General features: G+C 36.9%; 2 protein-coding genes and 2 pseudogenes across 2 annotated transcripts; 1 reads left to right on the plus strand and 3 right to left on the minus strand.

The window, feature by feature from the left end:
* Nucleotides 1-8,065: 8,065 nt before the first annotated feature.
* LOC143440744 (vomeronasal type-1 receptor 4-like) lies at nt 8,066-9,052 on the minus strand. The gene has a single exon (XM_076927525.1). The coding sequence runs from the start codon at nt 9,050-9,052 to the stop codon at nt 8,066-8,068; it is 987 nt and encodes a 328-aa protein (XP_076783640.1).
* Nucleotides 9,053-13,900: 4,848 nt separating this feature from the next.
* Nucleotides 13,901-16,119, plus strand: LOC143440737 (60 kDa heat shock protein, mitochondrial pseudogene; annotated as a pseudogene).
* Nucleotides 16,120-22,968: 6,849 nt separating this feature from the next.
* On the minus strand, nt 22,969-23,916 carry LOC143440758 (vomeronasal type-1 receptor 4-like). The gene has a single exon (XM_076927541.1). It carries the CDS (start codon nt 23,887-23,889, stop codon nt 22,969-22,971), a length of 921 nt encoding a protein of 306 aa, XP_076783656.1. The 5' UTR covers nt 23,890-23,916.
* Nucleotides 23,917-45,308: 21,392 nt separating this feature from the next.
* LOC143440756 (vomeronasal type-1 receptor 2-like) lies at nt 45,309-50,690 on the minus strand (annotated as a pseudogene).
* Between the last annotated feature and the right edge of the window lie 21,399 nt (nt 50,691-72,089).

Genomic DNA, 72,089 nt, shown 5'->3' on the forward strand with positions numbered 1-72,089 from the left:
TAGATGAAGCTGTACCCGTGTTCTCAGGGTAGGCCTGAAGTTAAATACCTTTTGCAAGTAGGAGGAGGGTCTGGGAAGAAATGCTTAATTAGCTACACCCTCTGGCCGTTGGGTATCTCATAAATATGGAGATGTCTTGAGGCTCTGCGGCCTGAAGTCACGCCCTCTACCTGTGCTATGTGACCGATGGCCACAAACCTTTCTTTGGGAGAGGCTGTGGATGGCTGAAGCTAAGTGAAAGGAACCAGAGCCCAGGTGCAAGGCTGAACATCTACTGTCCCTTTAGGGTCTCTGGGGTTCGAGGCCTGCACTCGACCAGGTACCCAGCTGCCTCTCACAGCCCACCACCTCACAACCCCCTACCTCCCTTCATCCTTCTCATTTAAGCTTCCTCTTTTTCTGTCAGAAAAGTGTAGGCTTCCATGAATATCAACTAGCCATGGCATACCAAGTTGCCATGTCAAGTAACATCCTGTCCTATTGAGGCTAGAGGAGGCAACTCAGTAGGAGGAAAGGGTCTCAAAAGCTAACAACATAGTCAGAGATAGCCCCTGCTCCAATGGTTAGTAGTCCTACAAGATTTGCCAAGCTATACAACTCAAACATATCTGCAGAGTGGCTAGCTTAGTTTCATGCAGGCTTTCTAGTTGGGGTTTTGTCTCTGTGAGCCCCTATGAGCCCAGATTAGTTGATTCTGTGTGTTTACTTATGGTGTCATTGACCGTTTTGTCACTATAGTACTTCTTTCCTCTCTCCCCAAGCTCTGCCTAATGTTTGACTGTGAGTCTCTGCATGTGTTTCCATTAGTTGCTGGGTAAATCCTCTCTGATGACAACTGGGCCAGGCATCACTCTATGAATACAGCAGAATATCATTATGAATCACTCCATTGACATTTTTCCCATTTGTGTTTGATTTTTTTTCTAAGTCACTGGGCTATCCACCATCTGTGTCCTGGCACTCCAGGTAGTGTCAGGAGTGGACTCCCTCTCATGATATTGATCTCAAGCTCACCAGTCATTGGGTGGCCACTCCCACAATTTCTGCATTACGTTCACCACAACACATCTTGTAGGTAGGACAAATTTTAGTTTGAAGGATTCTTCCACAGGAACGCTTGCCTGCTTATAGAAGATGGCCCATTCGGGCTCCATATCTCCCATTACTAGGAGTCTTAGCTAGAGTCACCCTCGTAGATCCCTGGGAGTTTGCATTGTCCTAGGTTTTTTGATCATCCCAGAGATCACCCCCCCCCCATTCCAGTTTTCTCTTCCAGTTCTCTCTTTCTCAGTCTTCCCTATACTTGATTTTTCCCCACCCTCTCCTACCCAGTTCTCTCCTTCAACCAAACCCTGATGTCTATTTTGTTACCCCTTTTTAATGAGATTCAACTGTCCTTTCCAAGATCCTCCATGTTACTTAGGTTCTCTATTTCAGTAGAATGTCCTTGTTGGAGCTTTTACATCCTGAGAAATCTCTGGTGTTTTCAGTGCTACTGTTGCCTCTGGGGTTCTAAGTACCTGTGTATTCCTTGGGGTTTTCAAGAACAGTATGGCCTCCGGTAAAGCAGAAGTCTTTTTCCAAAGTTGTTGGATGTCATATAGGGCTTATAGGAAAGGATAATGTTGGTGCTGTTTGGAATATTAGGGTCCCTTGGATTGTCTTGACATCTGGAAAAACAGCTGGAGTGTGAGCAAGAATAACTATTGTGCTATTTTTAAAATAGAGTATGTTTCCTTAATCATTGAGAGTATCATATTTGTATACAATGAACTTTATTCATGTTCACTCTTTGACTTGTACTCCTAAGTCCTCTTGGTCTAACTTCACATTTTCAAAATCCCCCAAGCAAAACTGTAAGCCAGACAGTCTCCCTCATTTAAATATTTATAATCTCTTGGTATTCTTTTCCAAAATATGATCATTTTATTGTCAGTTCTACACCCATGATATCATCTCCACAAGGGTCTGAAGTAACTTTTAAACACCTTGGCCCTGAGTTCCTGTGAGAAAACAAAACACATCAACGATAACATAAAGGAATGCAGATTACATGAGCAACTTCAAGGAAGACAACTTTTCTGGCAGTCTTTGAAGCACAAAGTTTAGAGAAGTGACAGATATGAAAGGAACGGGGAGCTTCATTGCTATTAAAATATAATCCAGTTGTCCAAAGACAAGCAGGATAGATTGCTAACTGAAGTATCTATTAACATACCAGAGGAGATGCTGTTTGCCAGATTCTCACAACATTGCAAGTACCTCTTACATAGTCCTGGTTCCTCTCAGAGCTATTCATACGATCTAACTTAAAACTTTCTAAACCTGAGCTTCACTTCCCTTCCCACAGCTTCTCTTTCCTATAAAACTCGTGAACTGAATCCATCTGATAATCCCCTCTTGTATCTCCTCAGAGTCCTCTTCCCTTGGTTCTTCTTATGGATCATTGTCCTCTTGATTCCCTTGGCAATCTCTCCTCTATCTTCATTGCTTCTTCTCCTTTTTCTCTATTTTTTCTCTCATGGACCCATTCAGTGTACTGGCCATGTTTAATGCTCCAGTTTCTCTTTGTGCTCTGGACTCTTCCAAATGCCTCTGGCTGTTTTCTTCTTCATATCCACAAGAAAACTGTCTCAGTAACCTTAGGGTGGCATGTCCAGATTTCATTAAAAAATTTCCAAGTACTGAGGCATATAGGAGAATGAAAAAATAATAGTTCTGTGTGCATTGCCTCCTTCAGGTCAACGTTTTTAAATGATTCATCCATGTTGTGTGTATCACTCTACAGCTTCATGCTGTAGAGAACTCTACTGTATGTACATTAAAGAATTTATATTGGTGGAGATGTGTGAACATCTGCCTCCCTGTCTCCCCCCCTCTTTCTCTCTCTCATCACCTAGCTTCTCCTCTCCTTCTTCTCCTCTCCTTACTCCTTCTCTTCCTCTCAGTACTCCTCCCACCTTAGCTCCTCCTACCAGTCAAAGATAGTTGATATATCTAGGTTGGGTAGTGGGTTACACCTCTGATTGAGCAATACCAAACTTATAAAGCCTTTGATTAACATTTTTTAAAAATGTATAAGTGCAAAAAGGTGCATGGGATAGGGGTTTTCTAAGGGGGGATGGGGAAAGGGGATGACATCTGAAGTGTAAATAAAATATCCAATAAAAAATGAAAAAAAAGAATTTATATTGACAATTGTTGGATATACGTTACCAGTGTGGGCTATCATGAAGAATTTTTTTCTATGAATAATATATATTTTCCTAAAAAAAAACTACTCTGTTGTTGGAGAGTTACATCAGGAGACAAAAACAACTGTTGCTTTTCCAGAGAATCCTGTTGAGTTCCCAGGAGGTGATTGATACATCACAGCCAACACAAATGATCCTAAGCCCTCTTCTCACCTCCATGGACATTAGTCATGCATGTGGTAACATACATACATGGGCAAAATATTCATTCACATAAAAGTAAATATTTAAAAAAACAAAGATAGTTAACTCATCACTGGTCAGGTTTCTCTTTTTGAGTGCTATCAGCAATTATTCAGAATCCTGGCAAGTTTGAGGTGCTAAAATTGTGGAATTTTTTTTCTTCTTGTGCTATCATTTCATAGAAATGTAAAAGGAGCCTAATACTCTATTGTGCTAATCACTGAAAAAAAATCCTCCTTTAAGAATGGATTCTCCTAAAGAACTAAAAAAAACAATAAACCTATATATTTCCTTTTTATTGACATAAGACACATTTTATATATACTGTAAGATTTACCTTAAATAGACTTGTGATTATTTAATTCGTTTAAAAAAATCTTAAGAATTGTGTAAATGTCTGGTACTGTACTTAGGATTTAAAGCATATGATCTTTTAATAAACCTAACTGGTGAGATGAAAAGAAAAAAAACAGAAAAAGATATTATAATCTTAAAGGTGGGAACTATAACAGGGAAGCTCTGCCTACGTACTAAATCATATTTGCACATGATATAGAGAATAGGGGAAAATTACATAGCAAGAAGAAGCCTCCACATGCAGTGAACAGCTTCTATATAGGTGTAAGCAGACACCATATAGCACGAATCAGCCTCCACAGTGAAGGAGAGAGTCTAGCCTAGCAGCAAGTAGCATCTAGATTGTAGGATGTGGTTCTATTACAGATAACACCATTTACCTGAAGTGTTGACAATCACTTTACCATAATATTATCATGGAGTATAAATAAGAATAAATTACACAGATAAATTTAAAACATTATGAAGAGTTGGAAGGAAACTTTTCTCATGAGTCTTTGGAGTGTTCAGTGTGTTCCTTGAAGAAGCATAGATGATGCAAACATACAATGCCATCGTCAGTATTAAAGATGACATGGACATTAATATTTTTGTTGTCAAAGTTGATTTTATGGCTAAAACCAAAGAAAAATCCATTAACAGCATACATACATTCAGGTAAACCACTCACAGTCTGCAAAGAAAAACAAAATATTAAAAAATATTAAAAAATATTAAAAAAATGTTTAAAAAATAAGCAAAAAAAGAACAAAAACAACAAGAAACAAAACAAAAAGAAAATCACTCATGTTTGTCAAGAAGCTTTAAATAATAATGTTCAAAAGAGCAACACATATGGTGCTAGTCTGAAATGGGAAAGCTTGTGCTGTTCACTGTGCAAGGACTGCATGCACACGGCATAGGTACATGAAAAGTAGATATAAGGTTTGGGAAAGAGTCATCAGACAGACATAAGAATATTCCCTGTCACTAAGCCCTTCTACATGGGCACTTCCTTTCTTGTATAGTAGAAGGTTACTGGTAGATGTGCACAAACATGAATCCATCTACCAGCCTAAACCCATTACCTCCATGTGCACAGAATTCCTTTTCTCTAACTGGCTTAACCTAATTCCATAAGGTAGCTTCCTTTTTTGTGTCATTATGGAATCAATTATTGGAAACCACTTGCAGTTTTGGTGTCTCTCTGTGTATACTATTGCTTTGTACAGCTTCTATCACTAGGCATTATTACCTCCTATTTACTTAGTAGTGCTTGGAGTACACTTCAAATCCTGAATGGGGACAGAGAAAAAGGATTGGTGTGTAACAGCCCTTGCCATACTATGAGGATTTAAATTCCATCGGAGGGCCTGAAAAGATGAAAGGAGAAATCCGATTTCCATACAGGTGAGTAGTAATAGGAGCCTTTTGGAACATTGTGAGCTTCAGGTCTTTGTTTCTTCATAATTGGAACTTACTCTCTCCTCACATGAGCTACGTTCTTGAATTTTAAGCACACATGGGATGGAAAGATATTTGAGTGGATAAAAATGCTTGACTTAAAATTCCAATGACTTGAGTTTGGATCTAAAGAACACAGCAAAATTTAGGTCCAAGAAATGCAGAGATGGCTCAGTGGTCAAGAGCCTTTGTTACATGTTCAGACGACTCAGATTGAGTTCATAGTATCTACATGGCAGCTCACAACTACTGTCATTTCAGATCCAAGTATCTGTTCCCCTTTCTGGCATACAATGTCTTCTTTAAACATATAGTGCTACGAATATGAAGCTGGTTGCATGGCCTTGAAAAATATAGCGCACACTAACAGCCTTTCCAATGCCCAGACATTCTTGGAGATTTCTTTAAACTTTGAAGAATAGTCAAAATGAGAGGTATGAAGGAAGGAGAGGCAACAAGTCTGATTTCTCCCACATCTGGTTCTCTGAAATTTTCCATCAAATTTACCATGATGTTACCTGAGCCTTTAGGGAGGGGGATTATATAGACAGTCCATGTCTGACTGAGCATTATGGAATCACTCACTCTCAGCAATTTGGTCAGTGTGATAACCACTTTCACAATACATAGAAACTTACCTTATGAGTTCTGAGTGTTGCACTAATTGATGGCTGTAGATAAAAATTTGGAGAGTAATTTTAAACTATGTCCACTTATCAAAATAATGGCATTTATGGTGCCTGTGAGGTCCTCAACCATGAATTCCTGGCCTAATTTGTAGCCCTAGGTGTTTTGTAGAGCAGTGGTTTTCAATCTTTGGGTCACAAACATTTGTGAACACATATTAGGAACCTGCACTCGGAAATTTATTTTAGTTGCCACAACTCTAATTTTTCTATGGAGCAGTGACTCAATTCCTAAGACCATTGGAAATAAGTGTTTTCCAATGGTTACAAGTCATTAGTTGAAAACTGCTACTATAAATCAAGTGCCAAGTCCAAACAGAAAGTAGCTGCTTACTGCAATAATAGTTTGTGTTACCAATGTAGCAATAAGAGTATTTTACATACTAGGACAGTCAGTGTTGTAGGTCACAGAATTCACAGCTGACTAAGATTATTAATGAATTCCTTCCTCCAAAATCCTGAATGCACCTCATGTGGTATGGAATAAACCCAGTAAGGATGAAATATCCCGGTCGATATTAATTTGATTTGTCACATCTCATGTCCAAAGCATGTGTTGTCCAAAGCAAGAGGGTCTTGCCACAAAATTCTGGTTGATAACCAAGAGCACTAGCAGTTGTCTGTACTGTTTTGGGGGGCGGTCTTCAAAAACTCAAGGGAGTCATCTCACACATTACTTTTTAGGTGGCAACCTATGGCTTCTAAGATGGACATAATAGTCTGCATAGCATCACCCAAAAGAAACACTCACAATTCTATCATATGGCATTTTCATGGATTCTTAGTGTTAGTTATCCTTCCTTACATACCCACTCCTGGTCCATCATTATCCAGTTCCCTGATATAATGAAATTCAATTTTCTGGAATGATTAAAATATATCATGATCATAAATGTTTGGGGCTTTCCATAAACAGAAATGTATATGAGCATGTATGTACCCTCCCTGTGTGTGTGTATGTGTACACATATGTATCCTTGTTTTTTTTTGTATTCTTCCATAAATTGTGGTATATATGAATTTATCTCCTTGTGATTAATTATGCTTTCAAAGTTGGGATGCGTGTACCATTTTGACCTAAAAATATAGACTTTTATTAAAAGATTGATTTTTATAGTTAAAAATCATATGTAGAAATGTCAAGTTGACAATATGTACTTGGAATTGTTAACTTCATTGTCCATATAACTATGAAGATATCCCAGTGAGGTTCAACTGGGGTCAGCAGAGCCAATTTGAATCTTGGTGATACCATTCCATTGCTGGTGTAGAGAATTAATAAATAGTCTTATGCCCATAAATGAGAAGCAGTAAACAATGCCATGGAGCTAGAGAGCTGGCTCACTTTTTTAAAGCATGTGATGATCTTGCAAAGAAACTGAGTATAGTTCCCAGCAAACACACTGTGGTTTGCCACTTTCTATAACTACATTTCCAGAGGATCCAATACATTTTTCTTGAGTCTGTAGGCAGTGGGTATGCATGTTGCATAAATACATATATAATGCACACAAACACACACAAAATTAAAGTTTCAAAATGTTTTGGAGAAGAAGAGAATTCTTGATACTTAAGAGCACAGACTGCCCAGGTGTTATTTTCATCTCAATGGTGGCTCAAAACTATCGTCTACCAATGGCTTGAATGGTACAATGCCCTGATATAAACTCTTCAGGTATTTTTCACATGTTGTACACAAACATACATGCAAGAATAATAACGATTTATAAAAAATTAAAAATGATGTTACCCACAAGAATACACACACACACACACACACACACACACACACACACACCAAAACAAAACAAGCATATATATTTTTTTCCTGGCCATCAAATAATGTCTGGTCTCCCTGTGGTATTTACTTTTTATGTTCACCTTTGTACTTTGAATATTAACATAACATTTTGTATAACATGATAATCCTGTATATATTCAAAAATTGCTCAATATTTGATAGTAAACTTTGTAAAAATACTATGATAAAATAACTATTGATAACTATACATAATATAGGAGTCAGTTATAAAAAGATTTATATTTTTGAAATGCTGTGTTAACATTGCACAACATACAAAAGCTTATGCCAATGTATTAAAAAAGACAGACAGTGAGTTCTCACGCCATTCTTTGAGAAAGTTATCTACTATGAAAGCAGGGTAGAAGCAGACTGGAGCTAGACTTCATATTGTTGATGAGAACAAAGGGGCAAAATATGGGAAAGCATATTTCTAGAAATGTAAATACACTTACTCCCCAAAGCTCTGGATATTTGGAGTAGGTTGTAAAGACAGCTACAATGGAGGAGAATGAATAAGAGAGGATAAAAGTGCACACCAGGATGAGGATAGTTTTCATGGCTCTGTTTTCAGGAGAGACTTTTAAAAAATCCTGAGCACTGTGAATATGATTGACTTGTTTCTTATGTCTGTAGAGGATACTCACCATGGATACACTTGAACAGGCCATGAGACCCAGACACAGTCCATCACCGAAGCACAATAAGAACACATACAGTGCAGTTGCAAAATTGCCTGAAGCAAACCATGAACAGTAACCATAAATCATCCTGTTAGTTGTATTTTTGTTGTAACTCGGACCTGACACTCTTGCTGGAGTCAAGATGTTGAGAAATAAATGCACAAGCCAGCTGAGTGAGCAGGAGGGACCAAGGTACTTGGTGGCTTTGTGTTTAAGCATCATCCACCTGGAGTTGCTGGGGCTGATTGTGAGTGCTTGGAAGCAACTCAATAGGCACATTGCATACAGGGACATCCCCCTTGTTATTCGATAAATATACATTATCAATTTACATCCAAAATCATCCAGGAAATATTTTAATCCATAATCTGACAGTGTCTGTGGAATGCCTTTTGAGATGATAAAGAGGCAATTGGCAAAAGTCAGGTGCTCTATAATCAGGTCTTTGGGCATTAAATGTCTTCCAGTGAATTTTAAAATGACGTAATAAAATAGTATTGAGGAATTTCCAATCATTCCTACCGTAATCTGAGTGAAGAGGAAAATTCCCAGTGCAATATTTTCAAAAGCCATTTTCATCCAATTAAAGAAGAAAATAAATTTATTATTGATATGAGATCCTAGAAATACATCATAAGATTGCATTATTCCATGATGTTAGCTAAAATAATGTTTATCACCTCACTGTATTTATATAGCTTTCCCATTGAATAATATTATTTAAAGTTTTATTCTTTATCAAAATAAATATTCTCTATAATTAAATAGAAAATTTTGGCTATATCTACTGAAGAATAATGTTTTCACTGGACAAGTTGTTGGATGACCTTTAGCATAGCAATCAAGAGATAGGGGCAGACAAACATATAAATTTGAGGCTAGCCTGGTCTACAGAGTTATTTTCAGGACAACCAATAAATTAGAAAGCAAAACCCTGTCTCTAGTAGCATGTCCCCAAATGATTAACATTTTCATTGCTTTTTACCAAACACAATGATTTGGGATCATTTTCAAAGAAAATTTTTTTTTCTTAAGTTCAGAAGAAACAGAATTCAAAATTCACCAAAAAGGACAACAGAAAATATTTGAAAATTGGATTTAGAAAGTTATTAAATCCTCAGAATGTATAAAGTGTATTTCATTTTAATATTTATTTTGTTTTAAATTATGTGTGTGTGTTGAGGTTGGTTGCCTGAGAATGTGAGAGCTAGTAGACCCCAGAATTTTGAGACCTGTTGTGTTTGGATTTGAAGATGATTGTGAGCCACTGACAGCAACTAAGACCTGAACTCAAATCCAAGGTAATAGCAGTATGCACTCTTAAACACTGGCTTATCCCTCTACCCAACAAAAATATTTGAAACTATATGTGAAGAAAACCTAAAACAAAAGATATGAAAGATACATTCTACACTTGAATAAATTTTCTATAAAATGTTCAGATGTCCAAAATGTGTGCAAAATCAGATTTAACATCACAAGTAATCATAGTAATAGAATGAGGTGGTGCAAATCAAAGTTGTAGTGAGAGACCCTTATGAACAGATATTAATCAAAGCAAATTAAAATGAATAAAACAGGAGTTAAAGCTGCTGAAAATGTGGTGAGACAAGGACTCCTGGGCAGACTGTAAAGAAAAGTCAAATCTGGCAACTATCCAAGTTAGTATTGATTTTCTTTTATAAAAATGGTAAATTATAACCCAGTTCCAATTATAATGATACAAACATAAGCAGATATGAAAGGCTCCAAAGCCAGACAGGAAATGACAAGTTTTTAGTAAAAGAGATAAATGAGGGGTCTAAGTCCCCCTGTCATTGCCATGCTGAGCTTCAGCAGTTCTCAGGACAATTTGAAAACACACAATCATATTTGCTTGAATGTTGGACTGGACTCGGTGGTCAGAACTTCTGATCCTGAATGACTTTTTATAAAATAGATATTCACCGGCAGAAAACAGGATTATTTTTACGTATCCTCACCTTGCACAAACATTAATATTAAATTATTCAAAAGCTGAAATGCTAAAACTCTCAGAGGAAAATATTAGCAATATAAGATGCAGATAGAGGCATATATATATATATATATATATATATATATATATATATATGAGATAGACTCAATAGCACACAGAATGCACCAAGAATTGACTGATGACTAGTAGAACTGTATACAACTAAAAGCTTTCTGCACTTTAAGGGAAAGTAACTGTATAATAAAAATATAACCTGCAGAGTGAGAGAAAAAATTGACTTCTGCACTTTAATCAGGAGCTTAATACTTAGAATTATAAAGGAAAATAAAGATTAAACAGTGAATAGTCAATTCACAAACTTCAGTCATCAAACAAGTTATTGAAATGGGCAGAAATTCTACTAAAAAAGAAACCCAAAAGCACAGGAAATGCTTTTGAGAAGTGTTCATTCCAGGAAATGCAAATTGCAAACACTTTGAGAGTACATAGCACACCTTAGAATGATTATCATCAAGAGAAGAGATGATATCAAATGCTGACAATGGTGTGGGGGAAAGTAATCATCATTTTACATTGGTGGGAGAGAAAAGTGCTACATTCATTATAGAAATAAATGTAAAGATTTCTCAAGGAATTAAATATAAAATTACCATATAACAAAGTTGTATAATTTCCGGGCATGCACCCAAAGGATTCTATGTCCTACCACAGAGATGCTTGTACATCCACCTATGCTGTTGCTTTTATTCACAATAGCAAACATCTTAGATGTCCATCAGCAGATAATGGAACTATGACATCTTTACACAGTGGAATTCCATTCATCTAGGAAGGAAAATGAAATCATGAAACATTCATGAACTAGATGACTTGCAAACAATTCAGCAAGGTGACAGACTCGGGCAAAACCAAGTCACATGTTGCTTGTTAAACAAGGACATGTTTGTATAAATGTAGGTGGAGAGAACACATTTATTGGCTAAAAGGAGACCAAAAAATGGAGACAAAAGCTATGTTGAGGAGTCAAGGGGATGGTCATAGAGCACATGCAGCAATGAAGAGAGTGGTATTATAAAGGATATGTACAGGTGCAAGAAGGTGTCGGAGGGACTGGTGAGGAAATGTGGAAGAGGCGCATCGAAAATAAAATTTTAAATGTCAGAACGAAATCTAATGCTATGTAGGCTAGTTAAAAAAAATTAAAACCCACACCAAAAGTATTATAGTTTTATAGTAAATATTGTCATGGAATAGTGACAGTTCTTATAGTCAGTGCAATCTTACAAATTTACACTCCATATTTGTATTGTCATGGTCATTCTTGTGTTGTTTGTCTTCTTCTATGGCATAAATGTACATTCCTCCTTGATTTATAAAATACATTTTAAATTTTAATAATTTCATTCCTAAAAGAAATGCATTTTCTAAGACATTTCTTATGCTTTATTAATCTTGTTGTTATTATAAATACTTTTCTGGAAGAAGTTCTTATTGTGTACATGTCCTATGTATAAAATACTTTTTCACATGGAAGAGAAATTGCTATTTCATCCACCAATTCCTCTTCTTAGTATGATTAAAAAGTAATTAAAATCAGGGTCTTGAAGTGATACCTCCTTAGTCACTTCCACAGCAGATCTTTACAAAACAGCTGAAAGATTAAATCATTCCAAGTGTCTATTAACAAACAATTGCATGCAGACAGCATGATTCATACACAGAGAGGTATAGCATTTATCTTTTGAAAAGAAGATTCATGTCAAATGAAGAAAGGAAAAAAGAAAATGAGGTGGTATTAGTGAAAAGAGAGACTCAGTAGCAGCTTACAGGAGGAACAGCGTTCATATGAGACGGACTACTCTGCCTTCAGTTGAAAATCGTCATGATTTTACACAAAACTCTGTGCAAGTTCCCACTTCCTGAACCATGTGTGTCCCTTTTGCCCACCTTATCTATACCTTGACCTGTTTTCCTTCCTTATATTGTTCCTTCCTTCCTTTTCCCTCCCTTCCTTCCTTCTTCCTTCCCTCCTTCCTTCCTTCCTTCCTTCCTTCCTTCCTTCCTTCCTTCCTTCCTTCCTTGTTTTCTATCTTTCTTCTTCCTTTTTACATCCCCTCTGTCTTCCCTTCTTTTCAGCAGAGATATTGAAATAAATTTTTAACACAAACGTTTTAAATACAACTAATATTAAGAGAGGTTCTCGGGAAGAAAATAAGATACATGGCGAGCAGAAGCATGGATTCTCCGAGGTTTGCTTTCTATTATCTTTCGTTTTTACTAGTTCTATGCTCTGGTCACTCACCTCAACCCTGAATGACCTCATGATGAAGATGGTCACCACCAGATATGAATCTTTGCTGAAACTTTGGTGAGACACTCTCCCTCACTTAAAGGGCCACAATCTAGTATTCTTTCCCAAAAGACTGGTGGTTTTAAACTCAGCACTAGACCTATGATGACAGCATCTCCACAAGAACCTGAAGTAACTTGTAATCATCTTCCTGTCAGAAACAATACAAAACTGAACAAACAAAAAGTTAAAATTAAATGAGCTCTCCAAGGAAGCAATTAGGAATCAAGGCTGAACTTTTATGTCAGTACTTGGAACACAAAAATTATGTCAGATATACATGCAGAGAAAATTCAGTGTTATTGAACTATAAGCAAGTTGCATAGCCTTGCCCCTGGAGGGCCATTCTTTTTCACCCAAACACTTTAGACTGTTTCAGCACTTCAAACTCCTTTCTTCCCAAAGACATGCAGGACAAATGGCTAACTGAGATACCTATTCATACATCACAGCAGATCCTGGCTGTCAGACTCTCACAGCACTGCAAGTTCCTCGTACAGAGTCCTGGCTCCTCTCAGCACTTCTCATCCCAGTTCTCTACCCTACACCTCTGTAGGCCATAAACCTTATTTATTTTCCCTTGCTTCTCTTTCCTATAAAGTCAGATACTTTCACCATGTGCTCATGGTCTGTTGGTTCTTCTCTTGGTTTTTCTCTTGGCACTTTGTCTTCTTGCTTCTGTTAGCTGCCCTCTCTTCTCCTTCTCTTTGTCTCTTACTCTACCTTCTTCTCTATCCTCTCATGGCCCATTCTGTCCAATGGCTATGTACTGTGCTACCTTCTAGACCTGATCTAGACTCTTCCTGATGTATCTGGATGTTTTATACTGCATGTATACAATAAAAACTTTCACTTTGATGATACCTTGAATTGGTTAGGTTCACATTTTCAATAAAAAATGTCCAAGTACTAAGAGGTATGAGAGAAGGAAGAGAACATAGATCTGTGTTGTTCATCACATCTTTCAGGTCAAGATTTCAAAATGATTCATCCATGGTGTGTGTGTCCTGGCAAGTGTGAGGTACTTAAATCAGAGAACTTTTTTTTCTTGTCACATCTGCTCAGGGAAAAGAAGAGTGAATGTGCCTAAAAACTTACTGTGCTAATCACTGAAGAAAATCCTCCATTAAGAACACTTTACATGGCCCCCACTCGCCATAGATGGCCTGCCTCGCCTCGAGCTCTCTCGCCGCCGCCCTGCAGAAATGCTTCGACTACCCACAATCCTTCGCCAGATGAGACCAGTGTCCTGGGCACTGGCTCCTCATCTCACTCAGGCCTATGCCAAAGATGTAAAATTTGGTGCAGATGCTCGAGCCTTAATGCTTCAAGGTATTTTAGCCGATGCTGTAGCTGTTACAATGGGGCCAAAGGGAAGAACAGTGATTATTGAACAGAGTTGGGGAAGTCCCAAAGTAACAAAAGATGGGATCACTGTTGCAAAGTCAATTGATTTAAAGGATAAATACAAAAATATTGGAGCTAAACTCGTTCAGGATGTTGCCAATAACACAAACGAAGAGGCTGGCGATGGCACCACCACTGCCACTATTCTGGCACGGTCTATTGCCAAGGAGGGCTTTGAGAAGATCAGCAAAGGGGCTAATCCAGTGGAAATCCGGAGAGGTGTGATGTTGGCTGTCGATGCTGTAATTGCTGAACTTAAGAAACAATCTAAACCTGTGACAACCCCTGAAGAAATTGCTCAGGTTGCTACAATTTCTGCAAATGGAGACAAAGACATTGGGAACATCATTTCTGATGCAATGAAAAAAGTTGGAAGAAAGGGTGTCATCACAGTGAAGGATGGAAAAACCCTGAATGATGAGTTAGAAATTATTGAAGGCATGAAGTTTGATAGAGGATATATTTCTCCGTATTTTATTAACACATCAAAAGGTCAAAAATGTGAATTCCAAGATGCCTATGTTTTGTTGAGTGAAAAGAAAATTTCTAGTGTTCGGTCCATTGTACCTGCTCTTGAAATTACTAATGCTCACCGGAAGCCTTTGGTCATAATCGCTGAAGATGTTGACAGAGAAGCTCTAAGCACACTGGTTTTGAACAGGCTAAAAGTTGGTCTTCAGGTTGTAGCAGTCAAAGCTCCAGGGTTTGGGGACAATAGGGAGAACCAGCTTAAAGATATGGCGATTGCTACTGGTGGTGCGGTGTTTGGAGAAGAGGGGTTGAATCTAAATCTTGAAGATGTTCAAGCTCATGACTTAGGAAAAGTTGGAGAGGTCATTGTCACCAAAGATGATGCCACGCTTTTGAAAGGGAAAGGTGACAAAGCTCACATTGAAAAACATATTCAAGAAATCACTGAACAACTAGACATCACAACTAGTGAATATGAAAAGGAAAAGCTGAACGAGCGACTGGCTAAACTTTCAGATGGAGTAGCTGTGTTGAAGGTTGGAGGGACAAGTGATGTTGAAGTGAATGAGAAGAAAGACAGAGTTACAGATGCTCTCAATGCTACAAGAGCAGCTGTTGAAGAAGGCATTGTTCTAGGAGGGGGCTGCGCTCTGCTTTGGTGCATCCCAGCCTTGGATTCATTAAAGCCTGCTAATGACGATCAGAAAATAGGTATAGAAATTATTAAAAGAGCACTTAAAATTCCTGCAATGACGATTGCTAAGAATGCAGGTGTTGAAGGATCTTTAATAGTTGAGAAAATTCTGCAAAGTTCCTCAGAAGTTGGTTATGACGCCATGCTTGGAGATTTTGTGAACATGGTGGAAAAGGGAATCATTGATCCAACAAAGGTTGTAAGAACTGCTTTACTGGATGCTGCTGGGGTGGCCTCCTTGCTAACTACAGCCAAAGCTGTAGTGACAGAAATTCCTAAAGAAGAGAAGGACCCTGGAATGGCTGCAATGGGTGGAATGGGAGGGGGTATGGGAGGTGGCATGTTCTAACCTAGAATAGTGCTTTGCCCTTATCAATGAACTGTGACAGGAAGCTCAAGGCAGGTTCCTCACCAATAACTTCAGAGAAGTCACCTGAAGTAAATGACTGAAGAGAAGGCTGGCTGATCACTGTAACCATCAGTTACTGGTTTCCTTTGACAATACATAATGGTTTACTGCTGTCATTGTCCATGCCTACAGATAATTCATTTTTTTATTTTTGAATAAAGACGTTTGTACATTCCTGATGCTGGGTACAAGAGCCATATACCAGTGTCCTGCTTTCAATTTAAATCACTGAGGCATCTCTACTGTTCTGTTAGCATCAGGACTGTAGTGCTGTGTTACCACATGGGAAGTTCAGAAGCAGCCTTTCTGTGGAGGGTGGGAATGATTGTGTACAAAGTAGAGAAGTATCCAATTATGTGACAACCTTTGTGTAATAAAATTTTGTTTAAAGTTAAAAAAAAAACTTTACATGGAATCTCATGAAGAATTAAAAAAAAGAATAAAGCAATTTATCCATTTCTCTCTTAGTGACATAAAAACTTTTATACACACTGTAAATTTTATTTACACATGATAATTATTATTTAATTAATTAGACTTTCATAATAATTATGTAAGTATCTAGTTCTGTACACAGCATTTGGAGCTGAGCACCATTTATTGAACACGAGAGAGGAAGTAGGTAACAGAAAAAGCTATTACAGTCTTCAAATGTGTACTATAAAGAGGAAGCTCTGGTTATGTAAGGAATCATATTTGATTGGGGGTATAGAGAATGAGAACACTTCACCTTTCAGGAAGAAAAAGTCCATATGCAGTGAGTTGCCATCATATAGCAGCAATCAGCTTCCATATAGAAAGAAGGAGACTGGGCTTGAGAGATTGCTCAGCTATTAAAGGCTAGGCTCACAACCAAAAATATAAAAAAGGAGGAGACCCAGTGCAAGAAGTAGCCACCACAGAGAGAGAATTGTCTTCCCTAGCAGGATTTAGCAAGAGCATCTCTTTGGGTTCTTACTTCAAAACCTAAAAACAGAACTGACCTTTCCCAATCTATTTCTTCAGTCTGTTAGTCCCAGTGTCTTGATATGAAAGGAAAAACTCTCAACTGCTGTGCACTGTGAACATCGTTGTGTGTCCTGTGGCACATGACTCAGATTATCCTGTGATTGGGATCAAACTCTAAGTACCCAATTTATAAACTTATCACTTGATGGCCTCTTTCCAAATAGACTAACAACTCTGCCTGTCACAACATCTATGTGGTAGATTGAGAATTATTTTCAAGTCACCTTGAGTCAACATTAGATTAAAGTTAAAAACAAATTACACAAATAAATTAAAATGGATACAATTATGAATAGTTAGAAAGAACTTTTTCCGTAAGTTGCTGGAGTGCACAGTATATTCCCAGAAGAAGCATAAATGACACACAGTTTGATGCTAAGCACTGCCTTAGCCAACATTGGTGAGTAAATGCAAACAACAAACCCATTAACAACAACAAATATATATGTGTGTGTGTGTGTGTGTGTGTGTGGTGTGTATGAGAGAGAGAGAGAGAGAGAGAGAGAGAGAGAGAGAGAGAGAGAAATGCAAAGAAAAATAAAGCACTGCAATCTGTTTCCAAAGAGAAAAAAAAAAAAACAAAACCCAATAATTGCTCATGTTTTCCAAGAATCTTTTATAACAATCTGCAAAAGGGCAAAACACTGGGTGATAGTCTAAAATAGGTAAACTTCTGATAGCAGCAAAAACTGCACATTGCATAAGTATGTAATTTGTAGTTTTAAGGATTCAGAAGGGTCATCACCGACATAATTTAAGCTTTTCTACTTGGACACCTCCTCCCTGCCTAGTCACAAGAAGTTCACTGTTAGAAGTGAACTGATAGTCCACTCACCAGCTTAAACCCATTATCTCTACCTCTACAAAAAATATCTGCTCCCCCAATCTGCTTTACCTGATTCTACAAGTTAACTTTATTATCTTATTATTCTCACTGTGGAATCAATTATTGGAAATCATTCACCTTTTGTTCTTTCATATGTGGATAATATTGCTTTGCACAGCTTCTATCACCAGCCATTATCACTTCTTATTTACTTGTTAGTACTTGGAGTACATTTCAAAAATCTTAGAGGGGCCAGAGAAATGAATCAGAGTGTGATAGTCCTTGGTCCCCAGTGTGAGGATCTGAAATTCATCTGAGGGACCCCAAAAGCTAAAGGCGGTAGATAAGGGGAAACCTCTCCAGAACACTGTAAGCTTCTGGCTTTTCCAATCCCTATGTCTAGCCATTAGTCTGTCAGTGATCCCTCCCTTTGAATCTGTCACTTCACTGCACTGTGTGAGCTGGCTTTATTTCTAAGATATGTACTTCTTTGTCCATCTCATTGACTATGAGCCATAGTCAACCACCCTTGAGAAAAGATGCCCTTAAAGTCATAGCTTTAATTTAGGGGGTTGAGGGTAGCTTTGAATATTTATTATTGAGTCGTGAACAGAAATCAAACCTGGTGAAATCCAACACCTATGTTTTGTCTCCACCAATGCACAATGTTTCTGCTATTAGGAATACGACTGAACAATATAAAAGCAGTTTACTTAGACTTGGTGTCAGTCCTGAAACTCTCAATTTAAAACAAAAAGGAGTGAAAATATGGTATAAAAGAATGTGAGATGAGAATTTATAGAGGAGAATCTCAAATAAACAGCAGGGTATAGTTGACATCCTTAATCCTAGCACTAAGAAACAGAGGGACTACAATTATCCTAGTGCCAGGCTATCCAGGGTTGCACTGTGAAACTATGTCTCAAATAACAAAATATTTATCAGAAAAATTCCAACCATCTAAAAAATATTTAAACACAATACCTAAAATTCTAAAGAGTGATTTGCGCGTTGGCATCTATGCAGGCGTGTAAGTGGTGGTTGAAAAACCCCACCACCTTTTCAATTATGTTAATGACTAAGAACTATAAAAATGGAGAGATTCTAAAATAGATTCCAATGTAACTATATTTATATTGTCTTTCCAGATTTGAAAATTTTCACCGAAGTACAAATATTCATCAAGGCTTTTCTTATGGGTGTGTCAATGTTGTGTATGCATATGAGAGCCACATTTCAACATTAGAAAACTTATCTTACCTTTGTGCCATCTCAGTTTCCTAGATATGGTATCTCATTGACTTGTCATAGACAATTGGGAAGGTCATGTAGCACTCACAGTCCTAGCTTCTGCCTACCATATGCGGGGATCACATGACAGTGTTTTGATCCATATTTATAATTGTGGGCTGAGGTTTAAACTCAGTCTTCCTGATTACAATATGACCTCCTTCCTGACAGAGGCATCTCTCAGACACAAAGCATCTCCTATAAACCATTAGTCTTGCCCAACTAATGGCTCCACAATTTCTGCTACTATGTGAACAAATTATGTATATTCATCAAACAACCACTGGGTTTATTTTTCTTTATTTTTGCTACTTTAGAGCACTAGGTTTTCTTCTAGGTAAGAATTTTTATGGAGGGAATAAAATCTCATTAATAACCAAAACTACTACACCTTGTTAGTACTTCTCTCCAAATACAAATGACTTTTTTTCTAATTTCGCCATCTTTTCACCCCAGCTATTCTCCAAGACAGAAAGCTTCAAGCACTCAGCAGTCAGACAAATATCCCCATGTTTCTGCCACTTGATTCAAGTTTCTCTGTCAGGAAAACACATCCTTGTAGTTTCTTTGATAAGAAATTACTCCAAGACCAGCTGAAATTTCATCTGCTTCTAGGTCTACTGTTAAGGCTCCAAACACTAAGTAAACATCTCCTAGAGTCATTGCAGCTCCTGCTTTGTCCAGGAGCCACTTTCATTTGTGGGAAAGTTGAACTGAGCACTTAGAGAAGTCTTATCCCACTGCACAGCAGAATCCTTTGTTAGAATAAACTCTGTGTTCCCATTTAAGATCTTTTGCTTGTGACATAGGCTTAAAGGATTCTATGAATTATGACGCCATCATGGTGAGAATGTTCAGGTAAACTATGGCAATTCAGTTTCATTCTTGTGACTGAGAATCTTTCAACGATTGGTGAATGTATAAAATGTATAAACAAAAAAATAGAAGAGTCATAATTGAAGACAAATATCAACTAAGAGTTCTGTCCCAGTTGGTTTCACCCTCACTTGACAGTTGACTAACCATAGTAACAAAAAACAAACATGGAAACAAAATGGGAAAGAATCCTTTCTCACTTATTGAATAACAGATGGATTCCTAACTCAGCCTTACTTTTGCATATCTAATGCAATGCTTGATGCTTCCCTGGAAGGAGAACATCCTAAGCAAGTATAGTATGTCTCAGTGGTGAAAGTGGAGAGTACCACACTAGAGGGAATATCAATGCTGCCATATATCTCTCATGTCTTCTGACCCTGTGTTCTCACATATGGCTCATTCAAAAGCTGTTTAAATTTCCTGATTTCTAGAGAGTTTTGGATCCCAAACGCATCACGAACAGGGCCAAACCCTTTGCACTAGAAAGAGACAGAGAGGAAGAGGTGCCCAAGCAGTGTCTGAAGAACAATGAAAAGAAGGAGAGTAAATCACGCTCATCTCTGTCGACAGTCACATATTTCATTTTGGGAAAACATGATATTTGATAGACATGATATAGGGATGTGGTCTTGGGAGGAATTAAAATAGTGTAGCCAAAATTCAGTAGTTTTTGTTCTCTCTTCTTTTTGTTTTCATTTATATTTTTTGCTGTATACTGGTTTTTCAAAAGGGTGTCTTATAGCCTAGTCTGGTGAGATGCTCTATAAGAGTTGAGGATGACCTTGCATTCTAATTCTGTGGATTCTATCTCCCAAATACTAGTGTTCTAGAGCTGTCCTACTAATTCAAGCATTTTGTGTGTGTTTGTTTTGTTTTAATGTTATTCTTGATACAGTGTCACTTTATTAAACCCTTGCCATTCTGGGGAAACCTATGTATTCATGCTCTCAAACTTCCAGAGATTAACCTTCCTCTGTATCCTAAGTGCTAGTATTAAAGGTGTGTGCCACCATGACTGGCTTTTACAAGTACTATCATTTCAGTTTGAATTGTGTTCCCTGAAATTTATATGATGAGTTCTTAATCAGAAAGACTGGTTTCTTATGTCAAGAATCAATTTGACCTCAACTCAAAACACAAATTGCTAAATGTCATCATCCCAAGGAAGGCTGGAAGCTCAGGGATTAAAAATTCTACATTCATTGTATTCCATAAGTTTGGGTATGTTGTGCCTTCATTTTCATGAATTTTAGAAAGTCTTTAATTTCTTTCTTTATTTCCTCCCTGATCAAGAGATCATTGAGTATAAATTTGTTCAGTTTCCAGGGTTGTATGATCTTTCTAGTGTTTGTGTTGTTCAAATCCAGTTTTAAACCATGGTTGTCTGGTAAGATACAAGGTGTTATTTCAATTTTCTTGTATCTGTTGAGGCTTGCTTTGTAACTGACTATATGATCAGTTTTGGAGAAAGTTCCATGAGGTGCTAAGAAGAAGGTATATTATTTTATTTTTGGGTAAAATAGTCTGTATATATCTGTTAGGTATATTTAGAGCACAATGTCTGTTAGTTTAATTATTTCTCTGTATAGTTTTTATCTGGATGACCTGTCAGTTGGTGACAGTGGGGTGTTGAAATCTTCCACTGTTAATATATGGGATTCAATGTGCAATTTAAACTTTATCAATGTTTCTTTTACAAATGTGGGTACCCTTGACTTTGGGGCATACATTTTCAGAATTGAGATATCATCTTTGTATATTTTCCTTTAATGAGTACAAAGTGTCAGGTGTAATTCTGCTAGGTCTACCTTTGCATGTTACCTGGCAGTTCCCCAATTAATGTTCTTTCTTTGTTGTGTAGATTTTGTTGCTTTGTTTACTATGTTGCAAGTGGACATTCTTTTCCATTATAATCTATTTGGTGTTCTGAAAGCTTCTTATATCTTTATAGTTATCTCTTTATTTTGATTAGTGAATTTTTCTCTATATTTTTTTGAAAATATGTCCTGGGCCTTTGTGCTGGAAATCTTCTCCTTCTATTATTTATATGTTTGGTGTTTTATTAGTTTCCCAGATTTCCTGGATATTTTGTGTCAGGAAGTTTTAACACTTAACAATTTCTTTTACTGAAATATCAGTTAATTGTGTCTTCTACACTTGAAATTTTTCATCTGTTGTATTGTGTTGGTGATGCTTGTCTCTATAGTTCCAGTTCAATTACCTAGATTTTCTATCTCCAGTATTCCCTCAATTTGTATTTTATTTATTATTTACATTTCCACTTCTAGCTCTTTAACAGTTTAATTCATCTCTTTTACCTGATTGATTGTATTCTCTTGGATTTCCTTAAGGGATTTTTCATTTACTTTCTAAGGGCCACTAGCATCTTCATGAGATTGGATTTAAGGTAACTTCTTCTGCTTCAGCTGTGTTAGAGTGCCCATGACTGACTAGAACATCTGGGCTCTGAGGCCCTGTCCCTTTTTCTTCTCCTACCCATCTAGTGGCTGACCAGAACTTTATTAACCAATGAGAGGTGGTAGAAAAACTATTTACACATCATTGATACAGCAGATCCTCCAATAATCACAATGCCAACATCTGGATCATAAGCAATCTCTGGGCACAGCAATAAGCATCTGAATACACAGTACACAAAAGCATCCCCACTATGATGACAGTTTAAAAAAAATGTACCTATGTCAAGTTGACAATGTACACATGATCCTCATTTCATTGTCCATATGTGTGTAAGGGTGTTTTAGGGAGCTTGAATTGAGTGATGAAGACCATCTTTGAATCTGGATGACACCATCCTATAGGCTGATGTAGAGTCTTAACATAAAGGGCCAAAGAAAGGAGACCTGAGCACAGAAATTCATATCTCTACTTTTTGACTGGGAACTCAATGTTACCGCACAGCATATGTTCCTCTTTCAGCAGATCCATCTCTCCCACTGCTTCTATCTTATCATGATAGACAGAACATTCAGATGGTGAGGGGTGAAAGAAACCTTTCCCACTTTGAGTTGCCTTTGTTAGGTATTTTGTCAGGGGAACAAGAAAGATATATAATACATCTATCAAATGTTTTCTCACAAAATTACTACTGATCATTCCATATAATTAGTTAGTTATATAAAGCTTACTTTTTCAAACTGTAGTTTTAGCATTGTATAACAGATAAAAATATATAATAATATATAAAAAAAGAAAAATGCCCACGGCTCATATCATATTTGGAGGAAGCTATTTCTTACCCACACAGGGTAAAAACAGACTGAAACTAGATTTCATATTGGTGATGAGTACAAAGGGGCAAAATATGGGAAAGAATATTTCTAGAAATGTAAATATATTTACTCCCCAAATCACTGGATAGTTTAAGCAGGTCCTAACAACAGCCACAATGGAAGAGAATGAGTAAGAGATGACAAAGGTGCATAGCAAGATGAGGATAGTTTGTGTGGCTCTGTCTTCTGGTGAAACTTTCAGAAAATGTTGAGCACTGTGAATATGCTTGACATGTCTCTTATGTCTGTAGAGTATACTCACCATGGAGACACTTGAGCAGGCCATGAGACTGAGACACAAGGCATCAGAGAAGCACACTAGGAGTATATACAATGTAGTTTCCACACTACCAGAAGCAAACGATGAGCAATATCCATAACTCAACCTGTTAGTTGCATTTTTCTTGTAACTGGGGCCTGTTGCTCTTAGTGGAGTCAAGATGTTTAGAAGCAGGTGCACAAGCCAACTGAGTGAGCAGGAGGGACCAATATACTTGCTTGCTCTGTATTTAAGCTTCATCCACCTTGAGTTACTGGGGCTGATTGTGATTGCTTGGAAACAACTTAGTAGGCACATGGTATATAGGGACATTCCCCTTGTTATTCGGGAAATATACACTATTAATTTACATCCCATGTTATCTAGAAAATTCTTAAACCCAAAATATGTCACTGTCTGTGGAAAGCCTCTTAAGACAATAGTCAAGGAGTTGGCAAAAGTCAAGTGCTCTATAATCAGGTCTTTGGGAGTTAAATGCTTTCTTGTTAATATCAAAATGATATAATAAAATAGGATTGAAGAATTTCCAAACATTCCCACTGTAATCTGGCAAAAGAGAAAAGTTTCTATTGCAAAGTTTTCAGGATCCATTTTCATTTCTATTTAAAAAAAAAAAGAAAATAAATGTATTTTGGTCCAAAGTCCCTGAACATGCCTTATGAGTATACATTATTTCGTGAAGTAAGCATAAAGCATTACTCACTACAGTGTATTTAAATAGCTCTCTCACTGCAAAAAGGTGTTTAAAACAGTTTGGTTTATGGATTAGATATTCTCTATTATCTTAATGTAATGGGAAAATAGGATATGTTTACTCAAGTTTAATATTTTCTCTGGACATGGTGGTAGACATCTTTAATTCTATGAGTCAAGAGACAGAGACAGACTTACCTATTAAATTCTTGGTGCTCTTGTCTATAGTGGCAGTTCTAAAAATGTTAGAGATATATACAGATAAGCATGTTATAAAAATAAAAAAGATTAATGTGTATTTTTTCTGTTGAATAAACTCAATGTTTTGCAGTGAATTTTCAAAGATGGCCATTGACATTATTTGCAAAATTCTGCAAAATGTTTCAAAATTCATAAAAAAATGACAGAAATATTTGAAGTGTGTAGTTAGAATGAGTGAAGAAAAAGCATACTTTATTTTAAGATTTATCTCGTTTTTACTTAAGTATATGTTTGGGAGCTTGCATATGAGTTTGATTGCCAGCAGAAGCCAAAGGCTTGTCATCTTCTACAGCTAGATTTACTTGGAGCTAGGAAATGAACACAGATGAAAAGTAACAGGAGGATGAATTCTTATACATTACTCATCTCTATACTCTAAACAAATATGTAAAATAAATTTGGAAAAACCTAAAATATAAAATAAGTTGAAATGGGTTAACAACTTGAATAAATTTCATATAAAGAATTCAGAAATGTCCAAAATGTGTGCAGAAAAAGGCTCAAAATTGCCAATAGTTAAGGAACTACAATGAGGACATGGGAGTGAAAATTGCAAGGAGAGATCATCACATACTGAATAAAAAGACATTAGTTAGAACAAATCACCATAAATAAAAGCAAAAGTTAAAGTGACTTAGTATATGGAGGGCAACAACCCTAGTGTAGACTCCATAGCAAAGTAAAACATTATACAAAACATTATAGAAGTATAAAAATTAGTATTGTTTGTCTTCAATATAATTGAAAAATAATTACCAAGTTCTATTTGTAGTGTTACTGAATCACCTATATGGTAGGCAATCAACTCTTGTTAATCATAATAACAAAAGCTGTACAGGGAATCTGGCACATACGAATATACAAAGCCACACAGGAAATGACCTGAGTAAGAAGGATAAAGGTATTCCATCCCAATGCCCTGCTGAGTTAGAGGAGTTCTCAGGAAGAATGTCAGGAAGACACAGTCACTTTTTTCTTGAATGGTTGGGGTAACTTAGTGATTAGACGTGCACAATGGGATTATATTTATATCCCCCCAATGGGCACAAATATTAATGTTAAATTATTCTCAAAATAAGATGCTAAAATTTTTAGAGGAAAAGTGTTAGACATGCAAGGCCTAGAGACAACCATACAAGAACAACACAAGAAATGCACCAAGAATTGACTAATGGAACTGCATGAAATTAAAAGCTTTCTGCACATTAAAGGAAACTACCAGCCAAGCGGAGATAAAACCTACTGAATGAAAGAAAATCTTTGATTTCTGTATTTCACTCGGGAGTTTAAAACCTACATGCACAAAGGCAAATGCAGATTTCATAAACTTCATAAACTTTCCAGCAAACAAGTAGTTAAGAAAATGGGCAAGAATTTCTTTAAAAACAAAGCACCAATGGGCAGTAAATGGTTCCTGAAAGTATTCAACATTTTTGCCTAACAAGTAAATGCAAATTAAAAATTCTTTGTTACTGCATTGTACCCCTTAGAATGATTAACATCAACAGAATAGATCACAAGAAATACATATTATGGTGTGGGACAAAAAAAGAATCTTCATTCAATAATAGGAGGTTAACTACTTTGTTCATTATAGAAATAAATGTGAAAATTTCTCAGTCAAATAAAAAGGATTACAATATAACACAGCTATATAACATCTGGGCATATACCAGAAGAACTGTATGTCCTGTCACAGAGACATTGCATATCTATGTTAAGTGCATAATTTAGAGCAGAAGAGAAATGATGGTCATCAGCAGATAATCAAAGTGTGGTATAAATACAGAGTAGATGCGTAAATTTGTATAAGAAAATATAATCATGAAACTTTCAGGAATTAGATGGAAATACAATAATTTTACCAAGGTGACATAGACTTGGGGACAATAAAGCAGACATTCTGTCTCAAATACTGATGTGAATCACAATGTCACTATATATGTAAGTGTGGAGAGAAAGTGGTTTTGGATAATAAATCCGAAAAGGAGATGACAGAATGGGGAAAAAAAGAGTTGTTGAGGAATCAAGGGGAGGGGTTGGAACAAATATATATATATATATATATATATATATATATATAGAGAGAGAGAGAGAGAGAGAGAGAGAGAAGTTTAAAAAGAGAATGAAAAAAATTTAGTGGAAAACATCATAATGAAATCTAATACTTAATACTATGTATGCTAATTTAAAAATGTAAAAAAAAAAGAATCAAGCCAAATTAGAAAAACAAGATTATAGTTTCATAGTAAATTTTGCTATTTAATAATGATGAGTTTCATAGTCAATAAAATGTGAACAATTTGCACTTAAATTCTTAAAGTTCTTAGGAACATTCTTGTCTTTTTTTGTCTTTTATAAGAACTGAATTACACTGGAGACTAAACCCAGAGTCTCATGAACAAAAGATGAACACTTTCCCATTGAGCTACATCCTACCCTTTTTATATAAATTTTATATCAGTATGACAATTTGAAAAAGAATGATATTTATAATAGGTATTTTTTGGTAATACAGTGACTGTGTTGTCATTTTGTGCATAGAAAACTCTTGTTTGTGTCCCTGGAGTTTTCTTTGCAGAACATGTCTCAAATGTTCATATTTCTTTGATTTATAGAATGTGCTTTAAATTGCAATAATTTCCCCCGAAAGCAGTGCATTTGTTAAGACCTATTTCTTATGCTTTGTTAATTATTTTGCTATTACAAGCATCTTTCTGAATGACGTTCTCATGGTGTAGGTACACTATGAAAAAAGAATAGTTTTTCTTATGAAAGAGGAATTCCTGTTTTATCCACCAATTTCACTCCTTAGTACCCATAAAAATGAATTAAAATCAGAGTCTTAAAGAAGTACCTCCTTGGTCATATCCACAACATAATCATTCACAGGAGCTGAATATTACAATTATTCCACGTGTCAATCATCATCATCATCCATAACAACAACAAAATGTGTGATGAATAAAAAGTACTATACAACCTAGAACTGACCTTAATACATGCATGTAATCAAAATGGTATAAAAGCATAAAGAAAGTAGGGGTATAGGATAGGGGGTTCTAAGGAGGGAAAATGGGGAAAGGGGATGACATCTGTATTGTAAATAAATAAAATATCCAATAAAAACAAAAAAAGTACTGTACATAAACAATGGTATAACAACTATCCTTTAAAACATGGATATTACTAGAGACACTGTGTTAAGTGCTATGACTAGTTACATTGCTGTATAACTCTTTATTATACACTGTGTTTTCATCACAAACTCAACTTCATTTTAACTAGAGTGACTTGCTACAAACACACAGAAACTAAAATGATGATGGCAGTAAGACTGCTGTGCAGGTAAAGGAGCTTTATATCTAGTCTGATGAGCAGGGTTCATTCCAGGGTCCCACATTATGGAAGGAGAGACACAGCTCCCAAAACACATCTACTAATCTCTGTACATGTACACTGTCTTAGCTGCATTTGCCTTCAATAAAAATAAGTGAATTGTGTAATGCAAATTAAAAAAAAAAAACCAGTGATGATTCACATGGCTGCAAGAAGAATGTGACTGTTCCAGGGACACAGTCTTGGGTGTGTGATGAAAATGTCCTGCAACTCAGTTCATGACTGAACTGTATACCCACAATGGTTAGCAGTATAAATGTTTGTAGTTTGACATTAGTTCTAATCTTAAATAAAAGAGAATTATGGTTAAGATATGAAAAGTTCAGGCTATGTTATATGGTACAGAGCTACAGTGAATGCAGTCAAGTAAAGTCAAAACTGACATGGATTCATAGGTTAGTAATATCAAATTTGGGGTCACAATGATGAATTTGATTTCTGTCTATAAGAATTTGAGGTATATTAGGAGTAAGATGTAGAGATTTGTTTTCATTTGGGTTTCTTTTTGTCACAGCAATCCCTGGAATCAACCACAGATATGATACCTTCTGAAACTCTACACATTGCCTATGAAAATAGAAATAGAGAAACCCATACATACCTATGTCTATTTTCCAGAAGTGGAGAGTTCTAAGAGGACAGGCTTCACATGCCAAGACCACTGTATGTGTTTGTTCTTTCAAATAACACATGAGCTGGAATCATAGACAAAAACAATTTTTGGATGTATTTAGTGAAACATAGAACTAAACATAGAAATATCTGTCATATTTCTGACTATCTGAAGTACCAAAAAAAAAAAAAAATATTCCCACCATGATAAATATAGTTCATTCAATTAATGAATTAATCTTGTTGCTTCCATAAAATTCAATTTTTCTAATTAAAAAAATCACCTTATAATTCTACCATTGATAAGATAATTTCATTTACTAGAATCTGTATCCTCTTTCACCCATTATTTGAATCCTGCTCTGTAGAGACAAAAATATAATGTAGAGTTTTTTAAAGTATAAAAACTGGTGAGTAGGAGGAAGGAAATGAATCAAAGTACTTTAAGATATCAGGATAAGATGTGGATGTCATACATGGCTTTTCCAACCATTGCAAGATTCTGGATGTGAATTTCATGGTTATCGGTAAAAAAAATAAAAAATAAAAAATTTAATTAAATCTTTCTTTGAAAGTCTAAAATTTAGGAGGAAACATGCAAAAAATATAGAAAGAGGTAAAGAAAGACAGAGACAGAGAGAAGAGAAAGAGAAAAAGGCTAGATGAAAAAAGGAAAGAAGAAAATGAAGTGATAACTGTGATAAGAGAGACTCAGTAGCTGCTTATGGAAGGAAAAGGGTTTGAGTATTGAAGACAGCATGCTATGCCTAAAGTTGTAATTACTCCACTTTCATCCAAAAGCCCATTCAATGCCTAAACCAAACCACAGTCCCCTGTTCCTACTATGAATGCCTTAAATTCTCTTTCTTTCCTTCATCCTTTCTTCCTTACTTTATCTTTTCTCCTTTCTAGCTTCCTTCCTTCCTTCCTTCCTTCCTTCCTTCCTTCCTTCCTTCCTTCCTTTCTTCCTTCTCCTTTCCTTCTTTCCTTCTTTCCTTCCCTTTCTTTTTTTGCTTCCTTTCTTGTTCGTCTCATTTTCCCCTTTATTTCAGTAGAGCTGATGGAATTTTTAAGATAGATTTTAATTACAACTAAAATAAAGAGAAACCACTGTGAAAAAAGTAAGATGCTTCCAGGAGCACAAGCATGACTTTTCCCAAACCTGCTTCCTAATATCTTCAGTTCTTACTACTCCTGTGCACTGTTCGCTCACCTCAATGCTGGGTGACACTGTTGTAGTTGCTGTGATCTTTGTCATGAGAAGTAAGTTAGCTGAAGCTCTGGTGGGACACTTTCCTTCACTTAAAGGTTCATGATCTCCTGGTATTCTTTCCCAGAAGATAAGTCATTGTAAACTCACATCTAGAACCATGTTGACAGCATCTTCACAAGTGTCTGAGGTAACTTTTAAACACCTTGGTCCTGAGTTCCTGTCAGGAAACAAAACAAATAGTAGTATGAATTACAGGAGCAACTCCAAGGAAGCAATTGTGAATCAGAGTAAGAACTTTTCTGTCAGCATTTGAAACACAAAAAGGATGATATAGAAGCATGCAGAAGGCACAGGGTTTCATTGAAAGTATAATTTCATGACCTTGCCTCTGGAGGGTCCCTCCCTGTTACCCAGTATCTTAGACAGTTTCAACATCTCAAGTGTGTTTAGTCCCAAAGATACTCAGGACAAATGGCTAACTGAGGTGCCTATTAACGTATCATAGCATATTCTGGCTGCCAGCTTCTCACAGCATTGCAAATAACCTCTTACAGGGTTTGGCTCCTTTCAGCACTACCCCTGCCATCTAAATTAAAACTCTTTATACTTTCATCTTCCCTTCACTTCCCCTAGCTCCCCTATCCTTTAAAACCTAGGTAAGTTAGTCAGTCTATGGGGTAACTGTATATAGCCATCCCTGACAGTGAAAGGGACAGAGCAGAGAGGACCAACTGTTGGTCTTGTTTCTTCTCAGAGTCCTCCTTGTCTTCTTGGTTCTTCTCATGCACTTTTTTCTTTCTTTTGCACTGTTTTCTTTGACTTCTGTTGCTCTCCTCACTTCTCTCCTCATGGCCTGGTTCTGTGTATGGGCCTTGTCTAATGTGCTACAATTTCTCAGTGCCTTAGATGCTTCTAAATGTTTCTGAATGTTCTCTCTTTCATATCTACAATAAAAACCTTCTTGTCAATGAGAACTTGGTGTGGTCATGTCCACATTTTCATTCAAAAATGTCCAATTATTAATGTACCACATTCTTCAGGTTAAAGTTTTGAAATTATTAATACATGTTGTGTGTTACTCTTTGTTGACTCTTGTGTTTTAGAGAAATATATTGTATGTGTATAAAACAATTTATACACATTGGGTATAAAGTTGGATAAATCATCTCAATGTGAGCTATCAGGAAGAGGGCTGATGGGAGCTTAGCTTTAATTGAATGCAAGTATACATAGAAATACATGCCAAAGTAGCAGGTTTTATGAAGCATCATTACATATGGGGGTTTGCCATTATTAATATAATTACAGAAAATTTAAATATGATTATAGCTGTAGCAATGAGAGATTTGTCTTTTGATATCTTTGTAGACTTAATGTTGGCAGAATTATAATTTTTTTAAATAAATGGTGTGAAAATTAGCAAAATTATTTTTTGTATGTTTGTTTCTAACCCATGAAGAAATTGATATTTTCCCTTATGATTTTAAGAATATTTATTTTCCTAAAAATAACTAGCCTGAGGTGAGATAGTACAATCAGGAGACAAGAACAATTGTTGATTTTTCAGGAGACTTAATTGAGTGCCCAGAACCAATTTGGTAGATAAATAGCCATCCAAGATAGACCTGAGCCCTCCTCTGACCTGCATGAACAATCATCATACATGTGGTACAGGTCCATACATATGTATTGGCAACATATTCAAACACATAAAAGTAAACCTTTTAAAATGATAACTATCTTGTCACTAGGCAGCTTTATCTTTTTAAGTTCCACCATTAATTACATTCAGGATCCTACACATTTGAGGTGTATAAAAGAGAAATTTCTTTTTTCTCTGTTATCTATTTATGGAGATGAAATATGAGTATGCCTAAAACTTTATTGTGCTTATCACTGAAGAAATCCTCCTTCAAGAACACTTCAGGTGGATTCTTCTGTGGAATTAAAGAAGAATAAACTTTTATATCTATTTCTCTCTTATTGATATAAAAAGCATTTTATATTCATAGGGAATTTTCCTTTAATTAGATTATAATTATTTAATTAGATAAACAAACTTAAGAATTATGTAAATATCTGGTCTTGTACTTACAGGGTAAAGCCCAGGGTCTTTTAATGAACATAGCTGAAAAAAGAAAAGCAACAGAAAATATAGCTTGCAGCCTTAAAAATGGTGATTATCATGGGAAAGTTCTGGCTACAAAATGAATCATGATTGCACAGCATATAGATAATGGGGACACTTCCCTTAGCAGGAAGTAGCCTCCACATGCATATAGCTACAAGCAGACTCATCATAGGAAGCAGCCTTTAGTAGCTAGATGTAGCCTCCACAGTGTCAGGCAAACATCTTTACTACACTATGGAAACCCAAGTAGCCTCCAGTGAAGAAAGCAGTCTGCCCTACCAGTAAGTAGCCTCCACATAGTAGGAGGAGGGTCCTATTATATGTGAATATAGTTTTAGAGTCTCACTTCAAAAATTAGAAATAATGCCAATGTGGCTTACCCCATTTATTTCTTCAGTTTGTTGTTTCCACCATCTTGATATGAAAGGAAAGATAACCTACTGGTGTGCAGCCTGGAAACATGATTGTTTGTCATGTGGAGAATAGGTCAGTCTTTCCTGTGATTGTGATCAGATTCTGAGTACACAACTATTTCCTGGCTTCTTACCAAACAAAACAATTATTACAGGATATTTGCTCACACTGTGAACCCTTTTTGGTCTGTGTTCCACCCACCTCCCTTAGGAGGTGAAAGGCAGGGGGTTTGACTGTGCTTATACCATGCAGTTGCCAGAAGGGTGCTAGGCTTCAGGGAATCCCCTAGACATTGCTCTGGGGGTGTGAAAGCACAGAGATTGGAAAAGCCAAAGCAGGTATTCCCTGGTTTTCAGGCTCTCAATTTGTGCTGGAGAACTAACTACTCATAGAAGTTGAGAATGGAGACACCTAGCTGGTCTGCTCCTCTGAAGCCACCATATCCTGAACATTCCTAGTAGCAGATTAGAACCCTCCTCCACAACCCTAAGCCCCAGAGCTGCAACTGGGAGCCTGAGGTACTCAGAACCCATAACCCACACAAACCCCACCCCTCCAAAATACCACTCCCCATCCACCCCTCAACTGGTCCTTTTGTCTGGGGCAGACACCTAGCTGGTCTGCTCCTCTGAAGACAACATATCCTAAAGTGTCTCAGAGGAACCACTGCACTTTGGAGCAGAGAAAGAACCACTGTACTACCAGCAACAGATTTTAGGATCCCAGAGGCAGCCTGAGTCCCAGAAGCTCTTCCACCCAGGAGCTCAGGATCACAGGATTACAGAAGCAGATGGACTCTGAGGAGTTCTGACACAGGCAAGATAACAGGACAGACAGGCTCTAGTCAGAGACAGTGAGTGTAGGTAGCACTAGAGATAACCAGATGGTGAAAGGCAAGCGCAAGAACATAAGCAACAGAAACCAAAGTTACCTGGCATCATCATAATCCAGTTCTCCCAACATAGCAAGTCCTGGACACCCAATCACACTGGAAAAGCAGGATTCAGAATTAAAATCACTTCTCATGCTGATGATAGAGGACTTTAAGAAGGACATAAACAACTCCCTTAAAGACATACAGAAGAACACAGGTAAACAGGTAGAAGCCCTTAAAGAGGAAGCACAAAAACCCCTTAAAGAATTACAAGAAAACACAACCAAATAGGTGAAGGAACTAAACAAAACCATCTAGGATCTAAAAATGGAAGTAGAAACAATAAAGAAATCACAACAAAAGACTACCCTGGAGATAGAAAACCTAGGAAAGAGATTAGGAGTCAAAGATGGAAGCATCATCAACAGAAGAGATAGAAGAGCCCAAAGTCCACCCAGCACCCTGTGGAGTAAACTCTGTCAAATTCCAGAACTTCTGCCCCCCCCCCAGCAGCCTGAGGCAGCAGACACAGGGGACCCACAACTCAGCCCAACAGGAACCACACCCACACAGAAGCTACAGCCTCAAAACTGTTAAAGAAAATGCAAAATGCAAAAGCTCCTAACCCAAAACATCAAGGAAATTCAGGACACAATGAGAAGACCAAATCTAAGGATAATAGGTATAGATGAGAGTGAAGATTCCCAACTTAAAGGGCCAGTAAACATCTTCAACAAAATTATAGAGGAAAACTTTCCTTACCTTAAAAAAGAGATGCCCATGAACATACAAGAAGCCTACAGAACTCCAAATATACTAGACCAGAAGAGAAATACCTCCCATCACATAATAATCAAAACATCAAATGTACAAAATAAAGAAAAAATACTAAAAGCAGTAACGGAAAAAGCTCAGGTAACATGTAAAGGCAGACCCATAAGAATTACAGCAGACTTCTCACCAGAGTCTATAAAAGCCAGAAGATCCTGGACTGATGTAATACAGACCCTAAGAGAACACAGATGCCAACCCAGACTATTATACCCAGCAAAAGTCTCAATCACTATAGATGAACAAACCAAGATATTCCATGACAAAACCAAATTTACACAATATCTCCCCACAAATCCAGACCTACAAAGGATAATAGATGGAAAACTCCAACACAGGAGGGAAACTACAATCTAGAAATAGCAGGAAAGTAATCTTTCAACAAACCAAAAAGAAGATAGCTACACAAACATAGTTCCACCTCTAATAACAAAAGTAACAGGAAGAAACAATCACTTTTCCTTAATATCTCTTAATATCAATGGACTCAATTCCCCAATAAAAAGACATAGACTAACAGACTGGATACATAAACAGGACCCAAGATATTGCTGCATACAAAAAATGCACCTTAGCAATAAAGACAGACACTACCTCAGAGTAAAAGGCCAAAAAACAATTTTCCAAGCAAATGGCCCCAGGAAACAAGATGGAGTAGTCATTCTAATATCGAATAAAATTGACTTTCAACCAAAAGTTGTCAAAAAAGATAAGGAAGGACACTTTATACTTGTCAAAGGAAAAAAGCTACCAAGGTGAACTCTCAATTCTTAATATCTATGCTCCAAATGCAAGGGCACCCACATTCATAAAAGAAACATTACTAAAGCTCAAAGCATACATCGCACCTCACATAATAATAGTGGAGGATTTCAATACCCCAATCTCAGTAATGGACAGATCATGGAAACAGAAACCAAACAGAGACACAGTTAAATTAACAGAAGTTATGAACCAAGTGGACTTAACTGATATCTACAGAACATTTCAACCTAAAACAAAAGATTATACCCTTTTCTCAGCACCTCATGGTACCTTCTCTAAAATAGACCATATAATTGGTCACAAAACAGGCCTCAACAGATACAAAAAATATTGAAATAATCCCATGCATCCTATCAGATCACCACAAAGGCTGGTCTTTAATAATAACAAAAACAGTGGAAAGCCCACATACACGTGGAAACTGAAAAAAGCTCTACTCAATAATTACTTGGTCAAAGAAGAAATAAAGAAAGAAATTAAAGACTTTTTAGAATTTAATGGAAATGAAGACACATCATACCAAAACTTATGGGACACAATGAAAGCAGTGCTAAGGAGAAAACTCATAGCTCTAAGTGTCTACAAAAAGAAACTGGAGAGAACATACACTAGCAACTTGACAGCACACCTGAAAGCTCTAGAACAAAAAGAAGCAAATACACCCAAGAAGAGTAGAAGTCAGGAAATAATTCAACTCAGGGCTGAAATCAACCAAATATAAAGAAAAAGAATTATAAATAGTGTCAACAAAACCAGGAGCTAGTTCTTTGAGAATATCAACAAGATAGATAAACCGTTAGCCAGACTAACCTGAGGGCACAAAGACAGTATCCAAATTAATAAAATCAGAGCTGAAAAGGGAGACATAATAACAGAAACTGAGGAAATTTAAAAAATCATCAGATCCTACTACAAAAGCCCATACTCAACAAAACTGGAAAATATGGATAAAATGGACAATTTTCTAAACAGATAACAGGTACCAAAGTTAAGTCAGGAGCAGATAAATCATCCCATAACAGATAAATAGTCTCATAACCCCTAAAGAAATAGCAGCAGCCATTAAAAGTCTCCCCACCAAAAAAAGTGCAGGAACAGATGGTTTTAGTGCAGAATTCTATCAGACCTTGAAGGAAGACCTAATACCAATTCTCTTCAAACTATCACACAAAATAGAAACAGAAGAAACACTACTCAATTTGTTCTATGATGCCACAGTTACACTCGTATCTAAACCACACAAAGATCCAACAAAGAAAGAGAACTTCAGACCAACCTCCTTTATGAATATCGATGCAAAAATACTCAATAAAATTCTCACAAACTGAATCCAAGAATACATCAAAACAATCATCCATCATGATCAAGTAGGCCTTATTTCAGGAATGCAGGTATGGTTCAATATATGGAAATCCATCAATGTAATTTGCTATATGAACAAAAAAGGAATACAAATAGGAAAGGAAGAAGTCAAAAATATCACTATTTGCAGATGTATGATAGTATACTTAAGTGACCCAAAAACTTCCACCAGAGACCTCATAAACATGATAAACAACTTCAGCAAAGTGGCTGGATATAAAATCAACTCAAACAAATCAGTAGCCTTCCTCTACTCAAAGGACAAACAGGCTGAGAAAGAAATTAGGGAAATGACACCTTTCACAATAGTCACAAATAATATAAAATACCTTGGAGTAAATTTAACAAAGCAAGTGAAAGATCTGTATGACAAGAACTCCAGGTCTCTGAAGAAAGAAATTGAAGATCTCAGAAGATGGAAAGATCTCCCATGCTCATGGATTGGTAGGATTAGTATAGTAAAAATGGCCATCTTGTGAAAGCAACCTATAGATTCAATATAATCCCCATTAAAATCCCAACTGAATTCTTCACAGAGTTAGAAAGAGAAATTCTCCAATTCATTTGGAACAACAACAACAACAAAAGTACAGGACAGCAAGAACTATTCTCAACAATAAAAGAACTTTTGGGGGAGTCACAATCCCTGGTCTCAAGCTCTACTACAGAGCAATAGTCATAAAAACTGCATGGTATTGATAGAGAGACAGGCAGGAAGATCAATGGAATAGAATTGAAGACTCAGAAATGAACCCACATACCTATAGTCACTTGATCTTTGAAAAGGAGCTAAAACCATCCAGTGGAAAAAGGACAGCATTTTCAAGAAATGGTGTTGGTTCAACTGAAGATCAGCATGTAGAAGAATGCAAATCGATCCATTCTTATCTCCTGTACAAAGCTCAAGTCCAAGTGGATAAAGGACCTTCACATAAAAGCAGATACACTGAAACTAATAGAAGAGAAGGTGGGGAAGAACCTCAAATACCTGGCCATAGGGGAAAGTTCCTGAACAGAACACCAATGGCTTATGCTCTAAGATCAAGAATTGACAAACGAGATCTCATAAAATTGCAAAGTTTCTGTAAGGCAAAGAACACTGTCAATAGGACAAAATGGCAACCAAAAGATTGGGAAAACATCTTTACCAATCCTACATCTGATAGAAGGCTAATATTTAATATATACAAAGAACTTAAGAAACTAGATTCCAGACAATCAAATAACCCTATTAAAAATGGGGTACAGAGCTAAACAAAGAATTCTCAACTGAGGAAATTCGAATGGCTGAGAAGCACCTAAAAAAGTATTCAACATCCTTAGTCATCAGGGAAATGCAAATCAAAACAACCCTGAGATTCTACCTCACACCAGTCAGAATGGCTAAGATTAAATCTCAGGTGATAGTAGATGCTGTCGAGGATATAGAGAAAGAGGAACACTCCTCCATTGTTGTTGGGATTGCAAGCTGGTATAACCACTCTGGAAATCAGTCTGATGGTTCCTCAGAAAATTGGACATAGCACTACCTGAGGACCCAGCTATACCACTCTTGGGCATATACCCAGAAGATGCTTCAACAAATAACAAAGACATATGCTCCACTATGTTCATAGCAGCCTTATTTATAATATCCAGAAGCTGGAAAGAACCCAGATGCCCTTCAACAGAGGAATGGATACAGAAAATGTGGTACATTTACACAGTGGAATATTACTCAGCTATTAAAAACAATAAATTTGAGACATTCTTAGGCAAATGGATGCAACTAGAAAATATCATCCTGAGTGGGGTAACCTTATCACAAAAGAACACACATAGTATGCATTCACTGATAATTGGATATTAGCACAAAAACTGGCAGTACCCAAGATACAACTTACAGACCACATGAAGCTCATAAAAAAGGAAGAGCAAAGTGTGGGCACTTCAGTTTTTCTTAGAAGGCATAACAAAATACTCATGGGAGCTAATATGGAGACAAAGTGTGGGACAGAAACAGAAGGAGGAGTCATCTGGAAACTGTTCCACCTGGGTATTTATCGTCACCAAAGGTAGACATTGATGTGGATGCCAGGAAGTACATGCTGACAGGAGCTTGACATAGCTGTCTTTTTAGAGGTTTGCCAGAGTCTAACATGTACAGAGGCAATGCTCACAGCTAACCATTGAACTGATCATGGGGTTCTCAATGGAGGAGTTAAAGAGAAGACTGAAGGAGCTAAAAGGTTTGCGGCCCCATGGGGAGAGCAACAATACCAACCAAGCAGAGCTCCCAGGGTCTAAACCACCAGCCTGGGAGCACATAGGGAGGGACCCAGGCCTCAAGCTCAATGGTTAGCTGTGAGCTTATGCCTCTGTGTATTTCATTCAGGCTCTGGCAAACCTCTAAGGAGACAGCTATATCAGGCTCCTGTCAGCATGTACTTCCTGGCATCCACATCAGTGACTACCTTTGGTGAATGCACAAGGGATGGATACCCAGGTGGAGCAGTCTCTGGAGGGCTGCTTTTCCAGTTTCTGTCCCACAATTTGTCTCCATATGAAGAAGACAAATATGTGAAGACATATCGTCAGAGGCTTATCAATTTACTCTTCCCCCTGCCACTCTTCTAATATCTCAATGCCCATAATCAGCTTGAAGAAGTTAATGAAGAGTCAGCATCTCTTTTTCCTGGGCTTGGGGACTGAGGTGGTTAATATTGGGCTGTCTTTCTAGGGAAAAGCAGTGGTTTTGTTGGAACAAGGAGGACAAGCCAGGATTTATTGCCTAGCTATAACCGATTGGTAGAAATATGTGTAATTGTTACTAAGATGAAATTGTTATTAAGATAATTTCTTAAATGGTACAAAATTTACGTTGCTTTCAAACTTAAGGTTTTCATTGGTACTAGTTTCTTATTGATATAAAAGCAAAATTAATATTGTTACTCTCATAGGCATTGTGCCTCTATAACACATTTAGGAATACAAGGCTTAGTCCCTGTCTTTTTTTTTTTTTTTTTTTTTTTTTAACTTTTTAACTGATTTGAGATGGTTAGCCTGTGAGTTAAGGGCCTATAGCAAATTCATGCCTCTGAGATTATTGTTAGGGTATTGTCTATATTTTATTTAGAAATAGCTGAGAGGAGTTAACAGACAACATTCCAGATTGCCTTACATGGATAGTTGGTTTTCAAAACATCAGAAGTCCACAGAATTGATATTACAAACATTTCTGTATTAATGTTCATTTTGATTAGAGACCTGTCTGCTCCTGACAGTTTCTTGTATTGAATTCTAAGAAGAAAGTCAGGTTCAGAACTAAGTCTTTTAGTTAGGAGAGATGACAGAAGTTCTGGCTAGTTAACAAAATGATGGACTGGGTATTATGTCTATCTTGTACCTTACTGACACAAATTGGTATAGTTATGCTCTAATTGTATTTTGAGAGAAAAGTTTAATTTAACAGGAATGGTGATATGCAGGAGGAGCTAAGGTGGGAGGAGTAATGAGAGGAAGAGGAGGAGTAAGGAGAGGAGGAGGAACTAAGAGATGAGAGAGAGGGGGCAGGTATGGAGGTGGATGTTTGTGTGTCTCTGCCAGTCAAAGATAGTTGGTATATCTAGGTTGGGTATTGGTTTACACTTCTGATTGTATGGGCATCTTGTTATTGAGCATTACCAAACTTACAAAGCCTTTGATTAACATTTTTAAAAAGTTACTAATAAAAAAATAAGGATGTATTTAAATTGAAAAAAGGAAGAAAGAAAGAAAGAAAGAAAGAAAGAAAGAAAGAAAGAAAGAGCGAAAGAGCTTTGGATTTCTTCCCCAGTAATGAGGATCAGATTTGATGAAAGAAGATCTCTTAAAGTTCTTGGTTGGAAGGGGAAAAAAAAAGAAAAGAAAAGCTGTTAGAACCAACATCTTAATAAAATGTCAGCCCTCTTAAAAAATTATCTTGATACTAAAATTTGTTTTCAGAATTGTATATTGCAGAATGATCAGCCTTGGTGTATCTACACATCAAGCAAGCTGGGCAGACCTGCTCAAACCTCTGAGGTCCAGGAATTCCATCTGGAGGCAGTGAAGACAAAGTGTCAGAGGCTTATCAATTTACTCTTCCCCCCACTCCTCTTCTAATATCTCAACACCCATAATCAGCTTGAAGAAGTTAATGAAGAGTCAGCGCCCCTATTCCCTGGGCTTGGGGACTAAGGTGGTAAATGTTGGGCTGTATTTCTAGGGAAAAGTAGTGGTTTTGTGGGAATAGAGAGGATTAGCTAGGATTTATTGCATAGCCATAACCTATTAGTAGAAATCTGTACAATTATTATCAAGATGAAGATATAACTTCTTAAATGGCACAAATTTACTTTGATTACAAATTTTAAGGTTTTCATTGGTACGAGCTTCTTATTGATATAAAAGTGAGATGAATATTGTTACTCTCATAGGCATTATACCTGTGTAACACATTTAGGAATACAAGGCTTAGGCCCAGTCCTTCTTTAACTTTTTCAACAGATTTGAGATGGTCAGCCTGTGAGTTAAGGGACTATAGCAAATTCATGGCTTGGAGTTTATTTTTAGGGTGTTTTCTGTTTTATTTAGAAATAGCTGAGTGGAGTTACCAGACAACAGTCCAGATTACCTTACATGGATTGTTGGTTTTCAAAATGTCAGAAGTCCACAGTATCAATGTTCATTTTGATTAGAGACCTGTCTGCTCCTTATAGCTTCCTGTATTGAATTCTAAAAAGAAATTGAGCATCTTTGGAGTTACTCCAGTTGTAGTGAGACAGCCACTAGGCAAGAATTGCCTCTTTCCATTTACAGACAAATTACTGTGCAGAAAAGGACACACTTGTGTGGGGAGCCTACAGAAGGCGGCTATCATCCTTTTAGCCATTTTGAGCCATATACCCCGACAAGAGACTTGATTACATCAGCCTACAAGAGCTGAGCACACTCTGATAACATCTTGCTTTAGATACCCAGGATTTTCCCTTGGGTGTGTGAGACTTAAAGGTGTGTGAGTTAAGGGCAAGACTTAGAGATCAGATTTAGAGATAAGACCTAAGGGTGTGACTTAAGGGCATGACTTAAGGGCATGGCTTAGAAGTGAGACATATAAAAGGTGAGAGGCAGACAGAAGAGTTCAGAACAACTAGGAGTAGGAACAGAGAATCAGACACTTCAGAGAGTACAACTTGGAGTAAGAATTAGGCATTAGGACAGTACAACTTGGAGTACAACTTGTAGTTAGTTATTAGACACTTGGCACTTGGAGGAAAAACTTGGAATTAGACTTTAGACATTAGGCACTTAGCAGTTGGAAGAAGTAACTTAGAACTTGGAGGCACTAGGGACTAGAAACTAGGGACTAGGAACTCAAGACTTGGGACTTGAAGAGAAGAAGAGAGACTGACGAATAAACGGAATTAAATCACACTCTGTCTGATCTCCATTCTTTGAGTCTGTCCTCACTCTCTCTCTTGCTGAACCCTGACAGGCAGACTGGAGCAGCTTGGGGCAGTATGGGCTCTGACAGTTTAGCCCCCAAGGCTTTGGCAGTGCAGGTGCCAACACTGACAGAATGGTCGGAGACATTTTGACCCCCAAACGTGGGGTAGTGCAGTTCTCAACATTTCTGGCCCCCAAGTGTTGGGCAGCTCGGGCCGCAACACACTTGCAGAATAGTCGACTGATTATATCTGCCTAGACAGAGTAATCAGCCCTTAACAATTCTGCAGCACTAAGGTCTGTCAGATGATCCTGGGCCAGAAGGCTGAAGATCAGATGCTCCAACGTTTTGTAGTATAGGGAGTGTCCAGGTGTTCAGAGGTCTCTATAAATTGGCTAAGTTTTAGAAGCTATGCTTTGTGCTTCCCACAATTTTAGTTAACTCAGTCATTCTGGATTTCTGAAGGGGTTGAAAACTTATAGCCTCATAGCCAATCCTGGGTAGCTACCTTGAGAGAAAATATTTGAGTGGATGGTTTTCAGCTGACATTCATTCTAAAGCCAAGGAAAAAGCCAGGTTCAGAACTAAGTGTTTTAGTTAAGAGAGATGACAGAGGTTCTGTCAACAAAATGATGGACTGGGTATTAGGACTATCTTGTACCTCACTGGTACAAATTGGCATAATTATGTTCTACTTGTATTTTGAGAGAAAAGTTTTATTTTAACAGGAAGGGTGATATGTAGGAGGAGCTAAGGTGGGAGGAGTACTGAGAGGAAGAGAAAGAATAAGGAGAGGAGGAGAAGAAGGAGAGGAGAAGCTAGGTGATGAGAGAGAGAAAGAGGGGGGAGACAGGGAGGCAGATGTTCACATGTCTCCACCAGTCAAAGATAGTTGATATATCTAGGTTGGGTATTGGGTTACACTTCTGATTGAGCATTACCAAACTTATAAAGCCTTTGATTAACATTTTTAAAAGGTGTATAAATGCAAAAAGGAAAAGGGGGCATGGGATAGGGGTTTTCTAGGGGGGGATGGGGAAAAGGGATGGCATCTGAAATGTAAATAAAATATCCAATAAAAAAAGTTTTTGGCTGGAGACAGGAAGAAAAATGTCATAAAGACTAAACAGGACAGGTAACATGGTTTGCTGATCCCTCTACATGGGAATGGCCCTGAAACTGTCTGAGCCATTAAAAATGTCTCTAGGCAGAACTTCAGCTGTACATAGCCAATGGATTCTCTTGGTGACAGAGTCCTATAGATTCATCATGTCATCATTTCCTATAGCATGAATGGAGGTTTATATTACAGTTTGGTTATATAATCAAACTAACTCATTAAAAGACTTGTCTTTTACCTGCTCAAACAAGGAACAAAAATTCATCTTTAACTGATCTGTGCACATTGCATACTCCATGCATTATATTAATATAGAAATATATTTATTACCTCTAAAAGCTTTATGTTTGCAGAAAAAAATAAAACAAAGCAAAGAATGAAACAACAACAAAACAAACAAACAAAACAAAGTAAAACAAAACAACCAAGAATGCAGCCCAGACAAGATTCGCCATCAGGGACATTGAGATACTGAGACTTGCTGTTCTAGCTCCCCACTCTGATCCTATCTCAGTTGCATTGAAACTGATTCCCCTAAAGACTTGCTTCCAGGTCAACTTTAAAACACCTAGCTCACTTGGTCCAACTTTTCAAACTGTTCCAGTTGGGACTTCATATAAGCTTGCACTTTCTCAGCATACAGAGACTGGACAACAAATGCTAGAGCTAGCTTTCTTAAGACTAACATTTTTTTTTTCTAACATGCTTGGGCCCTCTAAAAGAAATTCTTTGTCTCACTTAATCAGGAAACAATTATAAGAAGAATGTCATCCAAATCCCTTAAGTTGAAGTGGATGGCTTTGGTCATTTATGAATAATAAATGTTGTTATTTTAGAAGGTGTTTTAATAAATAATTATGGTTTTGGACAAAGAGAAAATAAGATGGAGAGTTTAGACTCAGGGATTTCTTTGATTTAGCAAAATAATGACACCTTTAATGATTCCATAACAATAGTACTGTGTCTGGTAGAAGAAAATACAATATTCTCATGAAAATTCTAAGCGAGAATAACTGTAGCATTAGCAACTATCATCCTTTAAAATATGTTTACACTTAAATAATGGAAACTATTTCATAATAAGATAAGACAAACTACTGTCCAAGAGAAGGAAAAATATGATACTTACAATCTCAGATGTTTTGAGGTGGTCACTGAGTGACAATTTTTGTTAACATGCATAGAATGCTCAGAGATAATGAATTAGACAAAAGTTAAATAATTGAATCAGAGAAGATCAAAATTACGCTCAGTTTCATACAAAAATAAGAGAATTACTTTTTGTTTTTGTGAAAGGGTCAATGGGAACAAAATTAGAGAGCAAGTATCTGAATGAAACAAACCTAGAAGTGTAGATAGATACAGACCCCCCTAGGCAAACTGGAGGATGGTTTGGTGATATAAAAATTTTTTAAAAACAATAAGTTGTTCCCTCATAAGTATGTCACTAAAGTCAGATTTTAAAGGTCTCCCCACCAAATTCTATGTTATATATGTTACAGTGAACATGGAAATGTGGGAACTTTTAGAGGGTCAGTGGTTAACACATGGTTTAGTGGCATGTGCATATTCTAGAGGACTGAAGGAGTCCACAACAGACATATTTTTTCTTTGCAGAAAAATAATGCTTTTTTGTAAGAAAGGTTATTAAGTTAAGTAAATTGTTAATGTAATTCCTCAGTTGAAAGGTACACCTCAGAGGTGTATTTTCCTAAACATGTGAGTATATGCAAAGAATTAATTATTAATTATACATAGTAGTGATAGTATGATACTTTCATTCATTCACATTATGTGATTATGTCATATTTATCTTTAATTACTTCATTCATATCCCCATTTTACTCTCTTTGAGGTTCTGTTGATCTCAGTGATTCATATTTTACTCTGATTCTTTTTTGTTTCTTGATTTCACATTAAAGAAAATGTAATATGTAATACTAGCCTTTGTGAGGCTAACATTTTTAAGGAGACATATGTTCCTTTATTTTTCTACTAAATTTTCAAGCCAATGATGATGTTTGAAGATGTAGTAACTACATACAAGAAGCATTGAACAACAGTTAGGAGCTGGATAACTGGTTCATTGGAGAAAAGCTCATCATGATTTTGCAAAGGAATAGAGTTTCATTCCCAGCAAGCATAGCAGGTGGCTCACAACTACACTTAACTGTAGCTCCAGAGGATCCAATGTGTTCTTCTTGCAACTTTCGGCATCAGGCAATGCACATGGTGCGCATACATGCACTGAGGCACACACACATACACAAAATAAAAAATTAAACTATGATTTTAAAAAACCTTCAGGGCCTAAGAGATAGCTCGGTGGCTGAAAATACTGATAGCTCTTCTAGGGGATCCAGGTTTTATTTCCTGCACTAAATGTTGGCACACAAATGCCTATAACTCCAGTTCTACTGTGTTTAAGGCTATTTTCTGTTTTCTGCAGGAGTATTATGCATGTGGTGCACAGACATACATGCAGGAAAAATTAACATACACATAAAAATGAAGGTATGAATACATGTATGAATATGTATATATGAGAGGCATGTGTGCAAGAAAGAGAGAAAGAGAGAGAGAGAGAGAGAGAGAGAGAGAGAGAGAGAGAGAGAGATCATAAGGTCTGCTCTCACTGGTGTACTTTTTTTATATATAAAAATGCCTATTATCCAATAACTTGTAATAGGATGATTTTATGTGTTTGAAACTTTCTTGTTATTGGATAATAAATAGTGTAAAAGAAAGAAAAAAACCACTATAATAAAACAACCATGATCAAATCACGACAAAGGAGTCTGTTAAAAGATGATTGACCTTTTCCAACTGCAGTCCTGTCATTCTACAAAGATAAAAGGATATTGTAATATACAAGAAGAGAGAGATTACCTTGGCTCATGCAATATTTGGAGGAAGCTATGTCTTGTTGCAGAAGGATAAAAACAAGGTGCAACTAGACTTGAAATTGCTGATGAGAACAAAGGGGAAATATATTGGAAAGCATATTTCTAAAAATATAAATATACTTACTCCCCATAATCCCAAGCTTTTGGAGTAGCTTGTAAAGATTACACATACAGAAGAGATTGAGTAAGGAGATAACAAATGTACAAACCAGGATGAGGATACATTTTGTGGCTTGGTTTTCGGGAGAGACTTTATGAAAATGCTGAACACTGTGGATATGCTTGACTTGTATCTTGTGTCTGTAGAGTATACTCACCATGGAGACACTTGAGCAAGCCATGAGACTCAGACACAAGCCATCAGAGAAGCAGAGTAGAAACATATACAGTGCAGTTGCCGCATTTCTGGAAGTCAACCATGAGCAATATCCATAATTCACCATGTTAGTTACATTTTTGTTGTAATTGGGTCCTAACATTCTTGCTGGAGTCAAGATGTTTAGAAGCAGCTATACAAGCCAACTGACTGAGCAGGAAGGACCAATGTACTTGGTGACTCTGTGTTTAAGCATCATCTACCTGGAATTACTGGGGCTGATTGTGATTGCTTGGAAGCCACTCAATAGGCACATGGCATACAAGGACATTCCCCTGGTTATTCGGTAAGTATACATTATCAATTTACATCCAAAATCATCCAGAAAATCTTTAAATCCCAAATCTGACAGTGTCTCTGGAATGCCTTTTGAAATGATAGTCAAGCAGTTAGCAAAAGTCAAGTGTTCTATAATCACGTCTTTGGGCATTAAACACTTTCTGGTGAATATCATAAAGACATAATAAAACAGTAGTGAGGAATTAATCACCAAGAATTCCCACAGTAATGTTAAAGAAGAGGAATATTCCCATTGCCAAATTTGCAGGAGTCATTTTCATTTCTATCAAAAATGTAAAAAAAAAATTATTATGATTGAGACTCTGGAAATAAACTGAGTGTCCTTTATTTCATAGGGTCAGCTTAAAGAAAATAATTATCACTTTATTGAATGTATATATCTCTTCCACTGAAGAGTGTTTAAAAGTCTTCTCTTTATATAAGTAGATATTCTCCATTCTTTCAATGAAAAAATATTAGACTGGATGTGGTGGTAGATCCCTTTCATCTTAGGACTCAAGAGACCAAGAAGACAGATCTATGAATTTGAGGCTCTTTTATTTAAAGAGACAGTTCCAGGACAGTCATTGCTACACAGAGAGAATAATGTTCCCCAAAATTACAAAAGAAAACAAGGAAGCTTAATGTATTCATTTCTTTTGACTAAACATGATGGTTGGGGTCAGTTTTCAACTATAGCAAATTTAAGGTATGCCATTATTATTTCTGAAGTTCAAATGAAACAATTAAAATTTGTCACAAATAACAACAGAAAATATTTGAAAATAATATTCAAAATGAGTGATTAAATATTCAGAATATTTTAAAAATATTTAATTGTAAGATTTATCTTGTTTTAAATGATGTGTGTGTTGCTCCATTGCATGTGAGTGTATCAGCAGAAACCAGAGGCTTGTGATTTGTAGATGGTTTTAAGCCACCAGCAGGAGCTAGAAACAACACAGATCCAAAGTAATAGCAGCATGCACTCTTAAACACTGACACTCCTCTCTACCATCAAAGGAATATTTAAAACTAAATTTGAAAAAAATACAAAATATAAAACAAATGAGAAATTGGGTCCATGACTGACATAATTCTATAAACTATTCAGAAATATCCAAAATGTGTGCAAAATGACGCTCAGCCTCTGGAGTAATTAAGGAAATACAGTGATAGGGTGCTAATGGGAGTGAGAAAGAGAGATCATTGTATATCTTTTAAACATGTATTAAAACATATGAAAATAAAAGGAGTTTAAGGGGATGAACATATGGAGAAATTATAGCCACAATGCAGACTATATGGAAAGCAAAACATTGTAGATAGTACACAATTTACCATTGTTTTTCTTTAACAAAATTGAGAAAATGATTGCCAAGTTTCAATGTAGTGTTACTGCATCTTCCACATATTAGGTCATCATTTTTTGTTATTAATAGTGACAATTGCTGGAAAAGCATTTGGGGATATGAGAGGATATCAAGACACAGGAAGAGACTAGTGATGAGTAAGGATAAATGAGGAATCTGGTTTCCCTGCCTTTGTCCTGAAGAGTCTCAGCAGTTCTCAAGAACTTACAAACATTTCTTTCTTGAATGTTTGGTATGACTAGGTGCTCAGAACTTCTGATTCTGGATGAACTTGTGTAAAATGGATATCCAACTGAAGACTCATGGGATTGTGTCTATATCTCCACATCTTGCACAAAAATTAATATTAAATTATTCAAAAGCTGAAATACTAAAACTCTCAGAGAAAACTGCTAGTAATATAAGATGTAGGTAGAGGCAATAGCACAGGACATGCACTAAAATTTAATGACTATAACTACATTAAAAGCTTTCTGCACACTAAAGGAAACTACCAGCCAAATAGAGATACAACCTACAGAATGGGAGAAAATTAATGACTTCTATATTTCAACCCAGAGTTTAAAACCTAGACTGTATAAAGAAAAGTAAAGATTAAACAGTCTCTTTACAAACTTTCAAGTTAACAAACATGTTAATGAAATGGGAGAGATTTCTTTATGAACAAAGCACAAATGGGCCATAAATTCTTTTAAAAAGTATTCAGTGTATTTAGATACCAGGCAAATAAAAATTACAAATACTTTGGCACTCCATTACACCCCAGAGAATGATTAACAACAAGAAAACAGATGCCAACAATGCTGATGCTGATATGGGGGAAAATCCGCATTCTTTATTGGTAGTAGAGAAATTATTACTTTCATTACAGAAATAAGTACAAAGATTTGTCAATACAACAAATGCAGGATTACAGTTTGACACACGGCTATATAATTTTGATCATATACCCCAAGGTCTCCATGTCCTACCATGAAGATACTGGATGTCTATGTACAGTGCTGCACTATTCACAATAGTAAAGGAGCTATGTTCATCCTAGAGGCTCGTCAGCACATAATGCAAGTGTGCTATCTAGACAGTGGAATTTCATTCATCTGTGAAACATCTGTAAAGGAAAATGAAATCATGAAAAATTCAAGAACAGTATGAACTTGCAAAGAATTCTGCAAGATGACTCAGACTCACAAGAAAAAAAAAACCATGTTCTTTCTGAAACAAGGACATGGATCACAATGTCCACATGTTTGTAAGTGTTGATAGAAAGTGGATTTGGGCTACAAAACCAGAAAATAGGTCAAAGGCAAGGAAAAGGGTGTTGTAGAATCAAGGAGAGGGTAATAGGAGAATGTGTCACTAAACTATGAATAAAAATGAATTAACATCAGGGTCTAGAAGAAGTACCTTCATATTCACTTTCTTTCTTTCTTTCTTTCTTTCTTTCTTTCTTTCTTTCTTTCTTTCTTTCTTTTTTTTTTTTTTTTTGTAGAATCCAATCTATTTATTGTTTTCATCAAATATACTGCCAGGGCTTATAGCCAATGTTTATTTTTTTTTCTTATTTTTTTATTAGATATTTTATTTACACTTCAGATGCCATCCCCTTTCCCCATCCCACCCCCCCGCCTTAGAAAACCCCTATACCATGCCCCCTTTTCCGTTTTGCACTTACACGTTTTTTAAAAAATGTTTTAAAAAAAAGGCTTTATAAGTATTGTATTGCTCAATGAGAGGTGTAACCAACTACCCAACCTAGATATATCAACTATCTTTGACTGGTGGAGATACTTGAACCTCTGCCTCCCTGTCTCCCCCCTCTTTCTCTCTTTCTTCACCTAGCTTCTCCTCTCCTTCTTCTCCTCCTCTTCTTACTCCTTCTCTTCCTCTCAGTACTCCTCCTACCTTAGCTCCTCCTACACATCACCCTTCCTGTTAAAATGAAACTTTTCTCTCAAAATACAATTAGAGCTTAATTATGCCAATTTGTACCAGTGAGGTACAAGATAGTCCTCATACCCAGTCCAACATTTTGTTGACTAACATATTCACTTTCATAGCAGAATCATTCCAGCAGCTGAAAGATACAATCATTCCACATGGTCATCAACAAAGACATGCATGAAGACAACATGGTGCAGTATTTATCCTCAAAGATGAAATTTGACACATCCTAAAACATAGATGACCTCAGTGATCAACCAATTGATCATTGGTACCTACAATGATCAATTACACATACACAGAAGTTAAAACAATGAGGCCAACAAGACTGCTCAGCAGGTAAATGTTCTTTCCAAGAAGCCCAATGACCAAAATTCAATCCAGGGTCCCAAACATGAATGGACAGACACAGTCCCAAAACATATCTTCTAACCTCTAATCATATATGCTCTTTTATGTACACATGACCTTCCCAACAATAAATTAATTATATAATGACTATTTTAAAAATATTAGCATGATGATCAACAGGAATGAAAGTAGAAAGCAATAAATATTTGTCTCAAATACTCAGATTTTTGTGTTTATGATGAACTGTTTCAAGATCAGCTGCAGAACAGTTGAACCATTATTCACACAACTGAACTGTATACTCAGAATGGTTAACATGGTAAATATTTATAGTTTGATATTAGTTCCAATGTTAAATGTAAGGGGATTGTTGTTGATACACAAGAAGTTCTGGTAACTAAGAGAGCTATACAGGTGGCCATCATCTAAATTCAAAACTGTCTTTATTTAATAAGTTAGTGATATTGAGTTTAAAGTCACAATAATGAGTTTATTTTTTGTCTGTAAGAAAAGTGTGTTAGGAGTATAATATGGTAGAGTTTTGTTATTGTTTTGGGTTGGTTTCATAGTAATCCCTGACATCAGGTAGATATATGATATCTTCTGAAACAGTGACCAAGATAATATGCATAAAGAAAGCCACACAGACCTATGTCTATTTTCCAGAAGCACACAGGGTGAAGTAGACAGGCTTCATATGAGGAAAGCACTGTATCTGTATGTTCTTGTACAGAACGTATGAGCTGGACTCATATCACAACCAGTTTGGGGCTATATTTTATAAATGTGGAACTAGAATCAGAAAAACATCTGTCATATTTCAGAATAGCTGAAATACTGAGACAATAAACATAATCCTAACAAGTATTTACTATTTCCTTTTAATCTATTCAATTTTTACCTAAATCTTCAAGCATCCATTAAATTCATTTTTTTTCTGGTATAAAAATATCGTCTGATAATTCTACAATTGATGAGACAATTTAATTTACTGATATCCGTATTTCATGTCACACATTCCTATAATCTCATTATTGAGACACAAAAACAGAGTGCAAGCTTCCCAAATGTATGTAAATAATTGAGTGGAAGAAAGGAAAACAATAAAAGCACCCCAAGTTATTTAGCATATGATAGGGATGTATCTCATGGCTTTTCCAGGTATTGCAAATTCCTGGGAGTGACCCCCAGTGTCATCTGTAAAGAAAAAGGAAGAATCCAAATAAATCTTTCTTTTGAAACTAAGAACTAGATAGAATCATGCAAAAAAGAGACAGAGATAAGATAAAAGATATGGAGATGGTAAAAAATAGAGAGAAGCAAAGTAATAAAAGGAAAGAAGAAAATTAGGTGATGTCAGTGATAATAAAGACTCAGTAGCAGCTTATGTGCAAAGGAGGGTCACATAGCTTAGGGAAGACTGGAGACAGTGAACTCTGCCGAGTTGACAATACTCAATTTCATCAAAAGCCCATTCAAGTTCCCACTCCTTAAACCAGTACCAGAACCCAGTTTTCCTTTCTTTCTTCTTTCCTTCCTTCCTTCTTTACCTCCTTCTTTCTATCTTTCCTTCCTCTTTTCCTCTATCCTCCTCCCTTCCCCTCCTTTCTTCTCTACCCCTCTCCCTCTCTCCTTCCCTCCCTCTCTTCCTTCCTTCCTTTATTTCTTTCCCACCTCACCTCTCTCCTCTTGGTGACTGTAAAACTTCCACCAGAGAACTCCTAAACCTGATAAACAACTTCAGTAAAGTGGCTGGATATAAAATCAACTCAAACAAATCAGTAGCCTTCCTCTATTCAAAGGATAAACAGGCTGAGAAAGAAATTAGAGAAATGACACCCTTCACAATAGCCACAAATAAAATAAAATATCTTGGAGCGAATCTAACCAAGCAAGTGAAAGATCTGTATGACAAGAACTTCAAGTCTCTGAAGAAAGAAATTGAAGAAGATCTCAGAAGATAGAAAGATCTCCCATGCTCCTGGATTGGCAGGATTAACTTAGTAAAAAATGGCCATCCTGCCAAAAGCAATCTACAGATTCAATGCAATACCCATCAAAATTCCAAATCAATTCTTCTTTTTGTTTCAACTTGGTTGATTTCAGCCCTGAGTTTGATTATTTCCTGCCGTCTACTCCTCTTGGGTATATTAGCTTCTTTTTGTTCTAATGATTTCAGGTGTGCTGTCATGTTGTTAATGTATGCTATTTACATTTTCTTTTTGTGGGCACTTAGAGCTATGATTTTTCCTCTTAGTACTGCTTTCAGAGAGTCCCACAAGTTTTGATATGATGTGTCCTCATTTTCATTTAGTTCTAAAAAGTCTTTAATTATGTTTTTATTATACAGAATTGAGACTAAGACTAGAGGAACAACTGCAAAATTATTCATCTATGCCCATGACTATGAGGATAGGTTTGGGGGTGGGGAGACTTGGGTAGCCACTAGAAAGTTCCAGACAACAGGGAAGTGAGAGGTTTGCAGGACTCAAGAGGAATGATATTAGCAAAATACCCAAAAGGGAAATAGAACCTGTAGACACCATCTCTAGTAGATAGGCATGGCTTCCAGTAGACAGATGGGCTACCCAGCCACCCACCCATCTTAAAACTTTTAACCCAGAATTATTCCTGTCTAAAAGAAATGCAGGGACAAAGAGTGGAGCAGATACTGAAGGAAAGGCCATCCAGAGACCACCTCACCTAGGGATCCATCCCATCTGCAGACATCAAACCCATATACTATTGCTGATGCCAAGAAGTGCTTGGTGACAGTAACCTAGTATAGCTGTTCCCTGAGAGTTTCTACCAGCACCTGACCAATACAGACGCAAATACAGCTAACCATTGGAGTATGCATAGGGACCCTAATGGGAGAGGTAGGGGAAAGGACTGAAGGAGGTGAAGGAGATTGCAACCCATAGGAAGAACAACAATATCAACCAACCAGACCCCCCAGAGCTCCCAGTGACTAAACCACCAACCAAAGAGTATACATGGAGGGATCCATGGCTCCAGCTACATATGTAGCAGAAGATGGCCTTATCTGGCATCAGTGGGAGGGGAGGGCTGTGGTCCTGTGGAGGCTTGATGCACCAGCATAGGGGGATGCTAGAAAGGTGAGGCTGGAGTGGGTGAGTGAGCAAAGGACCCTCATGGAGACAAAGGGGAGGGGGAATGGGGTGAAGGGTTTGTGTAGGAGAAACCAGGAGGGGGTCAACATTTGAAATGTAAATACATAAAATAACCAATAAAAATTTTGAAGTCTAAATTTCTCTAAATTCAGGGCAATGAAAATTTTGAGTGTTGAAACCTCCAACTGTACTTCTCTGTGAAAAATACAAGATGTTATATGATAGGGTTAGAAAGTCAAATTCTTGTAATGGCTTACCCACAAGGTATGCCAACGATTGACTCTTCAGTGTAAAGAGGCATCATTTGTGTAAATTAATATTCACTCCTGTTGTTGATGCTCTGAATTTTAATAAATTAAAGCAATGTTGGTCAGAAGAAGCATTCCTATGAAAATATGCGTTTTTTTCAAAAGTCTTGACACTTTTTCCACTGTATGTAAATACTTTCTTCCTGCATTTAAATTTCTTTAGACAAAATTGGATTCTGATAATCAGAATGCTTAAAGAATGATAGCAGAGATTATATATATATATATATATATATATATATATATATATATATATATATATTCACCAGCACTCAGATGCTATGGCCTGTGGTTTTCAGTAAGTTTGAGTTCAGCAGCCAGAACTATAAAGAGAGTTCCAGGGCAGCCAGGGCTATATAAAAAGAAATGGCCTCAACAGAACAGAACAGAACAGAACAGAACAGAACAGAACAGAACAGAACAGAACAGAACAGACAATATAAGAAAAGGGATACTCAAAACAGTGAGGCATTTCTGAAACCCAGAACTGCGATGAAGAAGCCATAGTGTTGAGAACAAGGAAAAAAATCTTATTCTTAAGGCAATCATTTTGTTTTCAGACTTCATTTAATCATAGGAACCTGGGACTTCCCTATAGCTTAACAGCATCTGTTGTAAACAGTTCTCTGAGTCTAGACATTTGAGGGACAACTTCTCCATTTTGTTGGCAGGGGCAAACATGTTCATATTCCTAGGCCTGGGAACAAACACCTATATCACTTCTCCAAGTGTATTCCTTTTTTTCTTGGATATTTTATTTATTTACATTTCAGATGTTATCCCCTTTCCCCATCTCCTCCCCGCCCCCCCCCCATAAACCTCCATCCCATCCCTCTTCCTCCTTTTTTGCTTTTATACCATTTTAATTACATGCAAGTATTAAGGTCAGTTCTAGGTTGAGGAACTAGACGGTAGATGCAAATAGTCAAGGAACAAGCAAGACAATAAACACGAATAGACAAAGAAAAAGCAAGGCAATAAACAAAGTTCCGTGAACACTCCCTCAACACTGTTTCTAAAGTCTTAACAAGATGACCAAAGTATCTGAGCCTACTTCCCTATCCTAGTCCAAGCTCATTTTCATGTCTGAAGCCTACTTCCTTGTTCTAGCCTAAAATTTAGATCTGAAATTACTTCTTTGTTCTGGAATGCTATCATGTTTGCTTGTTTGTTAATTCCTTCTTTTTCCCCTTGTTTCTATTTTTTTGTTTGTTTGTTTTCTTGTGTTTGCAAAAGTGTATCTTGTAGCCTAGTCAGGTCAGAAACTCAGCAAAACTTTGAGGATGATCTTACATTCTATGGGTTTCTCCTCCCAGGTGCTGGAGTTCTAGAGCTGGCCTACTGCTTCAAGCATCCTTTTTGTATGTTCGTCTGGTTTTTTATTTATTTTTAATTTTAATATAATTAAATGCCACTTTATAACATCCTTTCTGTTCTAGAACCCCTATGTAGTCTAGGTTGCTCTAAAACTTCCAGATGTTCACTTTTCTCTGTATCTTCAGTACTGTGATAAAAGGTGTATTTGTACCTGACTGGCTTTTTCAAGCACAATTATTCTTAGGTTGAATTGTGTCCCCTGAAATTCACATGGTGGTTCTTAACCACAAATTTTTATTTTATTTTTTTATTTCAAAAAACTATTTCACCTAAACACAAAGGACAGATTCCTAAATGCTGTTATCCCAAAGAAGGCTGAAATCTCACTGATTAAAAATTCTGAATTGTAAATTCCTCTAAAACGATTACAATGAGACAATGAACAACTTGAATGTTGACATCTCTAGCTGCAGTTCACCTTGAAGGATACAAGGTGCCACATGGTAGGACTAGAAAGCTAAAATCTGGTCATGAATTAGCTACCAGGTATTCCAATGATTAAGTCTTCACTATGAAGATGTATCATTTGTCTGCATTAATACTTCCTGTTAATGATGTTCTATATTTTAATAAATTAAAGCAATGCTGGTCAGAAGAAGCATTCCTTTGAAAATAATTACTCTCCTCAAAATAAATGATATTTCACTGTCTGACAGTATTTTCTTCCTGCATGCAGATTTCTGGAGACATTTATTTCTAAGGTGAAAATCTTGTCGAAAGCCAGTAGCTCTTAATTTCAGCACTCAGAAAATATGACTAGTTGAGATCTCTGAGTTTGAGGCCAACCTGGATTATATAGGGAGTTCTAGGACAATAAGGGCTACATAGAAATTTTATTCACAACACAATACAGACAAAAGAAACAAAACAAACAAACAATCAAACAAATAAGCAAACAGATGCTTAAAGTAGTGAGGCTACCCTTGAAACACAGTACTGGGGAGGATATGCCATGAGAATGGAGAACAAGTTCATTCTCAATTATTTAGTGAGTTTGTGAGCAGACTAGCCTACAGGATGCACTTTTGCAAACAAACACACACCAAAACATAGAAAAGAAAAAGGAGAACCCAAAACTCCAAATTCTGGGCATTCCATTTTCATTCCTCCCTAGACCATAGTTCTCACATTATATCTACCAAACATAATGTTTCCCCAAAATGAAGTATATGCCCCCTTTCTCTGTAGAGAGACAAGGCAGTTCATCCTCAATATTTTCTATATTGTTCATTAAATTCCTCCTGGTTGCTTCCTGCCCTCTGACCCTTTCTACTACTAATAGATTTTATTCCCTGAAGCATTTGGGATCTAAAACTCTGTGGAAATCATGAAAAAATTAAAACTATGGAATGAGCCATATGTGAGAACATAGGATCAGAATTAATGGGTGATGAATGCCAATTTCAAGACCTCTCTACTATAATACTTCATTTGCTGGGCTCTTCACTCACAGGCCCTTTCTGACTGATTTTGGCCCTTTCCATGTTACTTGCTGAAAGAAAAACATGGAAACATTGCTAAAAGAAGAGGGACCCTTTCTTTCTTTCTTTCTTTCTTTCTTTCTTTCTTTCTTTCTTTCTTTCTTTTTTTCTTTCTTTCTTTCTTCTTTCTTTCTTTCTTTCTTTCTTTCTTTCTTTTTCTTTCTTTCTTTCCTTCTTCCTTTCCTTCCTTCTGTTATTCTTTTATTCTTCTCTCATACATTACAACCTGATTGCAGTTTTCCTTATTTTTATTACTTAGTCCCTCCTCCACCACCCCTTTGCTCTTCTGTTTTTCTTTAAAAGAAAAGAAACAAAAAACATGGGCCCCCTATAGATATCTGCCTAAGAGTGCTTAACAAGATATAATAAGCCTAGATACAAACCCTCATATCAGAGCAGGATCTGACAACACAGTATGAGAAAAATTAGCTCCAAGCACAGTCAAAACTTCAGAGACATCAACTCCCATTGCTGAACATCCAACAAGATCAGCAACCAACACAACCATAGTGTATAAGGAAAGGACCTGTACAGGCTCTATGTTTGTCACTTCAGTTTCTGTGAACCCCTATCAGCTCTGCTTACTTGATTTTGTGGGTCATTTTTCTGTGATGTAATCAACCCATTTGCTTTCTACAAGAGAGATATTCCTTTATGATCATAGTTCCTTTATTAGGGAAGAAAATTTAATATATTTTTTATCAAAAATAGAATAAAAATTCAAATAAATGGGGAGGAAGTATTATATGGACAAAAGAAAAAATGAAAAATGAAAAGAAGAATCCCACTTTAAGGAAGAGTGCACCAAGAACAACTTTATGGGTCTTGTGGAAATAATCATATTTTCACATGAAGGGTTGGGCACTTTTCTGCACCTAGCAGTAAACATTGTCCAATTCCTTTTAAAATAATTTCAAGTCTAAATAGAAATTACAGAAACATGGTCAATTTCCCCATACCCATGTGAGTTTCAAACTTATAATTATGCATCTGTTGACATGAAAGTTATTCTCACATGCATGCATGCATACATGCAGTGTATTGCCACAGTGGCAAGTGCTGAGCTGAAAGGTTGAGTCTATCCTGTGTTGGGATTGGACTGTCAGCCCTGATTTGTACGTTTATTATTCCTAGGTTCCTGTTTCTACTACAGGAGTGATTTTCACCTCAACTCTACATCCACAACACCATCTATATAAGGGACTGAGAAAACTTTAAAATGACTTTCCATTAATTAAGTGACAGTGTAAAGGTGTCCACATCACAGAAGCACATGTAATTAAGTAATTAGGAGTAACTAAGAAGACATTATCTCTGTGAGCCTACAGTGTCACAAGGAGGGATTCAGAAATTACAGAGAGCCAGTGCTGAGAACATGAAGTTGGTTCATATTCTTGATGAATATGGAATAAGCTGAGAGCCCCTTTCAATGCCCAGACATACTCAAAAGTATTTTTAAAATTTTGAAGAACAGCTGAATTAATAGGTCTAAAGGAGATTGTTACAATGAATGGTCTTTGTCTCCCTTTCTCCAAGCCATATTTTCATATCTATCTATCTATCTATCTATCTATCTATCTATCTATCTATCATCTACATGATTTTGTATATAAGTTTTATTTATTTTTGTATGAATATGGGTGCTATAGCTGCATGTATACCTGCATACCAGAAGAGGGCATCAGATCCCATTATAGATGGATGTGAACCACCATGTGGTTAGTGGGAACTGAACTCTGAACTCTGGAAAGCAGTGCTCTTACTGCTAACCCACCTCTCCAGCTCCAAGCCATATTTTCTAAAAGATTGATTCATTTTACTGTGAAATTATCATTCATTCTTTATGAACTACTGTTTACTCCATTCTATGCATAAAGTAAATTATATGTATAGTTAATGTGTGACCTCATATTTAGGATAATTTTGTTCTGAACATTTTCTACACTAATTGTACTGCAAACAAGCATGCTACATATATATAGACTGAAGAGAGAATTATGGTTATTGGTAGAGTTTTGAGACACAGTATTTTTATTAATTCTTTGGTAATGTCATATGTCTATACATACACTTTGATTACCCTATCACCTGTCCTCTTAAGTCATCTAGATTCATCCCCACATCCAGAACCCTTTCAGCTTTGTGCCCTCTATTTTTCATAGCTCACATCCAATTTCATCTTTCTATATACACATAGGTGTTTGAGGCCATGCATTGGAGCTTGGTTGACTGACATACTGGGGCTTTAAGGAATACTAATTTTTCCTACATAGATCCCATGAAATGTCAATAGATCCTTAGTTAGGGCTAACCCTCATCACTCATGCTAGAATGTTGAGTAGCCTGATCTTGTACCAGTTTTATGCAGGCAATGAAACTATTATGAGTGCATAAGTGCAGTGGTCCAGGTATAAACAGTAGATTCTATTTTTTCTCACTGATATTCTCTGATATCTGGCTCTTACAGTCTTTCCATCCACTTTTCCATGTTGTTATCTGGCCCTTGGGATGAGGAGGATGGTGCAACTATCCCATCTGTGACAGATCATTATATAATCACTTGTTCTCTGCACTTTGGTCAGTGTGATAACCACCTTCCCTGCATAAAGAAGCTTCTTTGGCTTTAGTTTTGAGTGTTGCAATATTCTATAGGTAAATATAAATTCTTTTAAAGGGTTGTTTTATACTATATCCAATTACCAAAATAATATCAGGACACTGTGTATTCCCCTTCCACGTATTCCCCATCCATATATTCCTGGGCAGATATTTACTAGCAGGCTTCTTGTAGAAGAATTCTGAAACAAAATGTTGCTGATGACCCCAATATAGTTGTGCCATCATTTTACCCATGTCAGTGTCTTACTATACCAGGCATGACGGTTGTTCAAAGGGTTCACAGCTGAATAATGTTATTGGTGACTTTCTTCTTTCCATCATGCGATATGCATCCCAGGTGACATGAAAGCCACCCAGCCAAGATGAAGCTGCTTAGCAAATATAAATTTGGATTTCTCTCATCCTATGCCCAGAGTACATAGTGTGCTTGGCTAGAGGGTCTTTTCCTCAAGTCTAGAGCAATTGCCATGCTCTGTATTTATAGTTTGGGGAATCTCATGGATACTCTTACTAACAAGTAAAAGATTGGCTTTTTAATTGGCAAACAGTGGCTTCTGAGATGAGCATCATCCTCTGTATGGGGTAATAATTCCAAATGAACACAAACACACAGATGCACACACATGCACACAAACCTACACACACACACACACACACACAGAGAGAGAGAGAGAGAGAGAGAGAGAGAGAGAAAGAGAGAGAGAGAGAGAGAGAAAGAGAGACATACACAAACTTACACACACACAAATACATACATACACTCATACATTAATTTTTCAAGCATCTTTAGTGTTAATTACCCCTTCCCCTACCCCCTCTTTGTCACTCTAATGCATTTTTATGCTTAGGTTAATAACAAATAGTTTTATGAAATTTTTAAATATAACATGAGAATAAATGTTGGAGGTTCACACACTCATACACATACACAAATATACATATAAATTCATATATATATAAATTTATTCTTGATTCTGTGTTGGAATTTTCATGCCAATTGATATATGTATATATTTATCTACTCATGGTTAAGTATACAATTTAATGTTGGATATCCTATGACATTTTGACCATTAAAAATATGAAATCTTGTAGAGAGATTTATATTTAAAAATCAAATGTATGGGTATCAAATTGACAATATGGAACTGTAATTTTTAAATTTTATTGCTGTTATGACTATGCATGTGTTTCAGAGAGTTTCAGCTATAGGAATAAGACCAACTTTGAATCTGGATAATACCATTCCATAGGCTTATGTAGTGTCTTGAGAAAAAAAGCCAAAGAGAAAACAACTGAGCACAGGTACTCATCTTTCTCCTTCTGTACTGTGAACTCAACATAATATATACCTTATGCTCCTCTCTCCACCACACTCACTACTGCCACTGCTATCACCTTTGCATGATAACCTGTGCCTTCAGACTGTGTTACGTTTTTCTTCTTTGAGTTGTCCTCATCAGGGAAAGCATCACAGACACAATAAAAATAATCTATCAAATGTTTTCCCATATTTCTTAAGTTCATATGCATTTTCTCTCTCCTTGACCCCTTCTCATTTCGTCTCTCTCTCTCTCTCTGTCTCTCTCTCTCTCTCTCTGTGTGTGTGTGTAAGTATCTGGTTTTGAGGTAGCTCCTCTTTTTTCAAGTGCATGTTTTAAAAATGCTTTCTCTAGTATTTTCTATCAAACAAAAAACAGACATTTTAATATTTTTCTGTATTGTTCTTTTTTATGTGCTAAGATGTGAGATAATTTAATGATAATAGGAAAAAATGGAAAAGGTAATAAGGGATCTGAGGCCTGGACCAGACCTCTGCCCAGTCTGCTATTGTGTGGACCCCGGATCCCACCCGAGACATTTTGGAGGCTCCACAGATCCCACAGCCAGCTTTAGGTAGGAAGACCCACATACTGCCCTAAGCCCATAGCTGGGTGCTGTGAGCACTCAGATTTCAGCAGATACCCACCCTCCCCGGCCCTGTGGACTAGCACTCCCCTTCCGGACCTCTCCCGGATCTGAGGCCTGGACCACAGCTCTGCCTGGTCTGCTGTTGTGTGGACCCCAGATTCCGCCTGACACATACTGGAAGGTCCACTCAACCCAGAGCCACAGAGGAACAATTGAACTCAGAGCGTCAGACAACATATCCAGAGATATCTTAGAGGAGACACTGCACCCAGAACAGCAGACACCTAGCTGGACTGCTACCTTAAAGGCACCATATCCTGAGGCATCCTAGAGGTACCACTGTAATCAGTGCAGCTGGAAAAGATCACAGAGACATGTAGACCCCTAGGAGATCAGACACAAGCGAGATAACTGGAAAGGCAGGCTTCAGTCAGAGACAGCAAGTACAGGCAGCACTAGAGTTAACCAGATGGCGAAAGGCAAGCAAAAGAACATAAGCAACAGAAACCAAAGTTAAATGGCATCATCAGAACCCAGCTCCCCCATCAGAGCAAGCCCTGAACACCCCATCACACCAGAAAAGCAGGATTCAGAATTAAAATCACTTCTCATGATGATGATAGAGGACTTTAAGAAAGACGTAAATAACACTCTCAAAGAACTCAAGGAGAACACTGGTAGACAGATAGAAACCCTTAAAGAGGAAACACAAAAATCCCTTAAGGAATTGCAAGAAAATGCAACCAAACAGGAGAAGGAATTAAACAAAACCATGCAGGATCTAAAAATGGAAGTAGAAACAATAAAGAAATCACAAAGGGAGACCACCCTGGAGATAGAAAACCTAAAAAAACGATCAGGAGTCATAGACACAAGTATCACCAACAGAATACAAGAGATGGAAGAGAGAATCTCATGTGCAGAAGATACCATGGAAAACATTGACACAACTGTCAAAGAATATGCAAGATACAAAAAGCTACTAACCCAAAATATACAAGAAATCCAAGATACAATGAGAAGGCCAAACCTAAGGATAATAGGTAAAGATGAGGGGGAAGATTCCCAACTTAAAGGACCAGTAAATATCCTCAACAAAATTATAGAGGAAAACTTCCCTAACCTAAAGAAAGAAATGTCCATAAATAAAGCCTACAGAACTCCAAATAGTTTAGACCAGAAAAGAAATACTTCCTGCCACATAATAGTCAAAACATCAAGTGTATAAAACAAAGAAAAAATACTAAAAGCAGTAAGGGAAAAAGGCAAAATAACATACAAAGGCAGACCTATAAGAATTACACCAGACTTCTCACCAGAGACCATAAAAGCCAGAAGATCCTGGACCAATATCATACAGACCCTAAGAGAACACAAATGCCAGCCCAGACTACTATACCCAGCAAAACTGTCAATCATTATTGATGGAGAAACCAAAATATTCCATGACAAATCCAAATTTACACAGTATCTCAACACAAATCCAGCACTTCAAAGAATAATTGGTGGAAAACTCCAACACAAGGAGGGAAACTACAACCTAGAAAAAGCAAGAAAGTAATCTTCCAAAAACTGTAAAAGAAGGTAGCTACACAAACATATCTCCACTGCCAATAACAAAAATAACAGGAAACGACACTCATTTTTTCCTTAATATTTCTTAATATGATGGACTCAATTCTCCAATAAAAAGACATAGACTATCAGACAGGATACGTAAACAGGACCCAACATTTTGCTGCATTCAGGAAACGCACCTTTGTGGAAAAGACAGACACTACCTCAGAGTAAAAGTTTGGAAAACAATCTTCCAAGCAAATGGTCCCAAGAAACAAGAGGAAGTAGCGATTCTAATATCAAATAAAATCATTTTTAAACCAGAAATAATCAAAAAAGATAAAGAAGGACACTTCATATTCATCAAAGGAAAAATGTACCAAGAGGAACTCGCAATTCTCAACATCTATGCCCCAAATGTAAGGGCACCCACATATATAAAAGAAACTTTACTAAAGCTTAAAGCATACATTGCACCCTACACAATAATAGTGGGAGATTTCAACACCCCACTCTCAGCTATGGACAGATCATGGAAACAGAAACTAAACAATGAAACTAACAGAAGTCATGAACCAATTGGACTTAACTGACATCTATAGAACATTTCATCCTAAAACAAAAGAATATACCTTCTTCTCAGCACCTCATGGTACCTACTCCAAAATAGACCAAAACACAAAAAAACAGGCCTCAACAGATACAAAAAGATTGAAATAATCCCTAGTACCTTATCAGACCACCATGGGTTAAGACTTGTCTTTACATAGACAAAAACAACAGAAAGCCCACATACACTTGGAAACTGAACAATGCTCCACTTAATAATAACTTGGTCAAGGAAGAAATAAAGAAAGAAATTAAAGACTTTTTAGAATTAAATGAAAATGAGGACACATCATATCAAAACTTGTGGGACTCACTGAAAGCAGTACTAAGAGGAAAAATCATAGCTCTAAGTGCTCACAAAAAGAAATTGGAAAGAGCATACATTAACAACTTGACAGCAAACCTGAAAGAGTTAGAACAAAAAGAAGCTAATATACCCAAGAGGAGTAGATGGCAGGAAATAATCAAACTCAGGGCTGAAATCAACCACGTTGAAACAAAAAGAACTATACAAAATATCAACAAAACCAGGAGCTGCTTCTTTGACAAAATCAACAAGATAGACAAACCCTTAGCCAGACTAACCAAAGGGCGCAGAGACAGTATTCAAATTAATAAAATCAGAACTGAAAAGGGAGATATAACGACAGAAACAAAGGAAATTTAAAAAATCATCAGAGCCTACTACAAAGGCATATACTCAACAAAATTGGAAAATCTTGATGAAATGGACAATTTTCTAGATATATACCAGGTACCAAAGTTAAAGGAGGAGCAGATAAACCATCTAAACAGTCACATAACTCCTAAAGAAATAGACACAGTCATTAAAAATCTTCCCACCAAAAAATTTCCAGGGCCAGATGGTTTCAGTGCAGAATTCTTTCAGACCTTCAAGGAAGACCTAACACCAATCCTCTTCAAGCTATTCCACAGAATAGAAACAGAAGGAACACTACCCAATTCGTTCTATGAAGCTACCATTACACTCATACCTAAACCACAGAAAGACCCAACAAAGAAAAAGAACTACAGACCAATCTCTCTTATGAATATTGATGCAAAAATATTCAATAAAATTCTTGAAAACCGAACCCAACAACACATCAAAACAATTATCCATCAAGATCAAGTAGGCTTTATCCCAGGAATGCAGAGATGGTTCAATATTCAGAAATCCATCAATGTAATCCACTGCATAAATAAACTCAAAAAACAAAACAAAAAAACCCCACATGGTCATCTCACTAAATGCTGAGAAAGCATTTGACAAAATTCAACATCCCTTCATGGTAAAAGTCTTGGAAAGATCAGAAATTCAAGGCTCATATCTAAACATAGTAAAAGCAATATACAGCAAGCCACTAGCCAACATCAAACTAAATGGAGAGAAACTTGAAGCAATCCCACTAAGATCAGGGACTAGGCAAGGCTGCCTAGTCTCACCTTACCTATTCAATATAGTACTGGAAGTCCTAGCTAGAGCAATTAGACAACAAAAGGAAGTCAAAGGGATACAAATAGAAAAGGAAGAAGTCAAAATTTCACTATTTGCAGATGATATGATAGTATACTTAAGTGAACTTAAAACCTCCACCAGAGAACTCCTAAACCTGATAAACAACTTTAGCAACGTGGCTGGATATAAAATCAACTCAAACAAATCAGTAGCCTTCCTCTATTCAAAGGATAAACAGGCTGAGAAAGAAATTAGAGAAATGACACCCTTCACAATAGCCACAAATAAAATAAATTATCTTGGAGTGAATCTAACCAAGCAAGTGAAAGATCTGTATGACAAGAACTTCAAGTCTCTGAAGAAAGAAATTGAAGAAGATCTCAGAAGATAGAAAGATCTCCCATGCTCCTGGATTGGCAGGATTAACTTAGTAAAAAAAAAAATGGCTATCCTGCCAAAAGCAATCTACAGATTCAATGCAATACCCATCAAAATTCCAAATCAATTCTTCATAGAGATAGAAAGAACAATTTACAAATTCATTTGGAATAACAAAAAAATAACAAAAAACCTAGGATAGCAAGAACTATTCTCAACAATAAAAGAACTTCTGAGGGAATCACCATACCTGATCTCAAACTGTGCTACAGAGCAGTAGTGATAAAAACTGCATAGTATTGGTACAGAGACAGACAGGATGATCAATGGAATAGATTTGAAGACCCAGAAATGAACCCTCACACCTATGGTCACTTGATCTTTGACAAAGGAGCTAAAACCATCCAGTGGAAAAAGAAGAGCATTTTCAACAAGTGGTGCTGGCTCAACTGGAGGTCAGCATGTAGAAGAATGCAAATTAATCCATTCTTATCCCCTTGTACAAAGCTCAACTCCAAGTGGATAAAGGACCTTCACATAAAGCCAGACACACTGAAACTAATAAAAGAGAAGTTGGGGAAGACCCTCGAATACCTAGGCACAGGGGAAAAGTTCCTTAACAGAACATCAATGGCTTATGCTCTAAGATCAAGAATTGAGAAATGAGACCTCATCAAATTGCAAAGCTTCTGTAAGGCAAAGGACACTGTCAACAAGAAAAAACGGCAACCGACAGATTGGGAAAAGATCATTACCAATCCTACATCCGATAGAGGGCTAATATCAAATATATACAAAGAACTCAAGAAATTAGACGCCAAACAACAAAATAACCCCATTAAAAAATGGGGTACAGAGCTAAACAAAGAATTCTCAGCTGAGGAAACACGAATGGCTCTGAAGCACCCTAAGAAATGCTCAACATCCTTAGTCATCAGGGAAATGCAAATCAAAACAACACTGAGATACCACCTGACACCAGTCAGAATGGCTAAGATCAAAATCTCAGGTGATAGTAGATGCTCGCGAGGATGTGAAGAAAGAGGAACACTCCTTCATTTTTGGTTGGGTTGCAAGCTGGTATAACCACTCTGGAAGTCAGTATGGCAGTTCCTCAGAAAATTGGACATAGCACTACCTGAGGACCCAGCTATATCACTCCTGGGCATATACCCAGAAAATGCCCCAACATATAACAAAGACATATGTTCCACTATATTCATAGCAGCCTTATTTATAATAGCCAGAAGCTGGAAAGAACCCAGATGTCCTTCAACAGAGGAATGGATACAAAAAATGTGGTACATTTACACAATGGAATATTACTCGGCTATTAAAAATAATGAATTTGAGAAATTCTTAGGTAAATGGATGGAACTAGAAAATATCATCCTGAGTGAGGTAACCCAATCACAAAAGAACACACATGGTATTTACTCACTGATAAGTGGAGATTAGCCCAAAAGTTTGAAACAACAAAGATTCAACTACCAGAGGACATGAAGCTCATGAAGAAGAAAGAGCAAGTGAAGATGCCTAGGTCTTTCTTAGAAGGAGTAACTAAATACCCAAGGGAGCAAATATGGAGACAAAGTGTGGGACAGAATCTGAAAGAGAGGTTGTATGGAGACCATTCCACCTGGGTATTCATTCCATGTGCAGTCCCCAAAAATAGATGCTGATATGGATGTCAGGAAGGGAAAGCTGACAGCAGCCTGATAAGGCTGTCTCCTTAGAGGTCCCCCAGAGTCTGACATACCCAGAGGCAGATACTAGCAGCTAGCCATTAATCTGATCAAAGGTTTCCAATGGAGAAGTTAGAGAGTAAACTAAAGGAGCCTAAAGGGTTGGTGGCCTCATGAGGATAGCAACAATACCAACCACCCAGAGCTCCCCAGGGTCTAAACCACCAGCCTAGCAGCATATATGGAGGGACACATGACCCCAGCTGTATATGTAGGGGAGCATGGCCTTGTTGGGCATAGGTGAGAGACGAGGTCATTGGTACCTTGAAGGCTGAGCACTGAGTGGGGGGGGGTTGAATCTGAGGGTGGGGAGGGGGATTGGAGGGTAGGTGGGTAAACACCCTCATAGAAGAAGGTGGATGGGGATGGGATAAGGGGTTCCTGGGTGGTGGGGAGAATGCGGTAAGGGGATAAAATTTGAAATGTAAATATTATATCCAATAAAAGAAGGAAAAAAAGAATAGTGGTTACAACCAACATCCTTAATAAAATGTCAGCCCTCTTAAAAAAAACTATCTTGATACTAAAATTTGTTTTGAGAATTGTATATTGAAGAATGATCAGCCTTGGTGTATCTACTCAACAAGCAAGCAGGGCAGACCTGCTCAAACCTCTGAGGTCCGGGAATTCCATCTGGAGGCAGTGAAGACACAGCATCAGAGACTTGTCAATTTGCCCTTCCCCCCACTCCTCTTCTAATATCTCAGTGCCCATAATCAGCTTGAAGAAGCTAATGAAGAGTCAGCGCCCCTATTCCCTGGCTTGGGGACTAAGGTGATAAATATTGATCTGTCTTTCTAGGGAAAAGTAGTGGTTTGTGGGAATAGAGAGGATTAGCTAGGGGTTTATTGCATAGCCATAACCTATTAGTAGAACTCTGTACAATTATTATCAAGATGAAGATATAAATTCTTAAATGGCACCAATTTACTTTGATTACAAATTTTAAAGTTTTCATTGGTACGAGCTTCTTATTGATATAAAAGTGAGATGAATATTGTTACTCTAGTAGGCATTGTACCAGTATAACACATTTAGGAATACAAGGCTTAGACTCAGTCCTTCTTTAACTTTTTTAACTGATTTGAGATGGACAGCCTGTGAGATAAGGGACTATAGCAAATTCATGGCTTGGAGTTTATTGTTAGGGTGTTTCCTATGTTTTTTATTTAGAGATAGCTTAGTGGAGTTAACAGACAACAGTCCAGATTACCTTAGATGAATAGTTGGTTTTCAAAACATCAGAAATCCACAGAATTGACGTGACAAACATTTCTGTATTAATGTTCATTTTGATTAGAGACCTGTCTGCTCCTGACAGCTTCCTATATTGAATTTTAAGAAGAAATTGAGCATCTTTGGAGTTACTCCAGTTGTGGTGAGACAGCCACTAGACAAGAATTGCCTCTTCCCACTTACAGACAAATTACTGTCCAGAAAAGGACACACTTGCAGAATAGTCAACTGATTATTTCTGCCTAGACAGAGTAATCAGCCCTTAATAATTCTGCAGCACTAAGGTCTGTCAGATGATCCTCAGCCAGAAGGCAGAACAGATGCTCCAACGTTCTGAAGTAGAGGGAGTGTCCAGGTGTTCAGAGGTCTCTATAAATTGGCTAAGTTTTAGAAGCTATGCTTTGTGCTTCCCACAATTATAGTTAACTCAGTCATTCTGGATTTCTGACGGGGTTGAAGACCTATAGTCTCATAGCCAATCCTGGCTATTTACTTTGAGAGAAAAGATCTGAGTGGATGGTTTTCAGCTGACATTCATCCTAAAGCCAGGTTCAGAACTAAATGTTTTAGTTAGGATAGATGACAGAGGTGCTGGTTAGTCAATAAAATGATGGACTGGGTATTAGGACTATCTTGTACCTCACTGGTACAAATTGGCATAATTATGCTCTAATTGTATTTTGAGAGAAAAGTTTCATTTTAACAGGAAGGGTGATATGTAGGAGGAGCTAAGGTGGGAGGAGTACTGAAAGGAAGAGAAGGAGTAAGAGGAGGAGGAGAAGAAGGAGAGGAGAAGCTAGGTAATGAAAGAGAGAAAGAGGGGGGAGACAGGGAGGCAAATGTTCATGTATCTCCACCAGTCAAAGATAGTTGATATATCTAGGTTGGGTAGTGGGTTACACCTCTGATTGAACAATACCAAACTTATAAAGCCTATGATTAACATTTCTTAAAAAAATGTATAAATGCAAAAAGGGAAAGGGGGCATGGGATAGGGATTTTCTAAGGGGGGGAATGGGGAAAGGAGATGGCATCTGAAGTATAAATAAAATATCTAATAAAAATGGGAAAAAAAAAGGTAATAAACAGTTATTTTACTTTACTCAGACTCCACACTTGATAAGACTGTTTTCTTGGTGTGGGGACATTCTGGGACTGAATGTGTATGTGCCTTTCCAATACCCTAGGATCCATACTTAGCAAGGCTGTAGTATATGTCACAGGAAGAACTTACATTTTTCTTACAAGAATCAGTGTTACATTATGTAATTCCAGATGAATTATCAAACCCAGAATATTTATATCTATGCAGCAACATCATTTCATCTTTCACATGTTCAGATTTTCTTAACAAAAAGAATGCTACCCTTTGTGCAAAAGAAAACACAGAGTCTTGTGAAAATTTTAAGCCAATATTAGATGTAGCATTTAGTAACCTTCCTTCTTTGGAATCTGTTCATATCCAACTTGTATTTTTCAAAATGAAAGATTTCTTAATAAAATAAAACAAACTACTGACCAGGCAAGCATAAAATTAGAATAAGATCCTCAGATTTTTTTATCCCAAGAGATAATTTCCCAAGAGATGACTATCTCAAGATAATTTCTCTAATATGCAGAGAAACCTTATAGATACTGCATTACACAAGAGGCTAAGAGTTAAATTAGATAAAATTTAAATAGTGTTCAGCTTCATACAAAGAAAAATAAGAATAATTGTCTTTTAGGGGAAATGGGCAAATGAAAGTAAAGCTAAAAACAAGGTATCTCAATGAAGCTACTTTAAAAGTGTGGATACAGAACTTGTACACAGACTTGAGCTTGACTTGTGACTTTGTGGTGTCACAGTTATTTAGAAAGCAGTATGGCAATGTGTCTTAAGAAATCCAAGCTTGGGTGATGGTGGCTCACACTTTTATTCCCAACACTTAGGAAGGCAGATCTCTGTGAGTTCAAGACCAGCATCATCTACAGAGTGAGTTCCATGACAGCTGGTGCTATGCAGAAGGATCCTATCTTAACACACACATACACACACACACACACACACACACACACACACACACACACACACGAAAAATTTAAAAAAATAAAGACTAAAGGAAGAATGGAAGGAAGAAAGGAAGAAAGAAAGATTTAAAACAGAAAGAACAAGAATAGTTAATTATATTATAGAGGTGTATTAATAAGTACAGCATGGCATTGGCATAAAAACTCATGATCAATAGAATCAAATTGAAGATTCAGACTTGAATCCACACTTCTATGGACACCTGAGTTTTGATGATAGATCAATGTCTATCACCCTGCTTAAAACTTAATTGTAAGTGGAACAAAGAACTCAACATAAACCCAGATACATTAATGTGGAAGAACAAAAGGAAGGAAAAGTCTTCAATGCATTGGCACAGAAGACTACTTCCTGAACAGCATACCAATAATGCTGACACTAGTGTCAACAATTAATAAATGGACCTCATGAAGCTTCTGTAAGGGAAAGGACACCATCAATGTGACAAAGCAGCAGCCTACAGAATGAGAAAAGATTTTCCTCAACCTTGCATCTGAGAGAGAACTAATACCCAAAAATTAACAGAATTCAAGAAGCTGTAAGTCAAGACACTAAATAATCAAATGAAAAATGAGGTACAGATCTAAACAGAGAATTCTTAACAGAGGAATTTCTAATGAATAAGAAACATGTAGAGAAATGTTCAACAATCTTAGGTATAAGGGAAATGCAGATAAAAATGAATTTGAAATTTCATCTCATGTTAGAATGGTTAAGATAAATAATAAAAGTGAGAACTTAGGCTGGCAACCATGTCAAGAAATGGGAACACTACTCCATTGTTGATGGTAGTGAAAACTTGCACAGCCACTTCGGAAGTCAATATAGCAGTGTCTCAGAAAATTGGGAATCTGTCTACTTTGTGACTTCTGGGCATGTTACGCAAAGCATTCTTCATTTTTATTACAAGAACACTTACTCATGTATGTTTATATCAGCTTTCTCCATAATAGCCAGGAATCAGAAATAACCTAGAGGCCACTCAATCAAGACAGGATAATGAACATGTGGTACATTTACACAATGGAGATTTACCAAGCAGTTTAAAACAATGACTTTGTGAAATTTGCAGACAAATGGCTGGAATTAGAAAAAATTCATCCTGAGTGAGGTGATCCAATCCAGAAAGACAAACATGCTATGTACTCAGTTATAAGCAGATATTAGTTGTAAAGTAAAAAACAATCATGCTATTGTCCACACAAAAAAGAGAGACTATGTAATAAGGAGTGAAGGAGGACATAAGGACCTTTCTGGGAAGAGGAAGTAGAATAAATTTAGCAAGTGGACTGTTGGAGTTGGGAACAAAAGGGAAAATGGAGAAAATACTGGGAGAAACATCTGAAATTGGAGGTTATTTCAGTAAGCTAGTACAATGGAAAGTTTATGGAATCTTTGGCAGTAACTATAGCAAAGTCGCCTGTACTGGGGAACAGAGAGCTTGAACTAGCCTATATTCTATAAGCATCAAGGTTTCAAGAAAAGGAATTGGGACACCAACCCAGACAGAAAGTATTTGACCTTAGTTTGCCTCGCCCAAGGAGAGTTCTGGGACCAGAGCCAAGCAGAATTATCATCAAAGGAACAAGAGGGACTACCTTCAACAACTGGCATAGTTCCACAGTTAAACATTAGGCAGGACTAGTAAAGTCCAACTGAGGAGATCGAGCTGGGGTGGGGAATGTTTTAGGAACCAGTCTGGTCAGGGTACTGTTGCAGTAAATTTCTAACCCCAATAAGCCCATGTAATGAAAATGCAACTCAGTTATATATTTATAAACTGCACTCCTATATTGGGCAGATATGTCTCTATACTACTTTCGACCTCAGCTCTGAAATCTCTTCTTACTTGCAGTTCCTCCAGGCCATGCACTTCTGCTTCATCATCCTGCCAACTTCTCTTCCCATGTCGTCCTTTGTCCACTGTCTTCTCAAACTCCTCCTCCTCCCCGTCTCTTCCTGTCTTACGTGGAAAACCCGCTTCCTCATTTTCACCCAGCAATTGGCTATTTGTCATCTGTATTAGCCAATCAGATAATTAAGGGAAATTCCTCTACAGGATACCATGAAAATAAGGGTTACAGAATCAACTGACTGGGACTTAAAGACCTCCTGAAATTCAATGAAAATGATGACACAGCATACCCAAATTTATGGGACACAATGAAAGCAGTGCTAAGAGGAAAATTCATAGCACTAAGTGCCCTCATAAAGAGAGATCCTACACTAGCAACTTAACAGCACACCTGAAACACCTGAAATCTCTAGGAAAAAAAAAGAAGCAAACACACACAAGGGGAATAGATGGCAGGAAATAATCAAACTGAGGGCTCAAATCAACCAAATAGAAACAAATGAAACTTTACAATGAATCAACAAAATCCAAAGCTTTTTCTTTGAGAAAATTAACAAGATAGAAAAACTCCTAGCTAAACTAACTGAAGGGCACAGAGCCGGTATATAAATTAACAAAATCAGAAATAAAAGTGAGACATAATAACAGAACCTGAAAAAAATTTAAAAAAATCATCAGATCCTACTACATAGGCCTGTACTCAACAAATC

Source organism: Arvicanthis niloticus, chromosome 30 (assembly GCF_011762505.2).
Source record: "Arvicanthis niloticus isolate mArvNil1 chromosome 30, mArvNil1.pat.X, whole genome shotgun sequence".
In the NCBI taxonomy this organism is placed as follows: domain Eukaryota; kingdom Metazoa; phylum Chordata; class Mammalia; order Rodentia; family Muridae; genus Arvicanthis; species Arvicanthis niloticus.

Coding starts and splice junctions, on each gene's coding strand:
- LOC143440758 (XM_076927541.1), bottom strand. CDS start 23,889: ATGAAAATGGATCCTGAAAACTTTGCAATAGAAACTTTTCTCTTTTGC.
- LOC143440744 (XM_076927525.1), bottom strand. CDS start 9,052: ATGCAATCTTATGATGTATTTCTAGGATCTCATATCAATAATAAATTT.